At 45.1% G+C, this 72089-nt stretch overlaps 1 protein-coding gene across 2 annotated transcripts; it reads left to right on the plus strand.

Annotated features, from left to right (window-relative positions):
• The first annotated feature begins 4137 nt into the window (after positions 1 to 4137).
• On the plus strand, positions 4138 to 41382 carry POLD3 (DNA polymerase delta 3, accessory subunit). 2 transcript variants are annotated; one of them, XM_068264652.1, is made up of 12 exons: positions 4138 to 4371; positions 7654 to 7709; positions 11536 to 11638; positions 18901 to 18940; positions 19042 to 19174; positions 20760 to 21018; positions 26163 to 26235; positions 29294 to 29432; positions 30516 to 30625; positions 36701 to 36783; positions 38597 to 38675; positions 40602 to 41382. In XM_068264652.1, the coding sequence occupies exons 1-12, from the start codon at positions 4315 to 4317 to the stop codon at positions 40790 to 40792; spliced, it is 1323 nt and encodes a 440-aa protein (XP_068120753.1). In that variant the 5' UTR covers positions 4138 to 4314; the 3' UTR covers positions 40793 to 41382. The 2 variants fall into 2 exon arrangements, with proteins under 2 accessions (XP_068120753.1, XP_068120752.1); XM_068264651.1 differs by having other exon boundaries at positions 4141 to 4371; positions 30513 to 30625.
• The last annotated feature ends 30707 nt before the right edge of the window (positions 41383 to 72089 follow it).

Here is a 72089-nt window from a genome sequence, read left to right on the forward strand (position 1 = left end):
ATAGAGCATTATGGGGCGAATCGAACTTCCGCAAAAGTTCGCCTGATGCAGGCGAACGTGAACCCCCAAAGTTCGCCTGGAACCGTTCGCGACATCTCTACTCACAGCAATAATAAATCAATGGGCTGTTCACAGTGCCCACGTTGCGTTACATTGTAACGCTGCACGTTCTGGGAAAGTGCAGCATGCTGTAGGTTATAATGGGCTAAGCTATGTTAGACTGTTTGCACATGCTTAGTGATTTTGGAGAGGAAGTCTCCCCTCCTCCTCCGGGGCCAGCCACATGGCTAATTAATATTCACTGCACTGTGGAAACTCCTCGTGGGACTGTAGTGTTGTCCGGATCATGAACGAATCGTTCATTTGATCCGGATCTTTTTTGTGAGTCGATTCATCCAGATCATCACAATGAAAGATTCGGTTCACAGTGGATGTCTGTCTGGAAGAAACAGGAACATACAGAATGTACAGTGCAGGGAAAGTCCTGTCCTGCTAGTCATTTCACCCAGTCTGCTTCCCTAGTAAAATGATTCAAATGATTCGGTTCAAGGATCCGAATCTTTTCAATGATCCAATTCAAATAATCCGAATCCTTAAAAAGATCCGGACTTCCTATCACTAACCTGGAGCGGCTGCTTTGAGAGCTGCATAATGCAGCTCAATCTGACGTCCAACTTCAACACCACCATGCGTTGTGTTAGGGGCACGTTATGCGACCATAACGTCCCCTAAAACGCAGCGTCTTGGTGGGAAAGTAGCCTTGAACCTAAAACAAAAGTGTGGAATATCTTAAAAAGTAATTTTTAGGAGAAGGAAGATAAATACAATTGTTTATTAGTTTATTTTCGCCTCGGGTGTCCTTTCAACAAATATATCTAAAATGATCTGATCAAAATAACATGAACAGTCTAACCAGACACCTGAAACCAGCATGCGGCTAATCCAACCAGACGTCACGTCAGAAACATCTGACCTGCATGCTTGTTATTACAGTATTATTATTGATTTATAAAGTGCCCAACGTGGGGCTCAAAATAATACAGACAATGGTATAAAACAATTACAGAATTGGTCCGAAATATAGAATTAGTAATTACAGTGACAAATCATGTAACACGATGAATAAAATGTATAACACATTACAAGACACATAAGGGTGAGAGAGCCCTGCCCTTGCAAGCTTACAATCTAAAGATAAAAATAGTTCAGGGTCTACGGCTAAAGATACCCATACAGTATATCACACGATTTTGGCAGCCAATAGATAGATCTCTCTCTGATCAAATGCGATTGGAGAGAGATCTGTCGGCCACCATAATCTGAAGGCCACCTTAAAGAGACACTGAAGCGAAAAAAAAACTATGATATTATGATTTGTATGTGTGTAGCACAGCTAAGAAATAAAACATTAAGATCAGATACATCAGTCTAATGGTTTCCAGTACAGGAAGAGTTAAGAAACTCCAGTTGTTATCTCTATACAAAAAAGCCATTATCTCTACGACTTTCAAAAGTCATGGAGAGGGCTGTTATCTGACTTTTATTATCTCAACTGTGCATTAACTATTTACTTTTTCTCTGGCAGAGGAGAGTTCATTACTTCACAGACTGCTCTGAAAGAATCATTTTGAATGCTGAGTGTTGTGTAATCTGCACATATTATAGAATGATGCAATGTTAGAAAAAACACTATATACCTGAAAATAAAAGTATGAGAATATTTTCTTTGCTGCTAATCTTCTGGTAATTATTCATAGTACACAACCAATTCATTATATCATATATTTTTTTCGCTTCAGTGTCTCTTTAAAGCGGAATGAAACCCAGCATTTCTTCTTTGCTCTAAAATATTATTTACAGCATATTATATACTACCACCATTTTTTTTACAAGAACAGCATTTAATTAGTTAAACACAGGAGTTACAAGCTCAGTGCGGAGAAAGCTGGATGCATCCGAACTGGAGATAATGTTATCTTGTGTTTACTTAATTGTATCAGGTGAGGAATGTGACACATTCTCTGACTATGCAGACTCTCCTGGACACAGACAGACACTCAGAAAGCATTTCTGCCTTCAATACAAGATGAATAAAACCAGTTATGTATAAAATGCAATGGCAGCTCTCAGAGCAAAAAAATGTACTTTGGGAACTTGTAATTTCTAAATGAATCATAATACTTGTGCACAAAAGCAAATATGATAACCGTATGGCATATAAATAGTAGGAAAACATGTTTTTATTGAATATTATGTTGGGGTTTTATACCGCTTTAAGAGTATTACAGGCAGAGGATCAGCAGGACTGCCAGGCAATCTGTATTGTTTAAAAGGCACAAAATATGGTAGCCTCCATGTCTCTCAGTTCAAGTGTGCATTGATCAATGGCAGGCTCAAGCCAAAGCATGCTGATTGGGACAACTACTACACAGGCTTTCAGAATCGCAAACACAACCGCAGAAAAATAGCATGAGTTTGGGTTTTCATGCTTTTGTGCATTTATAAGGTGGTGGTTCGCCGAATGCAGGGGAGGACTGGCCAGGGGGGAAGGGGGGAGATTTCCCCCCAGGCTGCCTCTCATTTAATGATTTAGGGCTGGCACTGTGCCTGGTGAATTCAGGTTTTTGTATAAGGCAATGTGAAACACTAGGCTGAATGAGGGAAATAAACGCCCAATTGCAGAGCAATTGCAGGGCAGGCAAGCTAGTAAATATACACAGCATGATACAGAGCAGAGGCTTGCCTGCAGGGTCCATGGGAAAAAATCTGTCTGGTCTCTCACCATTGTTAACTGCATGTACACAGCTACATAACATATTGTCTAAGTTGAAAAGTTTTTGACAGTCCCTAGACTCCAGAAGGGCTGCTTGCAGACAGACCCTAGACTCCAGAAGGGCTGCTTGCAGGACTTGTGTAAGAGATAGAAACCCCGACCGTTGTAACTCAAAATGTATTATGTGCCCCTGGTGCCAGTGCATTTATACTTTACCTGTCACGCTGTCCCTCGAGTGTCCTTGCTGTATTTCCCACGTGACTACCGGCATAGAGCACGTGGGACACGTGTGTGATGTCATTTGGGCTGGGGCTGCCGTGAAAAAGGGCCTCTAGTTTGTGTTTCCCCCCAGGCCAAAAGGTCCCAGTCCTCCCCTGGCCGAATGTGATGTAGCAACCAACCCACTCATCAAAAATCTTACATGCCAGAGAAGTAGCTATGTACTATTCTTGTATTTCTTTTTTTATAATGCTGTGGTGTAATATGAACAAAGGTGTTTTTTGTTGTTGTTTTGTTTTTTTTAGTTTAGTCCCTCTTATTAGATTATCAACACGCTTAAAGGACACCCGAGGTGACATGTGACATGATGAGATAGACATGGGTATGTACAGTGCCTAGCACACAAATAACTATGCTGTGTTCCTTTTTTTCTTTCTCTGCCTGAAAGAGTTAAATATCAGGTATGTAAGTGGCTGTTCCTGTCTGAGTCAGGACTGGGTCAGACTACAGTGTGACCCTCACTGGTAAGAAATTACAGCCATAAAACACTTTCCTGTCACTAAATTGCTTCTCAGAGCAGAAAAGCATTAATTCATAGCAATAATTCATAGATTTGAGCTCTGGCGTACTTCAATGAATGTGTCATTGAGCAGAGACAATGAAACAGTAAAAACTTAAAAACTACATTCAAATATAATATAAAACTGTGGGGTATCCAAAAAGTCATTTTTAGGAGAGGGATGATATATACAATAGTTTTTCTCATCAGTTTATTTTCACCTCGGATGTCCTTTACAGTAACATGGTTTCTTTTATTAATATATCAAAAATTCAATAAAAACAGGAACAATGTAGCTGCAAAAGTTTCCTGTGTTTATTGAATTTTTGAATCAGTAAAATAAGCTAATTACTTTTAAGCAGTGCTGAACTATAATAATAACAAAAATTATTAGTAATAATAAAATAAAAAAATATATTAGTGTAGTCAGCAGGGAAATACTTTCTGCGCTGTGCTCTGGTTTTCGACCACAAGGTGCCGCTGTTGCTGCGGTCAGCAGTGAATTCCATACACGTCACGTGACTGCTTCCTCCTCAGCACTTTGCAGCTCCGCCTCCAAGCCGGGATCGTGGGAGTGAAGAGGCGTGTCCTATAGGAGAGCACGTGCGTCTCACCGGGCTCCGATTGGTCGGCTGTTGAGTCAGTCCGCTCCTTCCTGTAGCCAATCAGCGGGGGAATCGGATGCTGCACTGCTTGTGGCTCTTCCGCGGCGCCAAAACTGTCACCTAGCATCGCCCCTCCCCCAATCATCCAGCCCGGAATCATGGACGAGCTGTACCTGGACAACATCGATGAGCTGGTGGCCGATCACAACAAGATCGTGAGCGACCATTCCTGCCGACTAACCCCGGAGACCCCCAATAATGCCCCATGTGACCCCCTGACAGACCTCTAATGCCCCCTGTGACTACAGATACCCCCTAATGACTGACTGCTGCATCACCACCATCTAATGGCTACAATAACCCCTCTGATGCCCCCTGTGACACTGATACCCCCTCTAGTGACTGCTGCATCACTGATACCCCTTCTAGTGTCTATTATAACCCCTCTGATGGCCCCTGTAACACTGATACCCCTTCTAGTGTCCACTAAAACTCCACTGATGCCCCTGTAACACTGATACCCCCCTCTAGTGTCTACTATAACCCCTCTGATGCCCCTGTGACACTGATGCCCCTTCTAGTGTCCACTAAAACTCCACTGATGCCCCTGTAACACTGATACCCCCCTCTAGTGTCTACTATAACCCCTCTGATGCCCCTGTGACACTGATACCCCCCTCTAGTGCGTACATTTGAAATCGGCGCCGGTAGACTTGGGCGCAGGATACAGCCGGTATATGGCTGATCCTGCTTCTGCACAAGTCCGGGCCGATTTAATTACTATTCCCCCTCCAGGCCGACATGGATAGTGGGGGAATGAAATAATTCGGCTTCCAGCGATTGCTGGAGGCCGAATTATTATGTTTTTAAGCAACTTCGGCTCTGTCTTCTGACGGAGCCGACGTTACTCACTGAGCGCTTCAATAGGAATGATTCCTATTGAAGTCTATGGAGGCGCCGGCTGCGCCCAAATCTAGCAGCGCTGAAAAGCACTGCTCCGCCTCTAGTGTCTACTATAACCCCTCTGATGCCCCTGTGACACTGATACCCCCTCTAGTGTCTACTATAACCCCTCTGATGCCCCTGTGACACTGATACCCCCCTCTAGTGTCTACTATAACCCCTCTGATGCCCCTGTGACACTGATACCCCCTCTAGTGTCTACTATAACCCCTCTGATGCCCCTGTGACACTGATACCCCCTCTAGTGACTGCTGCTTCACTGATACCCCTTCTAGTGTCTATTATAACCCCTCTGATGCCCCCTGTAACACTGATACCCCCCTCTAGTGTCTACTATAACCCCTCTGATGCCCCTGTAACACTGATACCCCCCTCTAGTGTCTACTATAACCCCACTGATGCCCCTGTGACACTGATACCCCCCTCTAGTGTCTACTATAACCCCTCTGATGCCCCTGTAACACTGATACCCCCTCTAGTAACCACTGCTTCACTGATACCCCCTCTAATGTCTGCTATAACCCCTCTGATGCCCCCTGTAACACTGATACCCCCTCTAGTGACTGCTGCAATCCCCAATTACCCCTCTTGCTGTGTCTGATCGTGCTTCCCTAGAGCTGCCTTTGGCCCGGTTCACATTGGCCTGAAAATCAGCATAATTGAATAGGAAATCTCGCAGCGCAGGATTGCACTGCACATGCCGGCAGCGTAAATGTAATGCTAGATACACACTATACAATTTACTGGCAGATTTACCTGCCACATCGATTATTTCCTACATGTCCGATCTGAATTTGATTGATTTTACGATTGTTTTTTTTGATCGATTTTCATAGAACTGAACGAAAATCGATTGGAAAAACTATTTGAAAAAAATCGATCAACATTTTGATCAGGAATTTTGGAAATAATTGATCTGGCAGGTAAATCTGCCAGTAAATTAGAATCAGAATCAATTTTATTCTGTTGTCAAATTGTATGGTGTGTACCTAGCATTAGGGCAGGACAATCAGACACAGCAACTGCTGTAACAACAAAAATCCCATTGATGTATTATGTAACCCTGACACCATCTCTGAAAAAGGATAACTGAACCGAGAGGGATATGGAGGCTGACATATTTTTCCTTTTAAACAATACCTGTTGCCTGGCAGCCCTGCTCATCCTCTGCCCAGGGCCGGTTCTCTCATGAAGCAAGGTGAAACATTTGCATCAGGCGGCAGAGATTACAGGGGCAGCATGTTTGTACTGTGTTTACACTAACAGCATGCAGTCAGAGCAGGAGGAGAAGCTAGAGGAGAGCAAGGTGAAGAGGTCATCATTGGGGAAAAGCAGCTTGTTGTGCTGTGTGAGGAGTCTGACAGTGAGTGAGGAGGGGGAGGCAGGAGAGCATCACTGGGGAAAAGCAGCTTGTTGTGCTGTGTGAGGAGTCTGACAGTGAGTGAGGTGGGGGAGGCAGGAGAGCATCATTGGGGAAAAGCAGCTTGTTGTGCTGTGTGAGGAGTCTGACAGTGAGTGATGAGGGGGAAGGCAGGAGAGCATCATTGGGGAAAAGCAGCTTGTTGTGCTGTGTGAGGAGTCTGACAGTGAGTGAGGTGGGGGAGGCAGGAGAGCATCATTGGGGAAAAGCAGCTTGTTGTGCTGTGTGAGGAGTCTGACAGTGAGTGAGGAGGGGGGAGGCAGTAGGTCATCAATGGGGAAAAGCAGCTTGTTGTGCTGTGTGAGTAGTCTGGCAGTGAGTGATGAGGGGGAAGGCAGGAGAGCATCATTGGGGAAAAGCAGCTTGTTGTGCTGTGTGAGGAGTCTGACAGTGAGTGAGGTGGGGGAGGCAGGAGAGCATCATTGGGGAAAAGCAGCTTGTTGTGCTGTGTGAGGAGTCTGACAGTGAGTGAGGAGGGGGGAGGCAGTAGGTCATCAATGGGGAAAAGCAGCTTGTTGTGCTGTGTGAGGAGTCTGGCAGTGAGTGAGGAGGGGGGAGGCAGGAGAGCAGATTTGACTTGCACAGGAGAAGGGAGGAGGAATGGAGGACGGCCGAATGGCTAAGGGTGAGCAGTTTGTTTGTCACAGACTCGCAGCCAGCCAGTGCGATATTGTGTTGAGCTGCAGCATGTCAAGTCTAAAGTTGTTGCATGTGCTTCCTTGCTGACTGAGAACAATGAAGCAGAGTAAATTGTTGGGTGCTGGGCGCATCCTCACAAGTTTGCCTCAGGCAGCAAAAAGTCTAAAACTGGCTCTGCCTCTAATTCTTGTAGCCATAGCCCCTGAACAAGCATGCAGCAGATCAGTTGTTTCTGGCATTATTGTCAGACCTGACGAGATTAGCTGCATGCTTGTTTCTGGTGTGTGATTCAGACACCACTGCAGCCAAATAGATCAACAGGACTGCCAGGCAACTGGTATTGTTTATCAGGCAATAAATATGGCAGTCTCCATATTCTTCTTACTTCAGTTGTCCTTTAACACACCATTTTTTTGCAGAGCTTCAGACTCCCACAGTGGAAAGTGAACCATTTGTTTTTTTGTTTGTTTTTTAGGTAACCTACAAATGGCTGAGTCACACCCTGGGGGTCCACGTCAACCAAGCCAAACAGTGAGTACCCTACAAGCCAGGCTATGATGTCATCACAGTGAGACACACAGTAGACCGTTCATCCTTATCACCAATAATGGCAGCAGTTGTGGAGCCTAAATTACACTTTATTAGTGTAATAGACAAACCAGCTGTCCTTGTAGCCTTGGCTTGGAAATGAGCAGCTTGTTTGTCTGGACCGGCTTTTGGCCTGTGTCTGTTGCCTTCCTGAGACTCATGCCTTTGCACTTATTAGAGAGTAATTTATACCCCACAATTTAGACTGCTGCCATTATCCTATGCGATTAGAGGTGTGTCTAGGGGCATGTCTTAATGCAGCAGGGACAGCCATACTATTCCAGGAACAAAAATCGTATAGAAGTAGAAAAATGCTTGTTTTACTTACATAACTATGCATCGTACTGTCCACGTTTTGATTTCAGTGAATTTCATATAGTAAATAAAGAGAAAACTGTTCCAGACATTTTCCATCTTTACTGCCGCTGACTGAAGCCAATCCTAATGTAATTTTCCTCCCTTATTCTTTTTTTTTTCTTTACCCCCACCCCCACCTCCTAGAAACTGCACTGTCATATCTAGCTTGCTTTGTAAATACATGTTGAGCACAGCATAGGTCGTATTTCAGCAGCTTCTGCAGAGGGGTGAGGTGTATTTTCTTTCTCAGATTCATCCTGTCACACTGAACTGCCCTCAGCCAATCAGTGAGGCGCAGGAATGTGGGAGGGGAGATTGCACGCTTTCCTCTCCTGGCACCATACCATTAAGGAGACAGGCTGACTGTGATAAGATTCATTACAGCAGAAACATTTATGATTATATTGGAATGCTTGCAATGCGCAGGGTATGGTTGCAGGCTGCATAATAAACACAGAGCAGTGGGTAAATGGAATTCGATTTTGTGACTGACAATCCGGCTTTAAAGGATACCACAACTGAAATGTGACATAATGAGATAGACATGTGTATGTACAGTGGCTAGCACACAGATAACTATGCTGTGTTCCTTTTTTTCTTTCTCTGCCTGAAAGAGTTAAATATCAGGTATGTAAGTGGCTGACTCAGTCCTTGACTCAGACAGGAAGTGACTACAGTGTGACCCTCACTGATAAGAAATTCCAACTATAAAACACTTTCCTAGCAGAAAATGGCTTCTGAGAGCAAGAAAGAGGTAAAAAAGGGGAATTTCTTATCAGTGAGGGTCACACTGTAGTCACTTCCTGTCTGAGTCAGGATGAAGTCAGCCACTTACATACCTGATATTTAACGCTTTCAGGCAGAGAAAGAAAAAAAGGAACACAGCATAGTTATTTGTGTACTAGGCACTGTACATACACATGTCTATCTCATTATGTCACATTTCAGTTGTGGTATCCTTTAAAGAGAACCCGAGGAATATGAAAAAAAAATACTTGCCTATGAAAAAAGAAGCCTCTGGATCCTACAGAGGCTTCCTTTCGCTCCTTCTGCAGACTACGCCTCGGGACCCTTCATGCACGAGCGAGGCTGTACTGCCCCTGCTGGAGAACAGCCGTTGTCTTTATGCAGAGGGACAGCTGTACTGATACACAGCAGGGGGCGCAGCAACGCAATCCATCCCACAAGCTCTTTTCGGATATGTTCCAGGGATCCGCGCTTGGCTTATGCACAGCGGTGTGGGCGAGGAAGACGTATTAAGCCTCTGGGGGATCCAGACCCTTCCCTCTGTAGGTTTTCTTTTTATAGCACTTTGGGTTCACTTTAAGGTGAAACAGCACAAATCCACTCTGGAAATTTGGGCGCACCATGCGCCGCCACAGGCCGTATTGCAAATTACGGCTTTATTGGTGCTCAGATAGTAATTTGTGCGCAGTAAAAACAGGGAGCCCAAATTACTTTAAAAACCGCGCAATAACTGCCAGCTGAATTACATCTTTTCTCTGAGCCAATGTCGGTCTGGAGGGGGAATAGTAATTAACCCCGCCGAGACTTTTGCAGTCGTTTTGCGACTACACCCTGCGCCCAAATTTCCTGGTGCCGTTTTTTATGTATGCCTTTAACGGCATCCCTTTTTTCTTAACTCAAAAAATTGGGAGGTATGAAAAAACATAATTCCATTTTTGTTATTTTTAAAGACACTGAAGCGAAAAAAGAATTGTGATGATTCGTATGTGTAGTACAGCTAAGAAATAAAACATTAGGAGCAGAGACATACTGTAAGTCTCATATTGCTTCCAGTACAGGAAGAGTTAAGAAACTCCAGTTATCTATGCAAAAGGGCCATTGAGCTCCACGACTTTCAAAGTCGCAGAGAGCTCTGTCTTCTGAAGCTTGTTATCTCAACTGTCAGTCACTGTATTTTCTTTTGGACAGGTTAATAGTTCTGCTCTGTAAAAGCATTTAGAATGCTGAGTAGTGTGTAAACTGCAAATATTAGAGAATGATGCAATGTTATAAAAAAAAACTGGAAATAAAAATATGAGAATATTTTCTTTGCTACTAATGTTCTAGTAGTTATCCGTACTACACAACCAATGCATTGTCATACATTTTTTTTCCTCTTCAGTGTCTCTTTAATAACAGGATCAGTGTTACAACACCTGGGCAAGGGGATTCTTAGATTTCTGCTTCGGATAGCCCTGTTAGCATTGCTAGGTCGTGCTCAAGTGCTTTTTATTTTTTTCAGCCCCAAAAATGTTTTACCCGTGTACATGTTATCCATTTTCCATTGTTTTTTGCTGACTGGAGTGATTGCAGTAGCCCCTTTCCCTGCCCCACGGGCCTCTGATTCACACCAGCTATTCATGAGTTCCAGGGTGGATGAGGAGAGGAAACTGCAGATCTGGGTCTTCCTTCTGGTGAGAAAGTGTTCTGACCTGCTCTTTCAGCAGCTATGCAACCCTTAGTTTACAGTGAAAGAATTGGAGATGTTTGCAGTGCTTTTCGGACATCTGCTGCAGGATCTGATTGAGATCATTACATGTGACAACAGGCTATTGGAATTGAGTCTGCTGATATAGGCCTCAATTCACTAAGCTTATCTCCTGTCTTTATTAAAATTTCTAGAGTTGTTACCATGGTGATAAGGCATGTAGTATTCAGGAAACCTTTTACCTCAGGCAAACCTAAAGTTAACTCTTCTGTCTTTAAAGAGACTCTGTAACAAATTGTTTATCTTTATTTCTTCTATGCTATAAGTTCCTATGCCTTTTCTAATGTGGTCTGGCTTACTGCAGCTTTTCCTAATTGCACAGTAGCTGTGTTATCTCTGTTATATGATCTAATCTTCTCTCTATAGTCGGCACAGTCAGGCTGAGGCAGTCAGACTGGAATGTGCAGGGCTGCTTGTGATTAGCTAGAAGCTGTACACACCCCCTGCAGGCTCTGTGTGACTAACACACTCTGCTTAGCTGAGCCTATTAGAAGCTGGTTAGTTTGTTTGTAAACACTGCCTAAAACTGGCAATTACAAGCCAGGTTTGCAGCAGAGAATGGCAGAAACAGCACAGAGGGGACCAGGAGCACATAATGAATAGAATGGTATGCTTTTTATTGTAAGAATTTCAGAGTACAGATTCTCTTTAAGTTAACTCTCCAATCCTTAAAATAACTCCAGAGTTAAAGACAGGCTGTTCATTAACTGCGTGTGAAAATAACTACAGAGGAGGTACATTAACTACAGAGGAGGTAACTTAAGGAATGAAGAGATAAGATAACTCTCTCTTATGTGGAGGTAAGTTTTCTCTTGCCTTATTATCTCCAGCATTAGTGAATTGAGGCCATAGGCTGTGACTGTAAATACTCTGACATAAGCAGGGTGTGGATGCTCAGTCTCTGTGTGTGTTCTGCAGGATGCTGTATGATTACATCACCCGGAAGAGGAAGGAGAATCCCAGCGCACAAGTGCACGTGACTTACCTGGTGACCGGGAAATGCATCCAGGACGGGTACCCAGTGAGTATTGACAATCTGCAGAGATGGCAGCCACTGACACTGAGCCTGTCTGACTCTTCTCAGTAACACTAGAGTTCTGCCACAAAGCGATCCTCCTTCTCAGTGGCCAGTGTAATAGATACAGTATCTCCCAAAAGTACGGAGTATACCTCTCATTACTGTAAATATTCTATTACATATTTTCATGGGACAGCTGAAGATTTGACACTTTGATACAGTGTAAAGCAGTCAGTGTACAGCTTGTATAACAGAGTAAATTTACTGCCCCATCAAAATAACACAACACACAGCCATTAATGTCTAAACCAGCAACAGAATTGAGTACACTCCCAAGTGAAGAATGTCAGAATTCTGCCCAGTTAGACAATTTGATTTGTGTTACAAGGTCTCAGGTGTGACTGGGGAGCAGGTGTGGTGAATGGCTGCTCTACATAGAGATGGCCTAGGCTATAAGTAGACTACCAACATCCTGAAACTAATCTGCAGCTCCGTGGCCAAGACCACACAGAGGTGTAACAGGACAGGTTCCACTCAGCTCAGGCAACGCCACAGTCGACAAGAGGAGTTGAGCACATGTGCTCAGTGACCTATCCAGAGGTGTCTTTTGCACACAGACATATGAGTGCTGGCAGCATTGCTGCAGAGGGTGAAGGGGGGGCAGCCTGTCAGTGATCAGACTATGCGCCGCACACTGTATCACACTGCATTGCATGGCTGTCCTCCCGGAAGGAAGCATCTTCTAAAGATCATGCCAAAGAAAGTCCACAAACAGTTTGCTGAAGACAAGCAGCTTGAGGACATGGATTAGTGGAACCATGGCCTGTGGTCTGATGACACCATTATTTGGAATCGCTCTACCCCACTCAGAGGAGCTTCCAGGTGGCTGCGGAGACAGGAATTAGTAAACAAACACACTACCAGTATATGCCGTTCAACCACCTGATATTTATTGAGAATCAAAGGTTATTTTTTACCTTGATTGATAATAATGAGTCTGTAAAAAAGTTTTTTTGTAGCACACCATATTAATGCACAATTTATCATTAAACGGGGTGTTACCCCACAATGTCTCAAACAGAAAGTCTCAGGGGACTGCTCACAGACCAGAATATAGCCAGTTGACCATATCACTCCCCCAACATGGGGAGAGGCGGACACGGACACCTACAATGCCAAAAGATTAAAGCATCTAATATGCTAATTGCCCGTCAAACGTGTCCGCATCACCCCATGCGCCAATATCACAGTGGTCAACAGCAATAAAAATGTGCCCCCCCAAAGCCCCCCTATGCCCCCCCGCAATCACAACACCATGCCCTGCATGCAGACATCCACATCAAGATACCAACTAACATGGGTCGTCACCCATGAAAAAAATGACACTTAAGAACACAGTCCATGAGAGGCATATATGAAAAATATCCCACGGAAAGTCCTGCTTTCAAAATTCAATGGCATAAGGTAAAGTTCCACTTTAGGAAGATCGTCATGGAAAGATCACTATATTCCTTCAAGAGTCTTTTCAGACCATTTAGGCTGGTGCACCTAGCCAGTTTGCTGTAATATAATAGTTATAGGCCTATGCGGACAAAACAGTTCAGTATTTCAGCCAAGCCATATATCGTGACAACGAAGTTTCCATGCATGTAATACTTCACCATAATTGGATATACACATGAACCTTGCGGATATAGATGCCGTATACACTGTTTCACATAGTTACCACCTCCTCCATTGATGCGATATGCAGCGTCCGCATGGACGGTTTTTAGCCTGCCCGATTGACCGCAGTGTCCACGATGTATATCTGCGGGAGTATCAAACTCAGGGCCTCAGACTTATATTACCCCAACCAGGCGGGAGTTCAGTCCTTGAAAGTATACGCCATAGTTCCGGGCACCGTGCTCCGATCCGGCGGGAGGGCAGAGGGGGGCAGAGAGGCACATCTCAGCGCGTGACGCAGGCCTACGTCGACGCGTTTCGCCCCGCCCAGGGACTTCCTCAGGACGTACTGCGCAACTGCGCTGGATCACATGACCGCCTTTTATGCGACCGAGAGGTCGTTTCCGCCAGAACTTCTTTTAGGCTGTCTACGCCATACTGCGCAAGTCCATTCACCTTTGTGACATCACATATTTAGATCACCTGCGCAGTAGGCCTCATAGTCCACATAGCTCCCTCTGGTGGTACAAATCCATATATGAACATCTTCTGGATCTTTTAATATATTCACATATGCCTATATGTAAAACTTGCCCAATAAGAAGTTAATGCTCTGCTGACCTCTAGTGGGCAACATTCGAATAACCCCTGGTGACTTATCCAATTGCAGACAATACTAAATCACTCCCATTCACACCATTTAAGTTATACTATCGGGTGGCAAGTAATCCCATCGCTTACAGTTGCTGTCCATATGAGTCAAGTCGTCTGTACCACATATACCAATCCTATCCAGTCCAACCTAATCGGATTATTTCAAAAACACCTTCAAATTTAGGTCCCTATTTAAACCTTTGGGATACAGTGTGTCCAGTGTGTATATCCAATAACTCTCTTTCCTGTATAGTATAGAATCAGTCTTCTCAAATCTAATACTTGGATTCAGACAGTATATACCCTTAACCTTCAGCCCAAGAGGGCTGGATTCATGAAATTCAGCAAAATGAGTAGAAATAGGAGTTTTATCCCTTTTCTCTTCCTTGATAGAATCATTAATACTCCTAATGTGTTCCTGTATGCGGGTTTTAAACTCTCTTTTAGTTTTTCCCACATAATATAACCCACAAGGACACATTAGTTGATAAACTACATGCGTAGTATCACAATCAATCCTACTGTTAATTTTGAACTGCTGTTTCCTGCTAGAATCGTAGAATACGTCTGTTTCATCAACAAAGGGACAGACTGAGCATTTGCCACATCTTATCATCCCCTTCATCTCAGGAGGACCCCTGCTAAAGTCAGATTTATACTCAGACTGTACCAATAGGTCAGACAGATTCTTGTTTCTCCTAGCCGTTAGCAACGGTCGAGGGCCCACAATTGTGGCAATCTTGTCATCTTTTAGCAATATATGCCAATATTTTTCCACAGTTTCTTTTAATCTGTCCCAATGTCCCCCAAATGTTGTAATCAACCTGGGGAAATCCTCTACTGCATCTTTAGGCTTCTTCCTCAATAAAGTGTGTCTATCTGTATGTAGGGCTCTATATAAGGCTGATTTTAATAATTTATGTGGGTAACCCCTAGCCCTTAATCTTGCCCTCAAGGCCTGTGCTTCTTTTAGATACTCTGCTGTTGAGGAACAGTTCCTCCTAATTCGGAGGAACTGGCCAATAGGTACAGCTTTTTTCTGTGAATTCAAATGAGCACTATCATAATGTAAGAGTAAATTTCCTGCAGTTTTCTTTCTAAAAGTCCTGGTAGACAGGCCCCCATCATCCCTGGACACCTTTATATCCAAAAAATCAAGTTCATTTTCATTTATTGTGGAGGTAAGGAAAATATTAAACCTGTTTGAGTTAAGGCTCTCTACAAAATCAAAGAAAATCGCTTTGGAGCCTGCCCAAATCAAAAAAATGTCGTCCACATAACGAATCCATAGTAATACATATTTTTTATATAGGGCATGATTGTAAACTATCTCCTCCTCCCAAGCCCCTAAATGGAGACAGGCATACGCAGGAGAGCAAGCCGCTCCCATGGCAACCCCCCGTTTCTGTCTATAGAATTTGCCGTCAAACGTGAAAAAATTATTCATCAGAATAAACTGCAAAAGGGAATCCACAAAATCATTGTGACCCTCGTTCTGAGGATAGAACCGTTCCATAAATTTAGATGTACCCCGTCTCCCAATATCATTGGGAATGGACGTAAACAAGGATTCTACGTCCAAGCTTGCAAGTAATGCATCCTGTGGGATGCTGATACTTTTCAATTTTTCTAAAAAGTGCATGGTGTCCAGTACAAATGATGGAAGCCTCTCCACCAATGGTTTCAATTTTTTATCAATATATTGGGCTGTTCTCTCCAGGGGGGAGCCCCTTGCGGAAATAATGGGGCGTCCAGGGGGACATGCAGGATTCTTATGAACTTTGGGTAATATATACAGCGTAGGGATAGTATACTCAGAGACCACCAACGCTTTATATTCCTTTTCAGTCAAAATTCCATCCAAATAGCCCCATTGGAGCCTCGTATTTAATTGATCCTTAACTTTTTCAAAAGGGTTGAAAGTGATTCTTTCGTAACACGAGTTATCATTAAGTTGTCTGTTAATCTCATCCAGGTACATCTGTTCCGGCATGAGAACTATATTGCCTCCTTTATCGCTTTTTTTGATAACCACCCCTTTCAGATTTTTTAGGCGTGATAGGGACTTTCTTTCAGAATTGGTAAGATTATCCAATGGTTCGGTGGTATCTGTCCAATTGTTAATCTCTTGTACTATACACTCATTAAATAATGAAACGTACTTATTTTTCTGTATGGTAGGCATATAAGAGGATCTAGGTCTCATATCAGTGTGTAGGGGCAGACGGCCATCCAAACCCAGCTCCTCACCTTCCTCCCCTTCAATAATTTCAAAATCATCTATATCCATGTAACCCATTAATTCCTCATCACCTACAACCATGTCACTCTGAAACTGTAGTTTCAGCAAAATTTTACGTAAGAATAATTGCAAATCTTTAAACACCTCAAATTGTGACACCTGATGTGAGGGACAGAAAGTCAAACCTCGATTGAGTAACTGTATATCTGTCTTATCCAACTTTACATTGGTCAAGTTGATAACATTATTAACATGGATATCATTTTCATTAATTATTTCCGACCGCTGTGTCTCGTTTCTGACCCGCTGCCTCCTCCTTTTCCTGATCCTTCTTTTCGTTCTAAAAAAGTACGTTGTCTAGTTTTTACTCCACCAACTCCAGCTCCTCTCAAAATGCCTCGCTTTGCATTCTTCCTGGAGGTGGGTGGTTCATCTTCCCATTCAGACTCATTACTCATGACTCCTGCGGAGACAGGACAGGAAATGGAGGGGGAAACGGCTAACTGGGCACCGTGCAGCCGCCAGGATTTGGGTGCTGCCATAGGCCGTAGTGTGAATTGCTGCTATAGCGCCTTTCACTGACTAATTTGGGCGCTGAAAATAGCTGGAATAACGTGGCCAGATGAGGTAGTCAGAAGGGGAATAGATTTGTAAACGGTAGAATAGCTCGATTTGGGTGGGCCATCTTTACGCTTCACCCTGCGTCCAAATTTCCCTGCGCTATATTTGAATGCTTGCATGGGGGTCCCAGAGAACAACCAACAGCCGCAGCTTCCTCAAGAGAAGGTAATCTAGCCCTCCATGGGCTTCAGTCAACAGGTTTCTCCCCAATTCAGCTGTACTTTAACCCCCTTGGCGGTATGAGTCTTCCTGGATTTTAGGGTCTAAAATTGGTGCATTTTTTATTTTTTGCATGCTTTAAATCCAATGGGTACTGCTGTAAAAATAAAAAAGTCAGATACTCACCTAAGGAGAGGGAAGGCTCGGTCCTAATGAGCCTTCCCTCTCCTCTCCCGGTGCCCTCGGTGCTGCGCTGGCTCCCCCGTTCGCGTCCGCCGCCACAGGGACTTCGGAGGTCTTCGGGAGCACTCGGGCTTACGAAGACGGGTCGCTCCATACTACGTACGCGCGAGTGCGTCATAGAGGGCGCTCGCGCATGCGTAGTATGGAGCGGCCTGTCTTCAGGAGCCCGAGTGCTCCCGAAGGCTTCCGAAACATCCCTTCGGCTGCGGAAGTGGCAGTATTTGACCGAACTGGTCGAATACTGCTACGGGGGATCCTGCGCGGGACCGGGCACCGGGAGAGGAGAGGGAAGGCTCATAAGAACCGAGCCTTCCGTCTCGTTAGGGGAGTATCTGACTCTTTTATTTTTAAAGCGGTACACATTCACTTTAAGAACCTAAAACCGGGGGGGGAAAAAACATGCTGCTAGACAGCCTGCTGCAGCCCAGCACTTATTCACCTCCCTGGCATCCAGCGCTGCAGTTCTCCTTCCCTCCTCCAGGTGGCACTGCAACCCTGTAGTGAGATTGCCGCCTGTCATCATGACAACAAACAGCAGTCTTACCTGAGGGATGCAGAAATTTTGAGGACAGGAAAGAGAACGGCTGCCGGTGTCTGGATCCCCCGGGAAGGCAGCCGCGGGTGAGATACGTAGAGGGCGCACTCCTCTTGCTCAGACTGGCCGCAGTTACGGTACCGGCGATATAGAAGGCTGAGGACCCCGGTGTGGGAGCTAGTGTCTGGTACACTTTAAAGGGAACCAGAGACGAAGCACCCTCATGTATTTTACCATATATATCAGTGGGAACATTAGAGAAAACACCTACCCTGCTCTCTGTTTCATTCTGCACTGCACAGCTTGCTTCTAATCAGCCCTGATAAAATCCCCGAATGAGCATTCAGCCTGGCTTTGCTCAGGAATATTTATAGCTGTCTGTGTTCTCTCATGTCTTTTCAAGCCCAAGCCTGCCTCCTGCTGGCTCTGCTCAGGAATCATTATAGCTGAGTCATTATAGCAAAGCCAGACTGAATGCTCAGTCGGGGATTTTATCAGGGCTGATTAGAAGCAAGCTGAGCAGTGCAGAATGAAACAGAGAGCAGGGTAGGTATTTTGTCTAATGTTCCCACTGATCTATATGGTAAAGTACATGAGGGTGCTTCCTCTCTGGTTCACTTTAAGCCCAAACTGAAAAGCTACCTGTACAGTCTGGCATTCATGAACACCTGACTATTTCCTCTGTAACACAGTCCAGCCTGCAACCATGTATTGATCTGAGTCCTATGGGAGAAAAGCACTTTACAAATGTATTGTCCTGCTGATCCTCTGCCTCAAATTATCTCAGCCACAGACCCCGAACAAGCATGCGGAAGATCAGATGTGTCTGACTGAAGTGACTGGATTACCTGCATGCTTGTTTCAGGTGTGTGATTCAGACACTACTGCAGCCAAAGAAATGAGCAGGGCTGCCAGGCAAATGGTATTGTTTAAAACCTAATTAATACAGCAGCTTCCATATCTCTCAGTTCAGGTGTCCTATAAGGATGACCAATGAGATGTTAATATAATTTATGCCACAAGATTAGCATTTGGTTAGTCCATTTTCAAGCTGTGCCCACCTCCCAAAAATTAGCACCAATATATGTAGCTTTATAGAGTTGTGCACATTGCTTACTCTCAATATTCTGCGCATTGTCATTTCAGTACCACAAGGTGGCAGTAGTGAAAGAGGAAAAACTTGAATGTAAGTTTCTCTAACTCCACATCATTATATAGCAACTCTTTTATGATCTGTTCTTTTTAATTTAGTAGTGATTTATTTTTCCTTTCTCGCTGTTCTTGTAGCGGCAAAGTCCAAGTTGTCGGTGGTGGCGAACGTCCACGTGTACAGCATACAGAAAGCCTCCCTAAAGGACAGCGCGCCACTATTCAATACAGACTATGACATCATGAAGAATAACCTCCAGAACTGCAACAAGTACGTGAAGGGCGCTTTAGATTTACGGGTTTTAGTATTAAAAGGACCACTACAGCAGGGAAAAAGTAAGCAGTTAAAATTTGACAGAACTGACAGGTTTTGGACTGGTCCATCTCCTCAAGGGGTATTCTCAGGGTTTTCTTTGCTTTCAAAAGCATTTCCTGAACGGCAGTTGCTCAGTCCAGCTGCCAAAATAGTATGAAAGTGAATAGGGAGGCTGGCTGCTATCTTACTATTTTGGCAACTGCCATTCAGGGAATGCTTTTGAAAACCAAGAAAGCCCTGCGAAATCCCCCATGAGGTTATGGACTATTCCAAAACCTGTCAGATTTTAACTGCTTATTTTTTTCAAGAAAGCAAAAGTCAGCTATTAACTTGGTAGAGGGAAATGTGGCCTTCTTCCCCATGACCACCAATCCAGCGCTGGAGCTCATGGGGGAGGGAGTGGTGGGGGAGTTAGTCCAGGCCATGCCTCTACCCTACAGGGCGCTGCAGTAAGGGGGGAAGGTACCCGTTCAGGCCACGCCTCTACAAGGCGCTGCAGTAGGGGGGGAACGTATATGTTCAGGCCACGCCTCTAGCCTACAGGGCGCTGCAGTAAGGGGGGGGAAGGTATCCGTTCAGGCCACGCCTCTACCCTACAGGGTGCTGCAGTAAGGAAGGTATCCGTTCAGGCCACGCCTCTTCCCCACAGGGCGCTGCAGTAAGGGAAGAAGGTATACATTCAGGCCACGCCTCTTTCCCACAGGGCGCTGCAGTAAGGGGGACGGTATCCATTCAGGCCACTCCTGTTCCCTACAGGGCGCTATATGAAGTAATGTGGGCGCAGATTTATGAGAATTGTTACATGGAAAACTGGAGCAGATCCCTGGAGCGAGGATTATGATTTAGTTACAGCAACTGCTCCATTATTTTTGGTTTCAGTCACACACCATTCTGTGCTGAAGGTCCCTTTATTGCTATTCTTAATAAACGTTATCTGTAAAGCACTTACCTATTACGCAGCTCTGTGCAATAGATAGAGGAGATCTTACAGCATTAAACAGTTGTACACACGGACATTATAACCTTCAACAATGACACACAAAATAGTGCTGTAACAAGGTAAAGATAAGCATAGCAGATGAGTCACTGAGTCCACATGGTGGCGGAGAAGAACTCATGGGGGGAGGAGGACCCTGCCAAATAGGCTTACAATCTATGGGGTGGGGGAGAGGGACACACAAGAGGGTGGTTGGGTAGGATGGAGATGTCCTGATTGGGTGTGGCAGGGAATTCCAAAGTGTAGGGGCAGCATGACAGGGAGGGGGATAGAGCTATGAAGATGGTCGATGAGCAGTGAACAGATGGGTCCTTAAAGCCTGCTTGAATGAGATGAAGATGGGGGAGGAGGGACTTCCATAGAGTAGGGGCTGCTCTGGAGAAGTCCTTGAGTTGCTTTGAACGTGTCTGCTGGCCATTGCTGTGAAAAATGACTATTGTGAACCAAGCTTTACCGTATGTAACAGACAGGTTTGTCTGCTGGAAGAAGAGATTGTGGATATTGAGGGTGTCACACTGGTGACCTTTATGTTCCTGTTTCTAGATTCAGTGCCATCCAGTGCCCGGCGGCCGTGCCGCGCTCTCCGGAGGAGATCGCACAGCTGCAGAGGGGGAGCTCTCAACCAACAGAGGAAGTCGGCCTGTCCAGACCTCCCGCCATCAATGGACACACTTCACCGCCCAAAGCTAAGGCTAAAGCAGCTGCCCAGCAGCCCAAGGGCATCATGGGAATGTTCTCACGCCCCGCCTCCAAACCTCAAGAGCCTCCAAAGGAGACTAAGACCGAGCCAAAGGAAGCAGCGGTAAGTGGCGCAGGGCTTTCGTGGCCACAGGTCACAGGCCAAACACTCCACCTTTACTGGTATATGTGAGATTCTACCCGTGGCTCCATCCAGAACCGTATAATAGCTCTCTGAATGTCTCCGGGACGACACTCGTGACTTACTGGACCATTTTCCAGCAATTTTGCTAACTTCAATAGTTGCGCCCTTCTCTTGTCTGACCCCATGATTAATATCTCCCTTCTCCCACACTAACCTTCTGTCCTTTACCTAACACTAACCAGCCACCGCCACATCTAGCATATAACTCAGACACAAAGAGAGCCAAAACTCCTACTTCTCATTACCGTAATACAAGTATCAAAGATAAGCATTCCAGCCTGGAGCGTAACTACATTAAACCGGCCCTTCCCAAAACCATTGCATAAAAATGTGAGGCAATGAAAGCATTTTTTTTTAACACAACCTTCTTTTCAGCAGATCCAAAGTAATTGGACAAATTATATAACTGGAAATAAAATGTTCATTTCTAATACTTAATAATCCGAACATTTGTATAGCGCTTTTCTCCTGTCGGACTCAAAGCGCTCAAGAGCTGCAGCCACTGGGACGTGCTCAGGAGGCCACACTGCAGTGTTAGGTAGTCTTGCCTTGAACTCCTTACTGAATAGGTACTTGACCTAGCCAGGAATCAAACCCTGGTCTCCCATGTCAAAGGCAGAGCCCTTAACCAGTACTCTATTCAGCCACTTGGTTGAAAACCCTTAGCTGGCAACGATAGTCTGAAGTCTTGAACTCATGGACCTCACCAGATGTTGGGTTTCCTCCTTTTTTCATCTTCTGCCAGGACTTTACTGCAGCGGCTTCCAGTTGCTGTTTGTCTGTGGGCCTGAAATGCTGCTCAGTTTGGTTAAGATCAGGTGACTGACTTGGCCATTCAAGAATTTTCCACTTCTTTGCTTTAATAAACTCCTGGGTTGCTTTGGCTGTAGGTTTTGGATCATTGTCCATCTGTATCGTGAAACGCCGCAGAATCAGTCCGACTGCATTTAGCTGGATTTGAGCAGACAGTAAGTCTTTGGCTGATTCTGTCCTTTGTCACATCATCAATAAACGCTAGTGTGCTACTATCAGCCATGCACACCCAAGCCACCCCACTGCCTCCCCCGGGTTTTACAGATGATGTGGTATTTGGATAATGAGCTGTTCCACGCCTTCTCCATACTTTTCTCTTGCCATCATTCTGCTAGAGGTTGATCTTGGTTTCATCTTTCCAAAGAATGTTTTTTCCAGAACTTTTCTGGCTTTTTTAGATGTTCTTTAGCAAAGTCCAATCTAGCCGTTCTATTGAGGCTTATGAGTGGCTTGCACCATGCAGGGCACCCTCTGCATTTCCTTTCCTGCAGTCTTCTTTATGGTGGTCTTAGATATCGATACACCTACCCTCTGGAGAGTGATGTTCACTTGGTTGGCTGTTGTCAAGTGGGTTTTTCTTCACCATGGAAATTATTCTGCGATCATCCACCACTGTTGTTTTCTGTGGACATTCAGGTCTTTTTGCTTTGCTGAGTTCACCAGTGCTTGCTTTCTTTTCTCAGGATGTACCAAACTGTAGTTTTGGCACTCCTAATATCGTAGCAATTTCTTGGTTGGGTATTTTTCTGTTTTAGTAGCTTAAAGAGGAACTCCAGTGAAAATAATGTAATAAAAAAAGTGCTTCATTTTTACAATAATTATGTATAAATGATTTAGTCAGTGTTTGCTCATTGTAAAATCTTTCCTCTCCCATACTTACATTCTGACATTTATCACATGGTGACATTTTTACTGTGGGCAGGTTATGTAAGCTGCTCCTAGCTGTTTTGGCTGTTACAGACAGCTGTAAACAGCCATTTCCTGTCTGTGAACATTGTTACATTGTGGCAGTTTGCCCAGAGTACCGTGGTACCAGAGCCTCTTGTGGGAGGGGTTTCATCACAAAATCAGTCATACAGCGCCCCCTGATGGTCTGTTTGTGAAATGCAATAGATTTGTCATGTAAAAGGGGGTATCAGCTACTGATTGGGATAAAGTTAAATTCTTGGTCGGAGTTTCTCTTTAAGGATGGCTTCTTTCCTGCATGGAGAGCTCCTCCGCATGTTGTCACTTCACAGCAAAATCTTCCACATACAAGCACCACACATCAAATAAACTCCAGGCCTTTTATCTGCTTAATTGATAATGACATAACAACAATCTTGCCCACAACAGGAGAAATACCGCTCAACTCACAGGAAGGAGACAGTGCTGGAAAAAGTATATAAAAAAGAGAGGAACCGAGAGCCCAATATAGTGTAGTAAGTTAAGGCAAAATGGTATAATGGAAAGGAGTAAAAATGTATACTCACAAACCCGGGTTACCTACAGGCAACCACTAAATAAGCAGGTGAGGAGTTTGACCTGTCCCCACTCAGGATTAAGAAGTTGCTCTCTGTAGACGTGAAGAAAAAGGGGGTATCCCCCTCCACCAAGGGTGGATATATGGTACAGTATAAGCTGAACAGAGGCGCCAAAAGGATAAAAACAGTATTTAAAATATTTAAAAAGTTGCTAAGGGGGCAGTGGTGGACTACACCCCTTCTAAGCAGACAAAAAAAATACTGTGTAATATAACAAAGAAAAATTTATTGGTACACTCCAGGGTTTTTATACAACGTGTTTCGCGGGCATAAACCCGCTTCTTCAGGCAGTAGAGGTAGGAGTACACAGCAAGTTGTCAGGAAAACACCTGGCGCCTTTGTGTGTTCCTGACAACTTGCTGTGTACAAAGGCGCCAGGTGTGTTCCTGACAACTTGCTGTGTACTACCTCTACTGCCTGAAGAAGCGGGTTTATGCCAGCGAAACGCGTTGTATAAAAACCCTGGAGTGTACCAATACATTTTTCTTTGTTATATTACACAGTATTTTTTTGTCTGCTTAGAAGGGGTGTAGTCCACCACTGCCCCCTTAGCAACTTTTTAAATATTTTAAATACTGTTTTTATCCTTTTGGTGCCTCTGTTCAGCTTATACAGTGCTGGAAAAAGGGCTGCCCTGCCCGGAACACAGTGTGAAGTAATCAAAATCCGCACAATGTCTCCAAAAATCCAAAATTTATTCAGGACGTATCCCAATCAGATAAAAGAGCGAGTACTTAGACTGACATGTTTCGAACCTGCACGGTTCTTAATCATAGCCAATTTTATGACTCACATCTATAAGGTTTTATAGAGGATGGTGGGCAGAACCAGGAGGAATAACAAAACCGACCACACCCAATAAGGGTGGTCTCTCAAGGTCAGCACACTCCAATAAGGTCGCCACATCAGCCTTTACAACACTATTTATACAAATGGCCAAGAGATTTCAGGGCATTGAGAGGGTCTTTTTACCCAAAGGAGGGGGAGATCTCTTGGCCATGATCCGTAAAAGAGAGGCTTATTGGATTTTTTGTTTGGGAACTAGGACCCCCCTCGGTATGAATGCTAGGTGGGATCTAGCTTTAGTGACTGGATAGTTTAATATCAAAAAAGAGGACCGCTCTCTGCCCACACTCCCTTTTGCTTTCATTTTTGATTAGAGCCATTTGCTTATGTATACACTCATTTGCTCTGCTATACATTGAAGTATTTTCATCTTTAGGTGCGTTTTTCTTTGTTTTTTATGTATGTTTGGGTTTTAATACAAATTTTAACCACTTAACATCTGTTGTTTTCAGCTTATGCATCCGAGCAATGTTCACCTCCCATTCATTAGCCTATAACTTTATCACTACTTATCACAATGAACTGATCTATAGCTTGTTTTTTCCGCCACCAATTAGGCTTTCTTTGGGTGGTACATTTTGCTAAGAGCCACTTTACTGTAAATGCATTTTAACAGGAAGAATAAGAAAAAAATGAAATAATTCATTATTTGTCAGTTTTCGGCCATTATAGTTTTAAAATAATACATGCCTCCATAATTAAAACCCACGTATTGTTATTGCCCATTTGTCACGGTTATTTCACCATTTAAATTATGTCCCTATCACAATGTATCGCGACAATATTTTATTTGGAAATAAAAGAGCATTTTTTCCGTTTTGCATACATCACTATTTACAAGCTTATAAAAAAAAAATAGAGAGAAATATTTCATCTTTACATAGATATTTAAAAAGTTTAGACCCTTAGGTAAATATTTATGTTTGTTTTTGTTTTTTATAGTAATGTTTTTTTTTTTTTTTTATTAAACATTTTTTTGGGAGGGTGGGATATAAAAGTGTTTTATTTGGGGAAATATTGGTGTAGTGTAATCTTTTTGGGTATTTACTTGTAGTTTTACTTTTTGGCCACAAGATGGCAATCTCGATTTTTTTTACATGACGTCACTCTAAGCGTACAATGTACGCTTAGAGGGACACAGCTTCAGAAAGAGCGAAGCTTCCGCTTTCAGCGGGGGAGAGGAATCAATGATCGGGCTCCATAGCCCGACACATTGATTCCGTGGCTACCGACTCCGCGGCCGGGAGTGTGCGTGCACGCGCGCGATCGGCCGCGGGAGCGCGCCTGTCCTCCTTGACGTTTTTATACGTCAAGGAGGACAAAGTGGTTAAATTTGTATAAATAGTGTTGTAAAGGCTGATGTGGCGACCTTATTGGAGTGTGCTGACTTTGAGAGACCACCCTTATTGGGTGTGGTCGGTTTTGTTATTCCTCCTGGTTCTGCCCACCATCCTCTATAAAACCTTGTAGATGTGAGTCATAAAATTGGCTATGATTAAGAACCGTGCAGGTTCGAAACATGTCAGTCTAAGTACTCGCTCTTTTATCTGATTGGGATACGTCCTGAATAAATTTTGGATTTTTGGAGACGTTGTGCGGATTTTGATTACTTCAATCTTGCCCACACCTGCCCATGATCAATGGGTCCAATTACTTTTGAGCCCCTGAAATGAAGAGATGGTGTTAAAAAACTGCTTTAGTTGCTTCACAGTTTTATGCAATCGTTTTGTTCATCTCACTGAACTAAAGCTGAAAGCCTGAATTTCTACTCTATCTGAGTCGTTTTTTTTTTAAAATTCATTGTGTTAATGTACCGAACCAAAACTTGAAATTATTTTATATTTTTAACTATTTGCAATTGACTGAATCCCTGTTCTCCAGGCTCCAGAAACGAGCAGCAAGGCAGCGGCTAAGCCCAGACCGATGGATAACTTCTTTGGAAAAGCATCACTGAGTAAGTGGCAGTTACAACCGAGCCTTTCCTTAGTAACCGCAGCAACTGAATAAGAAGCCTCCAGCCATAGAGGAAGCAGCACAAAGCTGTCTATGTCCTTAGAGACCCTGTACTGGTGTATCTGGCTGTAAACATTATATAGCACATCCTTACCATATCTGTGGTACTGGCCGTTCTCCCTAACATGGCCGAGGAACTGTTCTGACTTCCTGGTCCAGACGCCAATTCCTGCCACGCCTGTCTTTACCACCCTCCTCCCAGTGATGTCATTTCCTGTTCTTGGTAACAGTATCGTGATGTAATTTCCTGGTCTGAGCCCCAGTACCGTGATCACATGGGGAGAGGGCTTATAGTAGGTACTTACCAGGGCTCAGTAGTGAATTGTTTCAGCATTCAGTGCTGTATATTGTGCAGCTTTACAGATGAATTGTTGAGCAGCGGGGCATAGAGCAGTGACTTTGCTACAGGGCCACTTTAAAGGAATACTTAAGTCACTTAAAAAAAATGACTTTTACTCACCTGGGGCTCCCCTCAGCCCCCTGCAGCTGAACGGTGCCCTCGCCGTGTCCCTCCGATGTGCCTGGTCTCGCCGGCGGCCACTTCCGGTTTGGCCGTCACCGGCCGACAGGCTGTGAACGCGGCTGATTATCCGCGTCCCCGGACGCAATAGCGCCTTCTACAATGCTATTGTGTAAATTTTTACGCGTTAGTGGTTCAATGCGTAAATTTGTACGCATTAAACCACTAACGCGTAAAATGTAAGTGTTAATGTTCCTGCACTAGCGGGAATGCGTAAAAATGTACGCAATGCGGCCCGCCGACCTCTGAGGTCGGCATGCTGCCAGTGGGGGACTGGAGCAGCAGTGAGTGACTACGAGGGCACAGGATGGCTGCATGGGGCTGGTAGAAGCCCCAGGTAAGTTAAACTAATTTTTCTATTTTGCTTGGACCTTCCCTTTAAGTGGGTGATATTACAGTTTAACAGTGTGCTGACCAGGAAGCTGTTAGGGGTATTGGGCATTTTCAAAATGGAGGACGGAGAATTCCATTGATCACAGTGGACAAACAGGACGCAGGAGAGGAGAAAGGGATTGAGGAGTAGACTACACAGGAGGTAAGTTTGACGAGATTGTTTATTTTGACTTTTTAATTTTCAGTTCAGGTTCTCTTTAAAGAGAATCTGTATTGTTAAAATCGCACAAAAGTAAACATACCAGTGCGTTAGGGGACATCTCCTATTCCCCTCTGTCACAATTTTGCCGCTCCCCGCCGCATTAAAAGTGGTTAAAAACAGTTTTAAAAAGTTTGTTTATAAACAAACAAAATGGCCACCAAAACAGGAAGTAGGTTGATGTACAGTATGTCCACACATAGAAAATACATCCATACACAAGCAGGCTGTATACACCCTTCCTTTTGAATCTCAAGAGATCATTTGTGTGTTTCTTTCCCCCCTGAGGGGGGAGTGCATAGCAGAACCACAACACTGAAGAACTTGGCAGCCTTCCAGACACAGGCTGACAAGTCTGACAGGGGAAAGATACATTGATTTATTACAGAGACTATGATAGCAGAAAGTGCTGCAGTAAGCCAGAACACATTAGAATAGCTTTTGGAACTTGTAGGATGATAAAAAACAGGATGCAATTTTTGTTACGGAGTCTCTTTAAAGCTAAACTTTAGACTAATTGCTGTAGAGAATTTTTAGTTACCTGAAGGTCCCTCCAGCCTCCTGTAGTCTGCCTGCTCTTCATTGGCCTGGCGGTCCCCTCTGTTGTGCTGCTGGGAGGGTTGCGGACCACTACGCATGCGCAGTCCTAACCGTGCACACTCCTGATCGCGCTCCCCGTTGTTGGGAGCATTTTGCTCAAGCACAATTACAATATTGACAAACTGGGTGCGTGCAGGCCGGGCCCACACCATGCACGTTATTCCACGACTCGGTTAAGTTGCAACCTTTACGGGACTGACAGCGGCCCAACTGAGGGAAGTGTACGAATGGTAACTGATTACAGGGAGGTGGAGAAAGCCCCAGGGAAGTAAAAAGACTTTCCATCACATTATCTAATGTACACTTTAAAGCTTTTAGGTATATACCTTGAATCAAAAAGTAAAAACTGGGGCGGCAGGCATGTGTATGAAGGAGTTGTCATGTCCATCCCTCCCCCCCCCCCTTCTCCTCCATCCCCCTCCTTTATTGCGCAAGTGCCCCCTGCAACCATTTCTTGGTTGGGCATTAGTGCGCAGGCACTAGCCCGAGTGTGCGCGGTTTGATCGCGAGAGCTCTGCACATGAGGTAGTTGTGAGATCATGCACAAGGCGCTGCATTAGTAGCTGTGGGAGGCATTTGCGCAATAAAGGAGAGCGGGGGGGGGGGGGGGGGGTAGTGGTGGGCATGAGGACTGCTTCATACACATGCCTGATGCCCCCATTCTTACTGTTTGATTCAGGCTGGTTAAGGCTTCCCTCACACTGTTAGGCTGTGATCACATACAAGCATTTCCTGCACACCACACGGTCTCAGAGGCAGCGATTTTTCAGCCTGAAACTACCATGCAGTGTGCAGGAAAAAGGGCAGCCTAGTTTTGTATGCCTATGAAGTAACACATGAGATGTATCTACATGGACTGTCAAATCTGATGGGTTTTCTTATGCAGGAAACCGCAGTGGGAATGGGGCTCTTGTTTGGCTTTAATGGACATAAGGGAGGCAAAAAAAATCAATAGAATCTGATTGGTGAGCGGCAGGAAGTGGACAACTCTCACCTCGAATCTGATTGGTGAGGGACAGGAAGTGGACACCTCTCGCCTCGTATCTGATTGGTGAGGGGCAGGAAGTGGACACCTCTCGCCTCGTATCTGATTGGTGAGGGACAGGAAGTGGACACCTCTCGCCTCAAATCTGATTGGTGAGGGGCAGGAAGTGGACACCTCTCGCCTCGTATCTGATTGGTGAGGGGCAGGAAGTGGACACCTCTCGCCTCAGCAGGATTCCCATTTATCAGTGTAATCTTGTCAGTGTATCACTGTATGACTGGACTTCCTGTGTTCTCCCTCAGATAAAGCGAAGGCCAGCCCTCCGGCCCCCGAGCCAGTGAAAGTGGAGACCCCCGCACCCCAGCCGATAGAGGCCCCGCCTCCAGAACCTGTAGAGAGCGACTTCGCCAAAGCTCCAGAGAAACAGAAGAAGAAGAAGAGGTGAGGTTGAGGGATTGAGCATTTCTAACCTGTTGTGGACGTAGGCTGTTTAGATCTAGGTCCTGTTTGCAGCTTCGTCTCTCTGCCAGGACATAGATGTCAATATCCTGGCTCCGTGCGATCGCGCTTCCGTCCAATGTCAGCTGATTGGGGGGGGGGGGGGGGTGTTTCAACCCCCTTTAAAGGGAATCTGAAGTGAAAATTAACTTATGAGATTAATTGTATGTACAGTACAGCTAAGAAATAGAACATTAGTTGCAGAGATACGGTCTCATATTGTTTCCAGTACAGGAAGAGTTAAAGAAAAAAAACTTCCGTTATTATCTATGCAAAAGGGCTTCTCTGAGCCTCTCCCACTGATTTAGAGAGCTGTGCTATTTTCTGAAGCACTTATCTCAAGCTGTCTCTCACTGTTTCCTGTTTGTTTGAGCTTTTACTGAGCTAATGTTCCTTTGAACTTTCCTGCTCTGTTTCATAGTTTAAAGTACAGAGTATAGTTTGTAAACTGCAAATATTAGAGAATGATGCAATGTTATAAAAAAAAACGTTTATAGCTGAAAATAAAAATGATTCACTTTTCTTTGCTACTAATGTTCCATGAATTACCCATACAATTCATTATATCATACGTTTGTTTTTTTCGCTTCCATGTCACTTTAAACTATCCATGAGAACACATCTGAATCTTGTGGACTCCTGTTAAAGTGGACCTGAACTCTTGCACAGGACAGAAGGAAAACATAGAGAAATTCACCCTGTGTGTATTTGGAGAGTTTAGCGTTTAGCCTGTCTAATTCCCCTTCACCTGTAATCACCACTGTAATTTTATCTCTCAGCTGTGTCAGCTGGCTGCCTCGGCAGAGCAGCTAATTTGTAAACACCGGATGTTAACCCTATTTCTGCTTCCATGAAAGCATGAAGTAGACACACAGCTTATTTATTGCAGGATTAGTATCAGCTGTAACAGACATGTTTTTCTGTAAAGGATATTATGCTGTTGCTTGTCTTAGAGCAGAGAGGAAGCTCTGAGTTCTGGTCCACTTTAAATAACCGAATCCCTCCTTTCATGCCCCCTTTCAGCAGGGTTAAGAGAGCAGAGATGTCAGACGGTGACGAGGACGAGGGGAAAGTCGTGAAGAAGAGGCGGCGGATCAGACAGCCCACAGCGGACAGCAGTGACGAGGAGGGCTGTGGTGAGTGCCGATGCTGCGTCCGTCTCGTCTACGCCGCGTAAAGTTTCTTTTGTGCTGAGCTGAATACCTGCGTATCACACCCACACACTGTTTACAGTGCTCCGTGTCGCTTCCCACTGCGCCGGCTGCCACAACACGGCCGTTCATCGCCTCAGAGATGAAGCGCTTGTTTCTGTGGCGGTGGCTGGGATGTGTGAGCGTCAGGGCACCACGCAGGCTTGTGTCGCCTGGGAGAGGTCCTCACGCCAGCCCTGCGTTTTGATGTGTGTTTGCTTTCTTCGCTCTCCCGCAGAGCTCGGGGATTAGCGCACAGGTGGACTCCGGCGGCGATAATGAGAGCTGGCAGCGGCTGCTGTGCCCGGTCTACAGCGGGCAGCAAGGAGGCAGCTTAGCCTGAGCCTGCATTCTGGGGGCCGCCTATCTCCCCCTCATCTCACACTGTCCCTGTATGGCGCAGTGTCGCTTTATACTAAGCTGGAAAAGGTCACTGATTCGCTGCTTGTCACATGGCTTTAGCTGGACGTGTTTATAGATCTCTGGAAGACTTGTACGAATGTGACTGTTTCTTGCATCACTGCGGTTATTGTAGTGGTACGAGTATAAAGCTGCGGCGTGTGCGTCTAAATGGTGCAATGTGTTTATACATAAATATCAACTCTGTAAAAAAGGACAATTTATACCAAATCCGCTATCAGGAAAACCGTAAAATTTAAATTGCATGTAAACATATGCAAAGAAGTACATTTCTTCCAGAGTAAAATGAGCCATGAATTACTTTTCTCCTATGTTCCTGTTACTTGCAGTAGGTGGTAGAAATCTGACAGAATCTACAGGTTTTGAACTAGTCCATCTCTTCATGGGGGATTCTCAGCACGGCCTTTATTTCTAATAAAGACAATCCTTGGAAAAGATTTATAAAAAGATGCTGGCCAGTCTCCCTGCTCGCTGCACACTTTTTTTTTGGCAGTTGGACGGAGCAACTACCATTCACTAAGTGCTTTTGAAACACCATCAAACCGTGAGGATCCCCCATGAGGAGATGGGCTAGTCCAAAACTTGTCTGTTCTGTCAGATTTCCACTGCCTGCTGTAAGTGACAGCAACATAGGAGAAAAGTAATGTATGGCTCATTTTACTCTGGAAGAAATGTTCTTCTTTTTTGTATGTGGTTAAATGCAATTTAAATTTTGCAATTTTAGCGACATTGTTTCTTTAAAGAGTAACTGTTAGCCCCCAAATTGAAATTTAAATCTCTATTGCAATGTTTTATTTAGTATTTAAGTGAGCCAAAAAGGCAATGCAGAACTTAAAAATCAATCTAATTTTTTTACTATGTAACCTTTTCCCCCAGCTCCGGACGCAAAGCCGCATATCAGATACTGCTTAGCATGCAGAGCATGCCTATGTCTGCCCGACCCCCCCCTCTCCCCCCCAGGACCAGGTGCCAATATATTCTCCCCACCAAACAGCTGACCGCTCTGACACGGAGAGAGAGCGGGAGCACTTCCAGCGGGAGCACCGCAGAGCAGCCGCCGCCGTGCATCTCTCACATGTGATTCTCTCACATGTGACTCGGCGGCGGCTGCTCTGCGGTGACGGTGCTGGAAGTGCTGCCGCTCTCTCTCCGTGTCAGAGCGGTCAGCTGTTTGGTGGGGAGAATATATTGGCACCTGGTCCTGGGGGGGAGAGGGGGGTCGGGCAGACATAGGCATGCTCTGCATGCTAAGCAGTATCTGATATGCGGCTTTGCGTCCGGAGCTGGGGGAAAAGGTTACATAGTAAAAAAATTAGATAGATTTTTTTAAGTTCTGCATTGGCTTTTTGGCTCACTTATATACTAAATAAAACATTGCAATAGAGATTTAAATTTCAATTTGGGGGCTAACAGTTACTCTTTAAAGGGACTCCGAGCAGTGCAGAAACTATGGAAAGATGCATATCATTTTAAAGCTCTCTTTCTCCTCTTTCTAATGATATATAAACCACCACCCTACGTCTTTTAGTTTTTGCTATTTTCGCGATTAAAATTGCCGTGGCCGCGATTTCGATCACGAAAATAGAGAAAACTAAAAAGGTGTAGGGCAACGATTTAGGTGTCGCCAGAAAGAGGAGAAAGAGAGCTTTAAAATGATATCCATCAAGCCATAGTTATATTGTATTACACAGGACGACACTTTCCCCAGTGTCAGCAGCTCCATTCTGCTGAATGCAGCTGCTGACTTTGACAAAAAGTGGCCCGTGTAATACAATATAACTATGGAAAGATGGATATCATTTTAAAGCTCTCTTTCTCCTCTTTCTGACGACACCTAAATCGTTGCCCTACGCCTTTTAGTTTTCTCTATTTTCGCGATCGAAATCGCGGCCGCGGCAATTTGAATCGCGAAAATAGCGAAAACTAAAAGGCGTAGGGTGGCGGTTTATATATCATTGGAAAGAGGAGAAAGAGAGCTTTAAAATGATGTGCATCTTTCCATAGTTTCTGCACTGCTCGGAGTCCCTTTAAGTGGTTTATGCTAAAATTTCATCTATGGTCTAAGCATTAAACACAGCATAAAATCAACAGCTAAAATCATCTGACTGGTTTTCAAGGTACTGGAAGGGTTAAAGCAGCATGGTCAGCCATACTATCCCAGATATAACAAATGTATTGTACTGTCCATGTTTTGATTTCAGTGAATTTTATATAGTAAATTAGAATTCTGTTCCTGGCGTTAATTCCCTCCAACTGAAGCCAACCCTGATGTAATTTCCTCCCTTACTTGTTTTTCTTCCTAGAAACTGCAGTGTCATACCTAGCTTGCTATGAATGTAAACTTATTCATGGATCATATTTCAGCAGCTCACTGAACTGCCTTCAGCCAATCAGTGAGGAGCAGGAATGTGGGAGGGGCGATAACACGCTTCCTACTTATTTGCAATGACAAAAATAGAGCCAGGCTGACTGAGATAAGATTTATTACAGCAGAAATATTTCTGAATAAAGTGCTTGCAATGCAGGGAGAGGTTGCAGGCTGCATATTAACCACTCTACGACCGTCTTAACGCAGATTGGCGGCAACAGAGTGGCTCCCCCAGGACCGCCTAACGCCGAAAGACTTCAAGTCCTTGAAGAGGAGATTAGCGTGGATCGTGCGCATCCCTGCTTCAGTGACGGAACAGAGCTCCGTCAACAGTCTGCCAGTGGTGATCGTCGCTGGCAGACTGTATACAAAAGAAATGGCGGTTTTACTTTATACAGCGCTGCAATCTATTGCAGCGCTGTACTGGGGGCAGCACTGTCATTTGGCTGTCCACTGTAGAGGCTCTGTACACTATCCCCCCCCTCATAGGCTGATGCCTATGAGAGAGGATCGCCCTGATTGGCATCGGGGGAAGAGAGGGAGGGAATAGGAGAAAAAAAATACACAATTTTAATAAAAATTAAATAACAATTTAAATAAAAAAAAAACCCTGCAGCAGCGATCAGAGCCCATTAACAGAAAGTTCTGTTGGTGGGCAAAACAGGGGGCAGACTCCTTTGTTTGCTAAGTTTTATCACCGTGCAGCACACTGTCAAAGCTGCAGTGTGCTGATTTTGTATAAAAATAGCCTGGTCACTAGGGGGGTGTAAGTCTGTGGTCCTTAAAGGGAACCAGAGACGAAGCACCCTCATGTATTTTACCATAAATATTAGTGGGAACACTAGAGAAAACACCTACTCTGCTCTCTGTTTCATTCTGCACTGCACAGTTTTTCTTATCAGACCTGATAAAATCCCCGACTGAGCATTCAGTCTGGCTTTGCTATAATGACTCAGCTATAATGATTCCTGAGCAGAGCCAGCAGGGGGCAGGCTTGGGCTTGAAAAGACATGAGAGAACACAGACTGAGCTATAAATATTCCTGAGCAAAGCCAGACTGAGGGCTGGTGCACACCAAAACCCGCTAGCAGATCCGCAAAATGCTAGCAGATTTTTAAACGCTTTGTTATTTTTATGCAGCGTTTCAGCTAGCGTTTTGCGGTTTTGTGCAGCGGTTTTGGTGTAGTAGATTTCATGTATTGTTACAGTAAAGCTGTTACTGAACAGCTACTGTAACAAAAACACCTGGCAAACCGCTCTGAAGTGCCGTTTTTCAGAGCGGTTTGCGTTTTTCCTATACTTAACATTGAGGCAGAAACGCATCCCCAATCCAAAAAATGCCTCACCCAGGCATTTTTCGTTTCTGCAAAACGCCTCCCGCTCTGGTGTGCACCACCCCATTGAGATACATTGACCAAGCAGATCCGCAGCCGCAAGCGGATCTGAAAACGCCCAAAAAGCCGCTCGGTGTGCACCAGCCCTCTATGCTCAGTTGGGGGATTTTATCAGGTCTGATTAGAAACAAGCTGAGCAGTGAAGAATGAAACAGAAAGCAAGGTAGGTTTTTTCTCTAATGTTCCCACTGATATATATGGTAAAATACATGAGGGTGCTTCGTCTCTGGTTCACTTTAAGGACCACATCTACTTACCTGGATCTTCCTCCAATCCGTCCCTCGCCGCAGCTCTGGTGTTCCGGGATCCCCTCCGTTGGAGCTGCCGACCGCGCCGGGTCGGGGTCCTTTGCGCAGCGCACCACTCGCAATCACGCTTACATGGTCTGCGCAGGACACTCCAGGCCTTGTGATCAGGAGCAGTGCAGGCGCAGAAAATGCTGACCTGGCGAGGTCGGCAGCTCCAACGGATGGAATCCCAGGACACCGGAGCTGCGGCAAGGGACGGATCGGCTGCCAGGGGCTGAAGGAAGCCCCAGGTAAGTAGAGAACATTCTTTCTATTTCCTCGGACGTGTCCTTTAAACGCAAAGCAGGGGGTACATTTAAATTTGATTTTGTGGCTGACAATTCCTCTTCAAGAGCGTTGTACCTCATTTAGCTGCTAATTGATAAGCTTGCTTTTGCTAACAAGAATTATCAGATTGTTTTGGAAGTGTAGTAAACTGTGTGAACAAGGCAGAAACATTTCTGCTGTATCCAGGGGGAAGCAGTGCACTTTCTCTCCTTTATTTGCTCATGAATTACTTAATTAGGGGTCAATCTAATAATTTGTCCTGCAGCCAGCAATGATATGCGTTAGCTTCAGGCCTCATTCCACGAGCAGTTGATAGGCAGTGAATAGCCTTTCAAACTCTCACAACTGCTTGTTGCTGCCTTGTAACTGCTTGTTCCTGCCTGGTAACTGCTCTCTGCTGCCTGGTAACTGCTTGCTGAGCACACAGTTCAGCTGCCTCTGGAAATGAGCCCTTAGTGATGTGTGCCGCCATCCCAAGTTCAAATTAGCCACCTTCGAGACTGTTGGCATCCTTCGGAAGGCACAGTGCTTATGAATAAGGAGGACTCTATATTGCACACTCACCCATGCACAGTGCAGAGCCGCTAGTCTTCAGAAGTACCCAGGTACACGAGTGTTTCTGAAGCCTTTCCGACGAGCCATTCCACCTGTAGCACTGCACAGGATTGCCACCAATATCCATGCTAGTGTTCAGCACAGACGTGATTTCAAGAGAAACCGTAACCAAGAACTAAACTTCATCCCAGTCAGTAGCTGATACCCCCTTTCCCATGAGAAATCTATTCCTTTTCACACACAGACCATCAGGGGGCGCTGTATGGCTGATATTGTGGTGAAACCCCTCCCACAGTGTGATGTCATGACCATGGCCCTGACAGTTAATAGTCTATGAACTTTGTTGCATTGTGGGAAATAACAGCTGTTTCTCCCTCTGTGCACATCATTAGTGGGTATGGTTATAGATAATGGCAGTTGGTGTTTTTTTTTTTTTTTTTTTTTTCTCTCATGTCTTCCTGTAGTAAAGATGGTGACATGCAGGCTGATTGTGGATCAAACACGAATGAATAACATGGCGAATAGCAATTATTTCTAGATCTTTCTCACTTTGCAATGCATTGATTTATTCCCCCCCCCCCCCCCCCACACACACACACACACACACACACACCCCACAGTACTATTTTTCTTTCAAGTTTCTCTATGAGATTATTTTTCCCTTTTATTGAATAGTCTGTTATAACACGCCCTCTGCTCCTTCCTGTAGCGGTTCCTTCTCCACCAGAAGTGAAGACCCCGTCGCCGCCTCCAGAGCCCGTTGTGAAGATGGAGACTGAATCCAAGCCACAGGTGAGGTCCCAGTGCAGCCATAGTGGAGAGAGGGCGGGGCTCTGCAATTAACGTGGTGTCCCGGGCATCGGTCAGCCATATATGGTCATGGTTATTATGACTGAGCAGCACCTGGTGTAATGTACAGTGCTGGGCGTGATCTCTGTAGCTTGGTACATATCCATACATGCTTGAAGATGAGGGAACAGCACGGTGGTGTAGTGGTTAGCGCTCTCACCGTGCAGCGCTGGCTCCCTGGTTCGAATCTGCATGGCGTTTGTATGCTCTCCCCGTGTCTGTGTGGGTTTCCTCCGGGCACTCCGGGTTTCATCCACGTCCCAAAAACTTACAGATAAGTTAATCAGCTTTCCCCTAAATTGGCCCTAGACTACGATACATACACTACACGATACATACATAGATGATGACTATGGTAGGGATTAGATTGTGAGCTCCTCTGAGGGATAGTTAGTGACAAAGGCAGAAATAGTCGAGGGCGATTTGGTCCGCTCTACTGCACAGGCGGCTCGCGTCTGACCCGATCCAGATTGGCTATTTCTGCTGGAACCCAAGCAGAAATCCGCTAGTGTGCCTGTGTGCTACAGCAACAAGCAGACTTTCGGGGGTGGCGCCGCTGAACCGGCTCTGCTGAGGAGGACAGGGAAGACCTCTGTAGGATCCAGAAGTTTTTTACTTTCAGGATCACTTTTAAGTGGATCAGAGATGAAAAACTAACTATCAAGTAACTTGTCTATATATCTTATCTAAAGTTTAGATAGTTTACACAGCAAATCTAGCTGCAAACAGCTTCAACAGTATAGGACTATTTCTTCCTGTGATACAATGAAAGCAGCCATATTCTGCTTGTCATCATTACACAGGCAAGCTGCTCTGCATCTCCACCCCTCAGCCTGTGAAAACTCTGCTCCCCTCTCCGCCCCCTTGCCTTTGAAATCTCATGCATGTTTCAGCAAAAACCTCCTCCCCAGGCCGAGCTCCCATGAGCATTTGCAGCAAGGGACTCAGAATGCAGAGGAGCTGGGGGCGTGGATACCTTCATTTACATGGTCATAAATTTAAAAACAAGCATTTGGGGGTAAGAATGCCCAATAAACCTATATGTAAGGATCAGAAAAATGAAGTCGGCAAAAGTTTGTCTCGGATCCACTTTAAAGCAAACCTATAAGTTTGCCGAAAGTAAAATATAGATACTTACCTCAGGATCCTCCCGAGGCTTCTCCTGACTCCCTCCACCTCGCTGTTCCAGCACTGTCCTCCCCAAGCTTGCTGACGCGGTCCCATACGAGGAGGAGCGAGGCTGCGCTGCACCGTCCAGTAGCACGGACCTGCTTGGGCTTCAGTGGACAAAGCCGACTCCGATCAGGTCCGTGCTACTGCGCATGCGCCAATCCATCAACAATGGCTTGTCAGTGGAGGACACCGCACAGGAACGGGCCAGTGGAGCTTCCGTCCATAGCTTCCCTCTATTGAGATCAGTACCCATTTGTTGCCCTTCTTTAAAAAAAAAAATAATAATTATGATGTTAAATAGTTTGGTTGAAAAAAAAAAAAAAAGCATCTGACCTTCAAAGTTCATCCAAGAGAAAATGAAAAATTAGGTACACTTGTGTCTTGCACCCTCACATGTGAGGAACACGCTTGATCAGATGCATAGGAGATGCAGGAGGTCTTCCATCCTCCTCCTGCATGGTTGTAGTGTGACCTGTAGGGTAGAATGTGTCCTCATGGCCGTATGTATGGTCTGAGTAGCTTCCTGTATGACGGGACATCTGGTGTGGATGAAGTCTTTAATCAGAGCGTTCTTCTTCTGTAGGCGCTGCCGGGAGAGAGGAGGAGGAAGAGGAGGCGTGTCCTAAAGTCCCGGACGTTCCAGGATGAGGAGGGCTGTTTGGGTAAGGACAGTGATGGAAGCCACGCCTTGTGAAGTCCTGTGTAGCTTCTGTGCCGAAACCTGGTGCGGGGCCTTTCTTTATTTATTTTGGCCCAGGATATTCTGTGTGACCTAACCCAAGCCTCCACCTTCTCCAGCTTCTCTAACACTCACCATATTACCCTAATATTCCCCGCTCCCTAACTCCACCAACCCCCATTGTTGTGCTAACCTTAAAGCGGAATATAACCCAGCATTTCAACTTTGCTCTAAAACATTATTTACAGCATATTCTATGCAACCAGCATTTTTTTCTTTACTAGACCAGCATTTGAAGGGTTACACACAGAGTTTTAAAGTTCGGTGGAGAGAACTGCAGATGCATCCGAAGCTGACATAGATACATTTAACTAAACAGAATGTAACAACTGTGAAATGACTCACTCTCTCTGACTGTGCAGGAGCTGGAGGACAGCCAGAGAGTGTGTAACATTCCTCACTTGTTACATTCTGTTTACTTAAATGTATCTATGTAAGCTTCGGATGCGTCTGCAGTTCTCTCCACTGAACTTTAAAGCTCTGTGTGTAACCCTTCCAATGCTGGTCTAGTAAAAAAAAATGCTGGTTGCATATAATATGCTGTAAATAATGTTTTAGAGCAAAGTTGAAATGCAGGGTTATATTCCGCTTTTACCTGAAACCCCAACTCTGTCCCCAACCGCTCACCCAACGTTTGAACCATCTTTATGCTGCATTATCGCCCAAACAATCCCTAATACTAACTTACCGGATATTTATGTAATTCTGGTTTCGGCACAAGTTGCCTTTCTCCTCTGCCTATACTGCTAGAGATTCTTGCCGGTTGCTTGAGAGCGCCAGTTGCTTGTATGTCAGATAACTGGAATTCTGTGGTACTGAAGATTTTTTGGATTGTGAATTTCAGTCCCAGACTAATGGCAGCCACAAACGATTGATCAATCGTTAAACAATCTCAAGATTGTAGCATGATTAGGTTGATTGCAAAATGTGAAGAAAAAAAAACCTATGAATTTTGGCTTAGCTGTGAGGGATGACCTGGAAGTTAAGGCCACGCCCACACCATGCACATTGTGATAAGACAGCTTTGGTGCACAGGAACATACTGCCCATACAAGTATATGGGAATGTCCCCGTCTGTTACAGATTGCGTTATGGTAGCGTGTTTTTGGATAATGTGTGCATTTCATAGAATTTGACCAGGTTATGCAGTACAAGGCAGAGTGTGGATTCTAAACCGCAACTGTGACAGACTAAAAATTAAGCCATTAAACTGAAAATAAAAATATGATACACCTTTCCATGTTACTAATGTTCTATTCATCATCCATACTGCACATAGAAATAATTATCTCATAAGTTTAATTTCACTTCAGGTTCACTTTAAAGGATACCCGAGGTGACATGAGATAGACGTGTGTATGTACAGTGCCTAGCACACAAATAACTATGCTGTGTTCCTTTTTTTTTCTTTCTCTACCTGAAAGAGTTAATCAGGTATGTAAGTGGCAGTTCCTGTCAGGACTGGGGTCACTGATAAGAAATTACAACTATAAAACACTTTCCTAGCAGAACATGGCTTCTGAAAGCAGGAAGGAGATGAAAAGTGCCAATAGTTCATAGATTTTAGCTCTGGCATACTTCAATGAATGTGTCATTGAGCAAAAATAATAAGACCGGAAACACTTAAAGAGTAGATTTAAATATAAAACTGTGGAATATCTTAAAAATATCTCATTTTAGGAGGAGGAGGATAGATACAATTGTTTATTCCATTAGTTTATGTTCACCTCGGGTGTCCTTTAAGTCACCCGTTACACTGGTATTTGTTGGTGCAGAGAACTGGAGGAGGTTAGCTACGTGTGTGTGGTCCTTATTGTGTCTAACGGTTCTGTAACTTCATTCCCTGCAGTGACGGAGAAGGTGTATGAGAGTGAATCCTACTCTGATAGCGAAGAGGACTTTGCTAAATCAAGACCGGCGCCCGCTAAACCCTCCACCTCAACAGCCGCCAAAGCCGAGACCAAGACGTCAAAGAAAGCGCCTGCAGCCAGCAAAGGCACCAAGCAGGCGTCCATCATGGGATTCTTCCAGAAGAAGTGACTGCCGCGGTGTGCCGTATACAGACTGATCTGTGCTCTGCAGCCAACTCCGAGACAGCCTAACCTGTTACTTGTGCAACTCCGAGACAGCCTAACCCGTTGTGCAACTCCGAGACAGCCTAACCTGTTACTTGTGGAGAGGAGGCGGGGTAGGGACGATGAGGTTGTCTTGGCCACTCCCTTTTGGGGCTTTGGTGGAAACGGTGGCTGACATTTCCTGTGAATCTGGGATTGAGCAGGTGGGCCGTACCTCATCAGATATCTGACTAGGGATGGTTTTGTATAATGCTAATAATTGACAACTGATGCAGTTATTCAGCTTGGAGATGGACCCATCCAATGCAAAAACGGCTGCAGTCGCCAGCTCTGTTTTCGAGCTGCATACATTTGCATAATTTCTGAGTAATTAGCATATCATTCACCCTCCCTATGTCGGACTGCTCCAAGTTCATCGTTATCAGAACTGTGGGAATCCTTCATTGTAAATGGTTTTTTTTTATATTTCTTAGTGGAATGTACTAAATCTGTGCCTGTTACATGTATTGCCTTAATTCTGCCAGTTTATTAAATTGGCCTGTGTGCCCTTTATGACTATCTGAGCATTTCTTCCCCCCCCCCCCCACCAGTCTTGCCTGTTAACCTGTTAAAGAGACTTCGTAACAAAAATTGCATCCTGTTTTTTATCATCCTACAAGTTCCAAAAGCTATTCTAATGTGTTCTGGCTTACTGCAGCACATTCTACTATCACCATCTCTGTAATAAATCAACTTATCTTTCTCTTGTCAGACTTGTCAGGCCTGTGTCTGGAAGGCTGCCAAGTTCTTCAGTGTTGTGGTTCTGCTATGAACTCCCCCATCCAGGCCCCTCTCTGCACACTGCCTGTGTGATATTTAGATTAGTGCAGCTTCTCTCTGTTCTATTATCTTTTACAAGCTGGATAAATCCTCCTCTGAGCTGGCTGGGATTTCACATACTGAGGAATTACATACAGGCAGAGCTGTCTGCACTCTGCAGGAAGAAAAAGCCTGACACTTCAGTGGAAGATAGCTGCAGGGGGAAAGAAACACACAAATGATCTCTTGAGATTCAAAAGGATGGCTGTATACAGCCTGCTTGTGTATGGATGTATTTTCTATGTGTGGACATACTGTACATCAACCTACTTCCTGTTTTGGTGGCCATTTTGTTTGTTTATAAACAAACTTTTTAAAACTGTTTTTAACCACTTTTAATGCGGCGGGGAGCGGCGAAATTGTGACAGAGGGTAATAGGAGATGTCCCCTAACGCACTGGTATGTTTACTTTTGTGCGATTTTAACAATACAGATTCTCTTTAAGGTGCCCATTAACTGTACAATTTTTTTCATCAGATGCAATCTCTTGATGCACTTTTTACGATTGTAAGTAATTGGAGCGTTCTTATCGATTTTGTTCCCATAAACGGGTCAATTAGAACATTTTCTATCTTCAGAAATGATCGTAAAATCCAATTTTTGGATTTATAAAATTTTCTGTTCCAATCGACCATACGCAGTGGTGCTCAACCTTTTTTGGCCCGAGGGCCGAACTTCAAATGAAGAAAAATCTCGAGGGCCGGAACACATGCATACAAAATTTAGATGTAAAACTTTTAACGTTTTTCTAGTAACAGTTAACATGGTGTTGGAAATGGAAAGTAAACGACAATATAAGAATTGTTGTACTCACCATTTGATGCACATTTTCTTAATGAGAAGTTTGCGGCTGTTTTTCAGAAACCAATTTCTGGATATTTGGCTCCAAATTTGTAACATTTATTCTTAATACAGAATGAAGATGATCATCTGTGATGCGAGAACGTGAAGAGGCTGTCAGCTCTGTGTGGGGCTGAGGGGGCTGTCGGCTCTGTGTGGGGCTGAGGGGGCTGTCGGCTCTGTGTGGGGCTGAGGGGGCTGTCGGCTCTGTGTGGGGCTGAGGGGGCTGTCGGCTCTGTGTGGGGCTGAGGGGGCTGTCGGCTCTGTGTGGGGCTGAGGGGGCTGTCGGCTCTGTGTGGGGCTGACGGCTCTGTGTGGGGCTGAGGAGGCTGTCGGCTCTGTGTGGGGCTGACGGCTCTGTGTGGGGCTGAGGGGGCTGTCGGCTCTGTGTGGGGCTGAGGGGGCTGTCGGCTCTGTGTGGGGCTGAGGGGGCTGTCGGCTCTGTGTGGGGCTGAGGGGGCTGTCGGCTCTGTGTGGGGCTGAGGGGGCTGTCGGCTGTGTGTGGGGCTGAGGGGGCTGTCGGCTGTGTGTGGGGCTGAGGGGGCTGTCGGCTCTGTGTGGGGCTGAGGGGGCTGTCGGCTCTGTGTGGGGCTGAGGGGGCTGTCGGCTCTGTGTGGGGCTGAGGGGGCTGTCGGCTCTGTGTGGGGCTGAGGGGGCTGTCGGCTCTGTGTGGGGCTGAGGGGGCTGTCGGCTCTGTGTGGGGCTGAGGAGGCTGTCGGCTCTGTGTGGGGCTGAGGGGGCTGTCGGCTCTGTGTGGGGCTGAGGGGGCTGCCCGCGGTGTCCGGAGGAGGAGAGGATCGGGTGGTATTGCGTAGTCTTGCGCATACACCAGCGTGTGCCCCGTATTCAGCCCCGGGTAGCGCTGGGATAGTTAGAAAGCCTCGCTCATTAGTTACTGAAGGAACCTTCCTCCAATAGGAATTAGGCTGATTCCTATTGGAGGACGGTTCCTGCAGTAACTAATGAGCGAGGCTTTCTAACTATCCCAGCGCTACCCGGGGCTGAATACGGGGCACACGCTGGTGTATGCGCGCGACTACTTACCTGCCGAGTGCCGATACTAGTACAATACCACCCGATCCCCTCCCTCCGCAGGACACCGCCGCGCGGGCCACAGAAACTGGCCTCGCGGGCCACAAATGGCCCGCGGGCCGTAGGTTGGGCACAGCTGGAGCAAAGAATCATTTTTTACATCAACTTTTGACACACACCCCACAGTTTTCTGTACAGTTCGATCGTAAAAACTGTGTTGAACGCATCTAATGAAAAAAATTATAGCCTTAATGTGCATCTTTTAGATGGTCTTCGTTTTTCCCCCTTTTCTTTTAAGCCTTAGTTTGTGTTTTTTTTTCTTTTCATGCCTATGATGGGAAATTAGCATGAAGTAACAATAACCATGCATAATAAGTTATGTTTACAATAAACATATAAAAAGTACCTGGCTGCCTGGATCCTGTTGCTCCTTGCTGCCAGAAGAGTGGGAGAATTAGATTTTTAACTTTTTTTTTTATACAGCTACCAATTGTTTGGGATACTGATCTTATGTATGATCAATTATTTTTTTTTTTTGAATTTGTTCAGTCATATTTTTTGTTGTAATGTATTCATCACTTATAACACCAAAAACAAAAATACTGAGCATGTCTCATCCACAGTATCACTCAACAGCTGGATAGCGTACTGGTAAGAAGACTGTTGCCTTTGGAATTCTTTACATTTTACTGACCATAACTAGTGTGATTTGCCTTTTTCAAACAGAAAGTACTTGTGATAATTCAGATTTAAGTGAACATCTGTGGTTACCCACAATGCACAGCTGCTGAATATGCAAATGATCTCTTTGGCCTGGTGCACACCAGAGGAGTTTTTCTGAGCGTTTTGAGTTTTTAAATCTGCTGCTAATGTTATCCTATGTGTCTGTGCACACTGGAGCAATGAGGTTTTGTAAAAAAAAAACCATAGCATTACATTGGGAAGAACTTTTGAAACCTCTAAAAGCTCTTCCCAATGTAATGCTATGGGGTTTTTTTTTTTACAAAACCTCATTGCTCCAGTGTGCACAGACACATAGGATAACATTAGCAGCAGATTTAAAAACTCAAAACGCCCAGAAAAATTCCTCTGGTGTGCACCAGGCCTCAGTGTCCCAGAAGCCAGGCTTACATCCAGAACTGCTGGTGTCTAGCAAGCCTATAGCTTTACATTTTACACAGTCACATCAACCCAACATGTAGACAGCATAAAGGGATAATTTGATACACCAGCGGTTCTGTATGCAAGTCTGGCTTCAGGGGAATAAAGAGATAATTTGCATATTCAGTAGCGGTGCATTGTGGGTAACCACAGTTACATACTTAAAACAGAAGGTGTATGCGATATTTCAGATTTAAGAAAGCAAATAGCACTAAACATTGCTGTTTAGTAGGAGGGCTTTTATAATAATAACAACTTTTCAGTCTCTCTTAGTCCCTCTATACTTTCCTGGTTGTTTTGGGTCACCCCAAGCTGCTTGGTTACTCTTCTGACCATCCCCAGAATCCCACAAAAACATGGAGGCCAGCTGGGTAGCGTACTGGTAAGGCTCCTGCCTTTGATGTGGGATTTAAGCTTTTGACTTATATACCGGCTCAAGCCTGATCATAGAAAAGTAAAGAGTGTTTGGGCAAGGATCATCCTGGTCGCCTGTGGAATGTGACTGCAGCTCTGAAGTGCTTTGAGTCCGCCAGGAGGAAAGCTCGATATAAATGTTTTGTACCTTGTCTAATAAAAGAAACTGTCGATTGTGAGGAGAATACCTCCGAGCTTCAGCTCCTCATATTGTTCTAGGTCAGCTGCAGTTTCCGGATGTACACTAGGTGGCAGCAGATTTCCACTCATCACAGGCACATGAGCTCGCAGACTGGGGAGCATGTATGCAAGTCCTGCCTGTTATTTGCCTCTTGTACTCCGGGACTCACTGTAGTCCTGTCACCAGAGATTGAAATGGGTTATTTTACGCTTTAAAGAACAGCTGAAGTGAGAGGGACATGGATGCTGACATATTTTATATCCTTTTAAACAATGCAGATTGCCTGGCAGCCCTGCTGGTCCTTTTAGCTGTAGACCCTGAACTAGCATGCAGCAGATCACATTCTTCTGAGGGAGGGATCAAACTTACATCTGTAGGAATTGCAGACAGTTCCCTGCAAGCTTATTGCCACACAATTGTGAGATTTGCAGTTTTTTAACTTTACTGTAAAAACCGCATGTATTGTGTGGAAAAGAAGTGAAGTTAGTATCTTTTTTTTTTTTACGCTATGCAGAATCGCATATGCCTCTGGAAATGCAGCAGCACTACTATATATTAAGGTGGCCCCACACACGATACAATAAAATGATCCGATTTTATGGCAATTCAATAAAAATCGAAAGCTTTTTTTTCATTTGACTGAAAAATCCAATCAGATTTCCCGGTTTCTTCGATTTTTATGGATCTGGAATGTCAGATATTTTTCTTCAATCTTTCTAAAGATTGTATGGTGTGTGTTAGATTGTCAATTTATACACACCCTAGCAATTTTGTCAGTTTTCAATAATTTGTATCATTATTTGGGAAAAATTGAACATACGTGTGTGTGGTACATTGGTCAGATTTTTGAAATGTTACAATCAGTCAGAAAAATTGATTGCAATCCTTAAATTGAACAGATATTTAAAACATTGTATGGTGTGTGGCCACCTTTATCATTATATGCGGTTACACATGTATTTTTTGGGGTCTGTGACAAAACGCTGCGGATTTGCTCAAGTGTGACCTCATGGAAGTCTGACTAGATTAGCTGCATGCTTGTTTCAGGTGTGTGATTCAGACACTACTGCAGCCAAAGAGATCAGCAGGGCTGCCAGGCAACTGGTATTGTTTAATGGGAAATATGGCAGCCTCCATATTGTGTACGTACCATTACAGTTGCAATCCAGATACTTGGATATGAGCACAGAGGGTGGACAAGAATATGGAAACGCCTGGCAAGCCTATCGGTTGTCTCTACACAATAAGCAACTTCTTTACAACCCAAATGGGTATCCATAAGGGGTGAGCTCAAAAATGTAATACTGTGTGTGGTATAAACTAATAGGAGAACTAGAAATTGGACAATAAGCCTCATCTGGGGGACTGTAGAAGAATGTATTCGGCCTTACTCAAATTACAAATTTGGTGAGCACTTTCCTAAGCACTTTTGCTGAGCGATTCATTTTTACACGTCAGTCAGGAAGTGAACTCTTTGACCCGGAAATGAATAAATACAATGTATCCGTTAAAGCGCTCAAGAAATCGTAATTCGCGAAAGAATCATGCAGGGCCAATGCCGGATTTATACTTTTTGAGACCACTTAGCCAAGTATGTTAGGCTTCCCTTTTTATGTGCAGCAGCCCCTCCCTTTACATGTGCAGCCCCCTCTTCTAGGTGTATTATCCATGTATGCAGCCCCTCTTCCATGTGTAACATCCATGTACAGCAGCCCCTCCCATTCCTTGTGCAGCCCCCTCATCCATGTGTAACATCCATGTACAGCAGCCCCTCCCATTCCATGTGCAGCCCCATCATCCATGTACAGCAGCCCCTCCCATTCCATGTGCAGCCTCCTCTTCCATGTGTATCATCCATGTACAGCAACCCCTCCCATTCGATGTGCAGCCCCATCTTCCATGTGTAACATCCATGTACAGCAGCCCCTCCCATTCCATGTGCAGCCCCCTCTTCCATGTGTAACATCCATGTACAGCAGCCCATTCCATGTGCAGCCCCCTCTTCCATGTGTAACATCCATGTACAGCAGCCACCTTCCATTCCATGTGCAGCCCCTTCTTCCATGTGTAACATCCATGTACAGCAGCCCCTCCCATTCCATGTGCAGCCCCCTCTTCCATGTGTATCATCCATGTACAGCAGCCCCTCCCATTCCATGTGCAGCCCCCTCTTCCATGTCTACCATCCATGTACAGCAGCCCTTCCCATTCCATGTGCAGCTCCCTCTTCCATGTGTACCATCCATGTACAGCAGCCCCTCCCATTCCATGTGCTGCCCCCTCTTCCATGTGTGTCATCCATGTACAGCAGCCCCTCCCATTCCATGTGCAGCCCCCTCTTCCATGTGTGTCATCCATATACATCAGCCCCTCCCATTCCATGTGCTGCCCCCTCTTCCATGTGTGTCATCCATATACATTAGCCCCTGTCTTTCATGAACGGCTTCCTTGGACATCAGTTTCCCCTTTTCCATGTGTTGCTTCCCATTTTCAGCCTCCTCTTTCCTATGTAGCCACTCCTCTTATGTTTAGGTTCCCCCTTGGGCTGCTCTCATACAAGGCTTTGTGCCTTTCTAGAAATTCCGCCCTGTGCAGGACCCAAACCTGAATTCTGCTTATCTGAAAGGAGCTTCAAAATCAAATACTCCTGAGCTTGAACTACTAAGCTTGAACTTCATCCCAATCAGTAGCTGATACCCCCTTTCCCATGAGAATCCTTTACCTTTTCTCGAATAGATCATCAGGGGGGTCTGTACGGCTGATAGTGTGGTGAAACCCCTCCCACAGTGTTCTGACAGTTTCCTGCCTGTGAACTTTGTTGCATTGCGGGAAGTAATGGCTTTTTCCAACTGCCAAGCAAGCAGTATATCCCTCTGTGGATAGAACTCTCCGTAACGAACATTCCGTACAGATCACCTGGCAGAACTAAAGATGTCACCACCAGTGATACATTTCAGAATGGAAATCGGGGAGAGGAAAGATTTTCCACAGCAAACACTGACTAAATCATCTATAAATGAATATGGTAAACAATAAGCAATTTTATTCGTTATGTGATAATCACTACAGTTCCGCTTGAAGTCCCTGTGACGTGGGAATTGGTGTGAATGGTTCTTAGACATGATCAGGGACGGATTTACCAGAAGGCACTGTAGGCACATGCCTACAGGCACCTGATGGAAGGGCAGCTCACTCCCCTCCCCAAGTGCCCACCTTCCCTATGCAGAGTCCCGAACAGAGTATAAATGAGAGGTTGCTCACCCTGGTCTAAGCATTCTACTGACCAGATCTCCCATTAGTCGGGGGCACATCTAGCTACTTAATACTGAGAATAGCTCTGGCTATCTAATACTAAGAGGCACCTGTAGCGACCTATGACGGGGAAGGGAGGAGTGACAGCTGGGACCGTCATCACACTTGCGGTTCAATTCGGTAGGGTTTGTAGATCATGGATCTTACTCAGAGGCCACATAGCCGCACACTTCACTCCTCCAATGAGCTTCGCCTGACCACCCCCGCATCACACAGTCCCATGCACGCCTCCAGGACTTCTCAAGAGCTGCTCCAACACTTTGGAACTCTCTACCTCCACCCATTAGGACAGCCCCTCCTTCAACATCTTCAAGAAGGCCCTAAAAACTCACCTTTTCACTCTGGCCTACCACCACTCACAAGTGCTCTAAACCCACAGCTAAACTCGGGTCCCCTACCTCTCGGGTCCCTACCTCTCCTAGATTGTAAGCCTTTGGGCAGGGTCCTCCTCCTTTTGTGTCCTACCTGATCATGCACCTCCATTACTGTGCACCCATGCTATGCATCTGAGTGAACCTAACTTGCCTAATCTCCATGCTCCATCCAGTGACTAAGCATTACTTTATGCTCATACTGCAGGGACGGATCTAGGGGGGGGTGAGCGGGTCTCTTGCCCCAGGCGCAGTTTGTTGAATTCTTAAAAAGGCGCCAAAACTGGATAGGGAAAGGCAGTTTAGGCACCAAAACCTGACCTTTAGGCGCCAAAACTGGATGAGAATGGCAGTTTAGGCGCAAAAACCTGACCTTGCCCCAGGCGCAATTTGGTCTAGGTCCGTCCCTGTCATACTGTGCTGTGTGATCTGGTCTTTCTTGTATTCCTGTATTGTCATATTGCTGTATGTCACCCCGAAATATTGTCTGTAACCTAAATTAATGTCCAGCGCTGCGTAATATGTTGGCACTTTATAAATACAATAAATAATAATAATGGATGGTGAAGTCTAGGGTACCAGGACATCTGTGCCTATAGGCTCCTGTGAGGTAAATCTGGGCCTGGACACGTATGATTGTGACGTGGCTGATGCTGGTTTCCAGGGCAATATAAAGCCCATATCTCCCATACTCCCCCTCTTCTTGCTATTGCTGTAAAGCCGTTACCGCCACGGCGGCCTGGCAATGACTCGTTCTGAAAAATAATCCTACCAAAACTGATAAAATTCAGGAGGTGAAATCTTGGCGTCATTGAGTCCGAGGTGAAGGAGATTCTTGCTGGAAGCGAACGATCCCAAAGCGGCGATATTTTCCCAGGTGCCGCGTCTCGCTCTCTCGCCGTTGTTGTTTTTTTGGAAGAATGGCGCAGTAAATACCGATCGTCTGCTGCGCGTAGATGGGAATCAAGGTTACTGCTTCCTAGAACAGGAGATGAAACAGCATGTGGCTGTCACCATTTTACGAGACGTGGAGATTTCTTTTAAATGGACTTTCCATATTTCTGACCAGATCTGTCCCATCCGTAGACTCCAGCCGTATAACATGTAGGATTATTCCGTATAGCGGTGTAATGCCGCTGTGGCGATGTACACAGTGCAGACCAATCGGGAAACAAGCATATAAGGGGTCCAGTGGTTCTTGTAGAGACCAAGAGCACCTAAACGAGTAGAGAGAGACCAGGAGCTCAATGGTGCAGTATCGTTAGGCATAGGGGGATGAAAGTATATATGATTATATACTCACAAAAGTGGGTTGCAGTTCCTGCAGCCACCATATAGGCCTGCAGGGAATTCACCATCCCCGCTCGGTGCTCCAGGTCCTGCCAGATACTAGACGGTCGCTCTCGTGTAGTTTAATACACTCAGAAAAAAGTAAAGGTATATATATATATATATATATATATATATATATATATATATATATATATAAAAAATAATGTGTGTGTATGTATGTATGTGCCGCGATCACTCGAAAACGGCTTGACCGATTTAAACGAAACTTGGTATACAGATCCCTTACTACCTGGGATGATTTGTTCTTGGGGTCTCGCGGCCCCCCTGCACACCTGGGCGGAGCTACAAACAGCCAATCAGATTTCACCCATTCAAGTCAATGGAAAAAATGTAATAGGCTGCAAATTCTCACAGTAATCAAGCCAGAGTCCCCACACTTGGCACAGTTGGTCACTACATGACCGAGGTTACAAATCCAGGAAAAGTGGGCGGAGCATAAAACAGCCAATCAAATTTCAGCCGTTCATTTTAAATGGGAAAATGTAAACTGCAGCCATTCTTAGACTGTTAATCGCAGGGTTCTCAAACTTGCCACACTTGGTCACTGGGTGAATGCGATTAAGATTCAAGAAAGTGGATGGAGCCTACAACAGCCAATCAAAATTCACCTATTGATTTTCAAGGGGAATGTATTTAAACTGCTGCTATTCTTACACTTTTAATGGCAGAGGCTTCAAACTTGCTACAGTCGGTCATTGGGTGGCTGGGGTCCAAATTCACTAAAGGGGCGAGGCCACAAATAGCCAATCAGATTTCCTTGGTGGATAAACTGCTTCCATTCACATATTTTTGATGCCAGGAACCTGAACGCTCACAAACTTGGTCATTGAGTGACTGTGTGTCAAGGTTACAAAAAGTGGGCGGAGCCAAAAACAACTTTTACTGGGAAAATATAAACTGCAGCCATTCTTACACCGTTAATGGCAGGGTTCTCAAACTTTGCACAGTTGGCCACTGGGTGAATGAGGTTAAGATTTTGGAAGGTAGGTGGAGCCTACAACAGCCAATAAAAATTCACCTTTTGATTTTCAGAGGGAATATTTAAGCTGCTGCCATTCTTGTACTGTTAATAGCAGATGCCTCAAACCTGGTACAGTTGGTCACTGGGTGAGCCAATCAGATTTGTTTATTTTTCAATGGGAATATACAAAGTATTGATACCAAGGATCCCAAAGCTGATAAACTTAATAATTGAGTGTTTGTCAAGTTTAGAAAAAGTGGGCGGCACCAACAACTTCATTTTTACATGGCAGGGTTCCCAAGCTTGACACAATTGGCCACTGGGTGACTGGGATTAATATTCAGAAATGTGGGTGGAGCCTAAAACAGCCAATCAAAATTCACCTATTGATTTTAAATGGTAATATTTACATTGCTACCATTCTTACACTGTTAATGGCAGAGGCCTCAAACCTGATACAGTCAGTTATTGGGTGAGTGGGGTCCAAATTCACTAAAGAGAGTGGAGCCACAAGCAGCCAATCAGATTTTTTAGATTGATTTCAGCCATTCTGTTATTGACAGGGTTCTCAAACTTGACACATTTGGTCACTGGGTGACTGGGACTAATATTCAGGAAAGCCAACCAAAATTCACCTTTTCATTTTCAAGGGGAATATTTACATTACTGCCATTAATACACTCTTAATGGCAGAGGCCTCAAATCTGGTACAGTCAGTCACTGAGAGACTGGGGTTTAAATTCTGAAAAGGGAACGGGCCAAAAACAGCCAATCAGTTTCAATGGTAAAATGCAACTTATTGATGCCAAAGACCCCACAGAGCATAAACTTGGTAATTGAGTGACTTTATGTCAAGGTTAGAAATAGTGGGCGGAGCCAAAAACAACTAACTATTTACATGGGAAAATGTAAATTGCAGCTATTCTTACACTGTTAATGGCAGGGTTCTCAAACTTGACACAGTTGGTCACTGGGGGACTAGGATTAATATTTGGAAAAGTAGGTGGAACCTACAAGAGCCAATCATAATTCACCTATTGATTTTCAAGGGGAATATTGAAACTGCTGTCACTCTAACACTGTTAATGGAAGAGGCCTCAAACCTGCTACAGTCATCAAGTGACTGGGGTTCAAATTCACTAAAGGGGTGGAGCAGCAAACAGCCATCAGATTTGCTTTTCTGGATAAACTGCTTCCATTCACACAATTTTGATGCCAGGAACCCAAAAGCTCACAAACTTGGTCATTGAGTGACTGTGTGTCAAGGTTACAAAAAGTGGGTGGAGCCAAAAACAGATTTTTCTGGGAAATTGTAAACTGCAGCCCTTCTTCACTGTTAATGGCGGAAAAGTAGGTGGAGCCTAAAAAAGCCAATCAAAATCACCTGTTGATTTTCAAGGGGAATATTAAAATTGCTGCCATTCTTGCACTGTTAATGGCACAAGCCTCAAACCTGGTACAGTTAGTCATTGGGGTTCAAATTCAGAAAAGGGGACAGAGCCACAAACAGTTTCATTTCTTGGGAAAATACAAATTATTGATGCCAAGGACCCCAAAGCTCACAAACTTGGTCACTGAGTGACTGTGTGTCAAGGTTACAAAAAGTGGGCGGAGCCAAAACAAATTTCACTGGGAAAATATAACACTGTTTATGGCAGGGTTCCCAAACCTTGCCCCGATGGTCACTGAGTTACTGAGATTAATATTCAGGAAACTGGGTGGAGCCTATAATAGCCAATCAAAATTCACCTGTTGATTTTCAAGGGGAATATTTAAATTGCTGTCATTTTTACACTGGTAATAGCAGATGCCTCAAACCTGCTACAGTTGGTCATTGAGTGACAGGGTTCAAATGCTGGAGAGGGGCGCAGCCACAAACAGCCAATGTGATTTGTTTAATTTCTATGGGAATGGGAATATACAAATTATTGATGCTAAAGACCCCAAAGCTCACAAACTTGGTCATTGAGTGTTTCTGCGATAGGGTTAGAAAAAGTGGGCGGAACCATCACCAGTCAAATACATACCCGGGCAATGCCGGGTCATCAGTGGGTGGAGACAAATACAAATTTCACTGGGAAAATGTAAACTGCAGCCATTCTTACACTGTTAATGGCAGGGTTTTTCAACTTTTGCACAGTTGGTCACTGGGTGACTGGGATTAAAGAGAAACTTCAGCCTAAACAAACATGCTGTCATTAAGTTACATTAGTTATGTTAATTAAAATAGGTAATATAATCTCTTACCCACACTGTTTTAAAAGAACAGGCAAATGTTTAATTTCATAAGGGCAGCCATCTTTTTGGTTGAAAGGAGGTGACAGGGAGCATGAGACACAGTTCCAACTGTCCTGTGTGCTGATCACCCCCTCCCAGTTGCTAGGCAACGTGAACAACAACATAGGAAATCCCATCATGCTTTGCACAGCATCAGGGAAAAAAAGCCCGGGCAGTTTTCTTTGGTGGGTGGAGCTTAGCTAAGAATGCAGCTAAAAATTATGCTTTGGTAAGAAAAACAAAGTTCTGATGCTGTGAAACTGTTAAAGAAACACCAAGCCTTTTCAGTTCTGCTGACTAGAATTTTAGTCCGGAGGTTCACTTTAATATTCAGAAAAGTGGGTGGAGCCTACAAAAGTTAATAAAGCTTCACCTACTGCTTTTCAAGGGAATATTTAATTGCTGACATTCTTGCACTGTTAATGGCACAGGCCTCAAACCTGGTACAGGTGGTCACTGGGTGACTGGGGTTCAAATTCGGAAAAGGGGGCGAAGCCACAAACAGCCCATCAGATTTTTTCATTTCAATGCAAATTATTGATGCCAAAGACCACAAAGCTCACAAACCTGGTCATTGAGTAATTGTGTGTTAGGGCTAGAAAAAGTGGGTGGAGCCGACACCAGCCAAATACATGTATGTATGTATGTATGTATGTGCCGCGATCACTCGAAAACGGCTTGACCGATTTGAACGAAACTTGGTACACAGATCCCTTACTACCTGGGATGATATGTTCTTGGGGTCTCGCGGCCCCCCTGCACACGTGGGCGGAGCTACAAACAGCAAATCAGATTTCACCCATTCATGTCAATGGAAAAAATGGAAAAGGCTGCCATTCTCACAGTAATCAAGCCAGAGTCACCACACATGGCACAGTTTGTCACTTGGTGACTGAGGTTGCAAATTCAGAAAAAGTAGGCGGAGCATAAAACAGGCAATCAAATTTCAGCCATTCATTTTTAATGGGAAACTGTAAACTGCAGCTATTCTTACACTGTTAATGGCAGGGTTTTCAAACTTGCCACACTTGGTCACTGGGTAAATTAGATTACTATTCAGTGGGTGGAGTCTATAACAGCCAATCAAAATTCACTTATTGATTTCCAAGGGGAATATTTAAACTGCTGCCATTCTCACACTGTTAATGGCAGAGGCTTCAATCTTCCTATAGTCGATCATTGGGGGACTGGGTTTCAAATTCACTAAAGAGGGCAGAGCCACAAACAGCCAAATTAGATTTGCTTGGTGGATAAATTGCTTCCATTCACACATTATTGATGCCAGGAACGTGAAAGCTCACAAATGTGGTCATTGGGTGACTGTGTGTCAAGGTTACAAAAAGTGGGCAGAGCCAAAAACAAATTTCACTGGAAAAATATAAACTGCAGACATTTTTACACTGTTAATGGTAGGGTTCTCAAACTTTGCCTAGATGGTCACTGGGTGACTAGGATTAATATTCAGGACAATGGGTGGAGCCTACAGCAGCCAATAAAAATTCACCTGTTTATTTTCAAGGGGAATATTTACATTGCTGCCATTCTTACACTGTTAATGGCAGAGGCCTCAAACCTGGTACAGTCAGTCATTGGCTGATTGGGGGCCAAATTCACTAAAGAGGGTTGAGCCACAAACAGCCATTCAGATTTAATAGATTGGTTTAAGCCATTCTGTTATTGGCAGGGTTCTCAAACTTGACACATTTGGTCACTGGATGACTGGGATTAATATTCAAGAAAGTGGGCGGAGCCTACAACAGCCAATCAAAATTCACCTATTGACTTTCAAGGGGAATATTTTTCATTGCTGCCATTCTTACTTTCTTAATGGCAGAGGCCTCAAATCTGATACATTCAGTCACTTGGAGACTGGGGTTTAAATTCTGAAAAAGGGATGGGCCACAAACAGCCAATCAGATTTGGTTAATTTCAATGGGAAAATGCAACTTATTGATGCCAAGGACCCCAAAATTCATAAACTTGGTCATTGAGTGACTGTATGTCAAGGTTAGAAACAGTGGGCGGAGCCGAAAAACTAACTTTTTCCATGGGAAAATATAAACTGCAGCCATTCTTACACTGTTAGTGGCAGGGTTCTCAAACTTGACACAGTGGGCCACTGGGTGACTGGGATTAATATTCAGAAAAGTGTGTGGAGCCCACAACAGCCAATCAAAATTTACCTATTGATTTTCCAGGGGAATATTGAAACTGCTGCTATTCTTACACTGTTAATGTCAGAGGCCTCAAACCTGCTACAGTCGATCATTGGGTGACTGGGGTTCAAATTCACTAAAGAGACGGAGCCACAAACAACCAATCAGATTTCTTTGCTGGATAAACTGCTTCCATTCACACAATTTTGATGCCCGGAACCCGAAAGCTCAAAAATTGGTCATTGAGTGACTGTGTGTCAAAGTTACTAAAAGTGGGTGGAGTCAAAAACAAACATTCCTGGGAATATGTAAACTGCAGCCCTTCTTCACTATTAATGGCAGGGTTCTCCAACTTTGCACAGTTGGTCACTGGGTGACTGGTATTAATATTCAGAAAAGTGGGTGGAGCCTAAAAAAAGCCAATCAAAGTTTGCCTGTTGATTTTCAAGGAGAATATTAAAATTGCTTCCATTCTTGCACTGTTAATGGCACAAGCCTCAAACCTGGTACAGTTGGTCATTGGGTCACTGGAGTTCAAATTCAGAAAAGGAGGTGGGGCCACAAACAGCCAATGAGATTTGTTTCATTTCACTGGGAACATACAAATTTTTTATGCCAAGGACTCCAAAGCTCACAAACTTGATCATTGAGTGACTGTGTGTCAAGGTTACAAAAAGTGGGTGGAGCCAAAACCAAATTTCAGTGGGAAAATATAAACTGCAGCCATTCTTACACTGTTTATGGGAAGGTTTCTTAAACTTTTCCCAGATGGTCACTGGCTGACTGAGATTAATAGTCAGGAAAGTGGGAGGAGCCTATAATACCTAATCAAAATTCACCTGTTTATTTCCAAGGAGAATATTTAAATTGCTGCCATTTTTACTCTGTTAATAGCAGATGCCTCAAACCTGCTAAAGTTGGTATTGGGTGACTGGGGTTCAAATACTGAAGAGGGGCGGATCCACAAACAGCCAATAAGATTTGCTTACTTTCTATGGGAAAATGCAAATTATTGATGCCAAAGACCACACAACTCAAAAACTTGGTCATTGAGTGTTTGTGCGTTAGGGTTAGAAAAAGTGGGCGCAGCCGACACCAGGTCCAGCCAAATACATACCCAGGCAACGCCGGGCAATCAGCTAGTTACCTCGAACTGATCGATGCGTGGGTTGGAGGTGCTTAAAATACATGGGTGTTACAGCTTTAAAACATAACGTGTAAATGAGAGGTAATCGCTTACCTCTCCAGAAGATAAATGCATCAGTTCAACTTCCAAAATATTTATAAAAAAAATTGACAATGCGTTTCGCGGGTCATGGCCCGCTTCCTCAGGAGAATACAAAAAAATGCCTTAGCAGCATAAGAAGTAGAGCGTAGGCGCCTCAATGTATCTTCTGGAGACTGAGGTAAGTGATGATTACCTGTCATTAACACGTTATGTTTTAAAATTGTAACAGCCATATATTTTGGGTGCCTCCACCACACCCTTCTAACGGGTATATAAGCCATAGCAGCTGTCTGGCTGCTATAGGGCCAAGTCGCAGGTGAGGGCCCCGTATAAACCCGATGTGTTCATACCCCTTTTTTCATGTTCCCACTTCCTGCAACTGCCAAACATATAAAGTACTGGGAAAGGTCCACACTTATGAAGAAAATCAGTTGATCCTTGTGGACAAGTACCTCAGTCTTTTATGTATATAACTAAAAACACACGATTGGTTCGCACGATGGCCAGGGGCCCCGGACCTCTCTCACTGGCCGGGGCCCCAAGGCCAATATGCGATACCTGGAGGGGAGTGCAGGTGGGCCTGGACCTCTCACACCCAGGCTCTGGACCTCTCACATCCAGAAAACTCACCAACACTGCCTCCATACTGAATGCTAAATTCAACACACACAAGCAATAGAACACAGCAGTACATGCATCCAGCTACATTTAAGTGGTCAGCAGGTGCTCGTGGTCAGCAGGTGGCTGACGAGCACCTGCTGACCACTTAAATGTAGCTGGATGCATGTACTGCTGTGTCCTATTGCTTGTGTGTGATGTATATAACTAGTCTACGTAAGCCCGTTTAAAAATGGGCTCTAGGTAGAGAAATTACCACGCCACCGCCGCCAGTCAGTGCGCGCGTGCCTGCCGCGAGCGCACGCATCCGGCCGCCCTGCTCCCACAGGCCCAACCTCCCGTCCCAACGCACATGCTCAGTACAAAAAAAGCCAGGGACACACAACTATTCAGTTGATGAAGCAGGGACACTTGCATTTTATTGTATAGGATGTAAAATAGTAATTATACAGTATATTTTGCCTAATATGGAATACCCCCACATCCTAGTGTTATACAGAGTGAACGAGACAGAACAGATCAGTAGGAATTTTAATATGTTATATAGACAGAGAGTCTGAGAGGGATCACACTTCTACCTGCGAGAAATGCAGATGATTCCCCGCAAGTGTTTTGCTGCATGATATGTGAGTTTTGTCTCAATATTGTCCAGCAGTCATAGGTGGCCCCGATATTAACCAGTAGTCATAGGTGACCCCCAATATCATCCAGCAGTCATAGGTGATCCCCAATATCAGCCAGCAGTTATAGATGGCCCCCGATATCTGCCAGCGGTCATAGGTGGCCCCCAATATCAGCCAGCGGTCATAGGTGGCCCCCAATATCAGCCAGTGGTCATAGGTGGCCCCCGATATCTGCCAGCGGTCAAAGGTGGCCCCCAATATCAGCCAGCAGTCATAGGTGGCCCCCAATATCAGCCAGCAGTCATAGGTGCCTCCAATATCAGCCAGCAGTCACAGGTGACCCCAATATCAGCCAGCAGTCACAGGTGACCCCAATATCAGCCAGCAGTCATAGGTGACCCCCAATATCAGCCAGCAGTCATAGGTGACCCCAATATCAGCCAGCAGTCATAGGTGACCCCAATATCAGCCAGCAGTCATAGGTGGCCCCCAATATCAGCCAGCAGTCATAGGTGACCCCAATATCAGCCAGCAGTCATAGGTGACCCCAATATCAGCCAGCAGTCATAGGTGGCCCCCAATATCAGCCAGCAGTCATAGGTGACCCCAATATCAGCCAGCAGTCATAGGTGACCCCAATATCAGCCAGCAGTCATAGGTGGCCCCCAATATCAGCCAGCAGACATAGGTGACCCCAATATCAGCCAGCAGTCATAGGTGACCCCCAATATCAGCCAGCAGTCATAGGTGCCCCCAATATCAGCCAGCAGTCATAGGTGACCCTAATATCAGCCAGCAGTCATAGGTGGCTCCCAATATCAGCCAGCAGTCATAGGTGACTCCAACATCAGCCAGCAGTCATAGGTGACCCCAATATCAGCCAGCAGTCATAGGTGACCCCAATATCAGCCAGCAGTCATAGGTGGCCCCCAATATCAGCCAGCAGTCATAGGTGACCCCAATATCAGCCAGCAGTCATAGGTGACCCCAATATCAGCCAGCAGTCATAGGTGACCCCCAATATCAGCCAGCAGTCATAGGTGCCCCCAATATCAGCCAGCAGTCATAGGTGACCCTAATATCAGCCAGCAGTCATAGGTGGCTCCCAATGTCAGCCAGCAGTCATAGGTGACTCCAACATCAGCCAGCAGTCATAGGTTGCCCCAATATCAGCCAGCAGTCATAGGTGGCACCCAATATCAGCCAGCAGTCATAGGTGACCCCCAATATCAGCCAGCAGTCATAGGTGACCCCCAATATCAGCCAGAAGTCATAGGTGCCCCCAATATCAGCCAGCAGTCATAGGTGGCTTCCAATATCAGCCAGCAGTCATAGGTGGCTCCCAATATCAGCCAGCAGTCATAGGTGACCCCCAATATCAGCCAGCAGTCATAGGTGGCTCCCAATATCAGCCAGCAGTCATAGGTGGCCCCCAATATCAGCCAGCAGTCATAGGTGACCCCAATATCAGCCAGCAGTCATAGGTGACCCCCAATATCAGCCAGCAGTCATAGGTGCCCCCAATATCAGCCAGCAGTCATAGGTGACCCTAATATCAGCCAGCAGTCATAGGTGGCTCCCAACATCAGCCAGCAGTCATAGGTGGCCTCAATATCAGCCAGCAGTCATAGGTGGCACCCAATATCAGCCAGCAGTCATAGGTGACCCCCAATATCAGCCAGCAGTCATAGGTGACCCCCAATATCAGCCAGCAGTCATAGGTGCCCCCAATATCAGCCAGCAGTCATAGGTGGCTTCCAATATCAGCCAGCAGTCATAGGTGGCTCCCAATATCAGCCAGCAGTCATAGGTGACCCCCAATATCAGCCAGCAGTCATAGGTGGCTCCCAATATCAGCCAGCAGTCATAGGTGGCCCCCAATATCAGCCAGCAGTCATAGGTGACCCCAATATCAGCCAGCAGTCATAGGTGACCCCCAATATCAGCCAGCAGTCATAGGTGCCCCCAATATCAGCCAGCAGTCATAGGTGACCCTAATATCAGCCAGCAGTCATAGGTGGCTCCCAATATCAGCCAGCAGTCATAGGTGACTCCAACATCAGCCAGCAGTCATAGGTGGCCCCAATATCAGCCAGCAGTCATAGGTGGCACCCAATATCAGCCAGCAGTCATAGGTGACCCCCAATATCAGCCAGCAGTCATAGGTGCCCCCAATATCAGCCAGCAGTCATAGGTGGCTTCCAATATCAGCCAGCAGTCATAGGTGACCCCCAATATCAGCCAGCAGTCATAGGTGCCCCCAATATCAGCCAGCAGTCATAGGTGGCTCCCAATATCAGCCAGCAGTCATAGGTGACCCCCAATATCAGCCAGCAGTCATAGGTGGCTCCCAATATCAGCCAGCAGTCATAGGTGGCCCCCAATATCAGCCAGCAGTCATAGGTGGCCCCAGATATCTGCCAGCAGGAAGTGTGTATATTATCCATGTCAGGGAGAGAGGAAGGAGTTAAAGTCACCTGTAAATCTGGCCTAACAAAGTTACAAAAAAAACTCAGTTCCACTTCCTAGAAAAAGCGCACACAGCGTTCAGCACCATCTTCAGCAGAGAATTCTCATCCGGCCAGAAACTGGGGCAGTGGCTGGGAACGCTTTCCTGACACAGACCGCTCACAACACTTTTATCGATTTCTAAATCTCTCTGTGTGTGTTAGACCTGCGTGTGAGAGCTCTCCAGTTCCTCAGATTTCATTACCCTGGCTGATAACGGTCGCGGACCATTCTGCCAATATATTGCTTCTGTTTTTACCATCCATCTCGAGCAGACGGAAAGTATGCAGCTCTGTGCAAGAGATTCACTGTGATATTTCCCTTCCGTTATAAAGATGGCTATAAACACACATCAGTATTGTTCAGGCTCTTTTTTTGTAACTTAATGTTATTAAAGAGTGATATATTTCCATTCCTGTCTGCAGCCAGCGGGGGAATTTCCACCCAATTTCAGCAAAGCTCAGACTGCGCTTATTTTCAAGTCTGGGATCTGTACTTTATCTTAAGTATGGACCACAGAAACTCCTGCCTCCCCGGGGGAGGAATTAGCAGCGCCGAGTAGGAGCCCTTGTTGTCTGTTTTCAACACCTTGGCTAATCTCAGAGATTGACAGCATGCCTGGAAGTTCTAATTTCCCAGCCTCTATTAGGCCTCGTTCACATTGTATTCCGATCGCTTGCGTTTGCGTTGTGCGTTTGGTTTTTTTTCCCCCTTCTAGGCGATTTCTGTGAGTTGGGCGGTTTTGGTAAGCATTTTTGTAAACGCTTTTGCAGAGAGATTCCGTTTCTTTGCACTCCTGAAAAGAATAAATACAATGTTTATTATTACATTTTTTGTGCGATTTTGTGAGTGCTTTGCATTTTTCCTATAACTTCCATTGAGGCAAATCTCATGAAAAATGGTCCTTGAAGCGCTACTCTGAGCGGATCGGAAACGAACCGCTCAGCTTGTGAACTTTCTCATAGAGAATCATTGCACAAGTGTTTTCAGGGCGATTTGGAAAAATCGCCAGCGCTTAAAAAACTCCAAAAGTGTTTCCAGTGTGAACGAGTCCTCAGGGTGCCCATACATTGATTTACATTTGCAGGCCAATCGACCTTTTTTAATCCAAGCATATTATTATTGGATCAGAGACGGATCGATACCACAACATGGCCACCTGTTTTTCAGGCAAAATCGGTCAGGAAAATTGATCAGGCATGTTGAAAAATGTTGGTCCCAATGGCTCGATGAGCACGGCGGTAACGGCATTCGATATCCTAGCGACCGACAGACCCCCAACCGCTGTCCCCAGAAGTGTACTGTATATACTTGAGTATAAGCCGACCCCCCAACTTTTACCTTAAAAAATAAAAAACCCCAGGAAAAAATGTTTGACCCGAGTATAAGCCAGGGTTGGAAAAGCCACAACCACAACACCACTCACAGCCATGGACGGCCACAACCATGTATTAGAAAAACAGCATAAATTCATCAGATTGCGATAATAAGCCAGATCACAGGCCTGCAATGGAGATGGACATGCAAAGTACTCCTGTTGCAAAGTTTAAAGAATACCCAATGTGACATGATGAGATAGACATGTGTATGTACAGTGCCTAGCACACAAATAACTATGCTGTGTTCCTTTTTTTCTTTCTCTGTCTGAAAGAGTTAAATATAAAGTATGTAAGTGGCTGACTCAGTCCTGACTCAGACAGGAAGTGACTACAGTGTGACCCTCACTGATAAGAAATTCCAACTATAAAACACTTTCCTAGCAGAAAATTGCTTCTGAGAGCAAGAAAGAGGTAAAAAGGGGAATTTCTTATCAGTGAGGGTCACACTGTAGTCACTTCCTGTCTGAGTCAGGACCGAGTCAGCCACCTACATACCTGATATTTAACTCTTTCAGGCAGAGAAAGAAAAAAAGGAACACAGCATAGTTATTTGTGTACTAGGCACTGTACATACACATGTCTATCTCATCATGTCACTTTGGGTATGTTTTAAACTGGCATGAAGATAAAGCAAGAAATCCAGAGTCACATAGTGATGTATGTAAAACTTGATATAGGAATGCGAGGATTCCCACCACTCAGTAGACAATGTCCCTGTGTGCCTTCCAAGGCTACAACTCGAGGTGAGGTTAGCTGGGACCTCCCATGGAAATGTCAAGTGTGTGGTCTCCCTCAGATGATGCGCCACTGTGCATATAGTGGGGGTGACTCAAAGAGTAGTGACTCGAGTATAAGCCGAGACACCCACTTTTGGGCCACCTTTTTTTGGCCCAACAATTAGGCTTATACGCGAGTATATACAGTATACTGTATGCCCGGCTATGCGCTCTGCACTCCCTTGTACTACTGCGCAGACGCAGAACGCTCCCGGCTTTTCTTATGAACTCTTAATGGTATTTGTGGCTAGCGGTGTCCAATCGGATTTCCGGACGTTTTTCTGATTGATTTTCTGATCACTTCTATGCAAATCTATAAGGAAAACGATCGGAAATCAGTTCGATTCTGTCGGAAATCATCTATTCGACCCATCTTCAGTTGTTATCTATGCAAAAGAGCTTCGTTCTCTGAGCTCTGCGACTTTATAAAGTGGCGGACAGCACTGTCTTTTGAAGCTCTTATCTCAACTGTCTCTGATTGTTTCTTCTTTGTTTATGGTTGTTCTGCAGAGAAAAGTTCAAAGGGTCAGTAGCCTGCTCTGTGAAATCATTTAAAATGCTGAGTGTTTTGTGGAAACTGCAATTATTAGAGAATGAAGCAATTTTATTTAAAATAAAGCTATATACCTGAAAATAAAAATATGACACTATTTTCTTTTCTACAAATGTTCTAGCAACAACCAATTCATTATATCATGAGGTTTTTTTTGGTTTTTTTTTGCTTCAGTGTCACTTTAAAGAGGAACTGTAACCAAGGATTAAACTTCATCCCCCTTACCCACAAGAAATCTTTACCTTTTCTCAGATACAGTGGGATGCAAAAGTTTGGGCAACCTTGTTAATCGCCATGATGTTCCTGTATAAATCGTTGGTTGTTACGATAAAAAATGTCAGTTAAATATATCATATAGGAGACACACACAGTAATATTTGAGAAGTGAAATGAAGTTTATTGGATTTGTAGAAAGTGCGCAACAAAATTAGACAGGTGCATAAATTTGGGCACCACAAAAAATAAATGAAATTAATATTTAGTAGACCCTCCTTTTGCAGAAATTACAGCCTCTAAACGCTTCCTGCAGGTTCCAATGAGGGTCTGGATTCTGGTTGAAGGTATTTTGGACCATTCCTCTTTACAAAACATGTCTAGTTCATTCAGGTTTGATGGCTTCCGAGCATGGACAGCTCTCTCTTTAACTCACACCACAGATTTTCAATTATATTCAGGTCTTGGGACTGAGATGGCCATTCCAGAACGTTGTACTTGTTCCTCTGCATGAATGTCTTAGTGGATTTTGAGCAATGTTTAGGGTCGTTGTCTTGTTGCAAGATCCAGCCCTGGCGCAGCTTCAGCTTTGTCACTGATTCCTGGACATTGGTCTCCAGAATCTGCTGATACTGAGTGGAATCCATGCGTCCTCAACTTTGACAACATCCCCAGTCCCTGCACTGGCCACACAGCCCCACAGCATGATGGAACCACCACCATATTTTACAGTAGGTAGCAGGTGTTTTTCCTGGAATGCTGTGTTGCTTTTCCTCCATGCATAACTCCCCTTGTTATACCCAAATAACTCAGTTATAGTTTCATCAGTCCACAAAACCTTATTCCAAAATGAAGCTGGCTTGTCCAAATGTGCTTTAGCATACCTCAAGCGGCTCTGCTTGTGCTGTGGGCAGAGAAAAGGGTTCCTCTGCATCACTCTCGCATACAGCATCTCCTTGTGTAAAGTGCGCTGAATGGTTGAACGATGCACAGTGACTACATCTGCAGCAAGATGATGTTGTAGGTCTTTGGTGTTGGTCTGTGGGTTGACTCTGACTGTTCTCACCATTCCTCGCTTCTGTTTATCCGAGATTTTTCTTGGTCTGCCACTTCAAGCCTTATCTTGAACTGAGCCTGTGGTCTTCCATCTCCTCAATATGTTCCTAACTGTGGAAACAGACAGCTGAAATCTCTGAGACAGCTTTCTGTATCCTTCCCCTAAACCATGATGGTAAACAATCTTTGTCTTCAGGTCATTTGAGAGTTGTTTTGCGACCCCCGTGTTGCTACTCTTCAGAGAAAAGTACAAGAGAAACTTACAATTGACCCCCTTAAATATTCTTTCTCATAATTGGATTTACCTGTGTACACCTGTCAGGGGTCACTGAGCTTACCAAGCCATTTTGAGTTCCAATAATTAGTTCTAAAGGTTTTGAAATCAATAAAATGACAACAGTGCCTGCTTGACAGGAAGTACATCACTGGATTTTTGCTGATTGGCACATGCACGCCGCACTGCTATCGCAGCAATGTATAACACGTTGCGGTGCCATTCACTCTAAAGCAATGCACTGCAAAACCGGCATCACCTCTAGGTTGTCCGAAGCACTTCCGTCGCACCGCAGGTACTGTGGCCAGTCTCATAGAGACTAATGGCCAATGTGATGAGCTGCAGCTGGGGAACGGGGGGATAGAGTACCGGACACGCAAAAATACGGTACAAGTGAAAACGGCCTAAAAGTGGTTATCCTGAATAATTGTCTGCATTCTACGATATGTCACTACAGGGACTCCGAGCTCAAGTTAAAAAGGAAAATAGTACTCACCCGGGGCTTTCTGCAGCCCAGTGCTGGTCGGGAGGTCCCACGACGGCGTCCTGGCTCCTCTCCTACGCCCCGTGTAGTCACTTCCACTTACATACCTGATATTTAACTCTTTCAGGCAGAGAAAGAAAAAAAGGAACACAGCATAATTATTTGTGTGCTAGGCACTGTACATACCCATGTCTATCTCAATATGTCACACCTCACTTCGAGTATCCTTTAAGGAATTTAAAATGCAGCATTTTTATGCCACAAAGGTGGTGAAATGAAATGAGCCTTATTTATTTTACGCATTTTCTTTATTCTATTTGTCATTTTGCTGCTAAAAAAAAAATCAAACATTTTTTACCAATACGTATAAAAAAACAAAAATAAAAAGAAACTATTTTATTCCATGTAACCATCCGTCGCTTCCATTCTGTCATGGAAACATTTAGCTCCTTCTAGCGCCACAGCCGTCATCTGGAACTAAAAATGCCTTGTAAGCGATATACGTGCGGTTCCATTTCACCTGCTATACCGGTCGTCTGACAGATGTCTGGCAGTGTGTGCCGCCCCCCCCCTCCCCCTCCCCTGGCTGATGGCGCGTAGAGGCTCAATAAAACTCTTCACAATGCCACCATGTGACGGAACAGACAACCATTACTGCCGCCAGGCCAGGGCATGCTGGGACTTGTGGGCCTTCCATGTCTGCAGGTGGCTCGGGCCCCACAATGCCTCCCTTCTTCAGAAAACCTTCTAGTGTCATTTGTGAAACACTGCGACAGGTTCTGCTGTGACAGGTACTAATTTTAACCCTGTTTGACCGTTTCATGGAAAATCGCGACCTTTGCCAGAAGAACGATGAGGTATTTCATGTAAACACATTAAAAAATGTTCTAGTGACAGCAGACAGACTCTGTATCAAAATATATTATAGGCTATTTACTTACGCCGGGCTCTGAAAAGGCCCACTGTGTTCTGCTGGCTGCAAAGCCGCCTCTCCCTCCCGGCCCGCTTCTTAGGTTTTTTTACAGGCTTTTAATCGTCCTTTCCAGTGTAAACAGGCCTAATTGGGGAGGACAGCGGGAAAGGCTTGTCTGCCCCCCCACTGTAGTCCGAGGGGGCTCACGTCATAAAGAAATGCTGGGTGCTATTGTCACTGTTAAAGAGGAACTCTGCTTCAAAGGATAGCTGAAGATAGCTCCGCCTCCACAGCAAGGTTTATAATTCATTTTTATGTATATAGCACCAACATCTTTAAATACTGACTGGCACATGTTCATTTGATAATGTACAGCAGAAACAGGAAACACAAGGGGGAGGACTCTGCCCAGTGGTGTAGCTACAGACCTCTGGGCCCTGATGCGTAATTAGGATGTGCCCCCCCTACTAGGGACATAGTTTGAAAACCCCCGAAGCCTGTGTGCTTCTGTCTATAGCTCAGCAGGTGTCTCTACTCCTTTAGGTATAGGTGCCCCAGTATAGGTAGACAGGCATAGTTATAGGTGGCCCCAGTATAGGTAGCCAGGTATAGTCCTCCCCCCAATATAGGTAGCCAGGTATAGGTGCCATCAGTATAGATAGCCAGGTATAGGTGGCCCCAGCATAGGTAGCCAGGTATAGGTGGCCCCAGCATAGGTAGCCAGGTATAGGTGCCCCAGTATAGGTAGCCAGGTATAGTTTCCCCCAGTATAGGTAGCCAGGTATAGATGTCCCCAGTATAGGTAGCCAGGTATAGGTGCCCCAATATAGGTAGCCAGGTATAGTTTCCCCCAGTATAGGTAGCCAGGTATAGATGTCCCCAGTATAGGTAGCCAGGTATAGGTACCACCAGTATAGGTAGACAGGCATAGTTATAGGTGGCCCCAGTATAGGTAGCCAGGTATAGTCCTCCCCCCAATATAGGTAGCCAGGTATAGGTGCCATCAGTATAGATAGCCAGGTATAGGTGGCCCCAGCATGGGTAGCCAGGTATAGGTGGCCCCAGCATAGGTAGCCAGGTATAGATGTCCCCAGTATAGGTAGCCAGGTATAGGTGCCCCAGTATAGGTAGCCAGGTATAGTTTCCCCCAGTATAGGTAGCCAGGTATAGATGTCCCCAGTATAGGTAGCCAGGTATAGGTACCACCAGTATAGGTAGCCAGGTATAGATGTCCCAAGCATAGGTAGCCAGGTATAGGTGCCACCAGTATAGGTAGCCAGGTATAGATACTTCCAGTATAGGTAGCCAGGTATAGTTTCCCTCAGTATAGGTAGCCAGGTATAGTTTCCCTCAGTATAGGTAGCCAGGTATAGTTTCCCTCAGTATAGGTAGCCAGGAATAGGTAGCCAGGCAGGAGGGAGGGGACACAGCAGCATGTGCACAAGCAGCAGCTGAGCGGTACTCAGATACTTACATTGCCAGGATCCATGCAATGCATGTATTGTCTCCTTCCTGTTCCTTCTGTGCTGTTACTATGGGATGGAACACAGGAACAGGAAGTAAGCAGTACATGCGGCGCTGGATCCCAGCAATGTGAGTATCTGATTACCGCTCAGCCGCTGCTTGTGCGCCCCACACACAGCACACGGGGCAGACAAGCGGGGCTCCAATGCGACCACGGCCCCTACACCATTGAGCCTATGCATTCACTAGAGACCAATGACATCACTGAGAATGCAGCCTATCCATTCACTAAAGACCAGTGACATCACTAAGAATGCAGCCTATCCATTCACTAGAGACCTGTGACATCACTGAGAATGCAGCCTATCCATTCACTAGAGACCAGTGACATCACTGAGAATGCAGCCTATCCATTCACTAGAGACCACTGACATCACTGAGAATGCAGCCTATCCATTCACTAGAGACCTGTGACATCACTGAGAATGCAGCCTATCCATTCACTAGAGACCAGTGACATCACTGAGAATGCAGCCTATCCATTCACTAGAGACCAGTGACATCACTGAGAATGCAGCCTATCCATTCACTAGAGACCAGTGACATCACTGACAATGCAGCCTACCCATTCACTAGAGACCAGTGACACCCCTTGGAAAGCAGCCTATCCATTTACTAGAGACCAGTGACATCACTGAGAATGCAGCCTATCCATTCACTAGAGACCAGTGACATCCCTGGGAAAGCAGCCTATCCATTCACTAGAGACCAGTGACCTCACTGAGAATGCAGCCTATCCATTCACTAGAGACCAGTGACATCACTGAGAATGCAGCCTATCCATTCACTAGAGACCAGTGACATCACTGAGAATGCAGCCTATCCATTCACTAGAGACCAGTGACATCACTGAGAATGCAGCCTATCCATTCACTAGATACCAGTGACATCCCTGTGAAAGCAGCCTATCCATTCACTAGAGACCAGTGACATCACTGAGAATGCAGCCTATCCATTCACTAGAGACCAGTGACATCCCTGGGAAAGCAGCCTATCCATTCACTAGAGACCAGTGACATCACTAAGAATGCAGCCTACCCATTCACTAGAGACCAGTGACATCCCTGGGAAAGCAGCCTATCCATTCACTAGAGACCAGTGACATCACTGAGAATGCAGCCTATCTATTCACTAGAGACCAGTGACATCCCTGGGAAAGCAGCCTATCCATTCACTAGAGACCAGTGACATCACTGAGAATGCAGCCTATCCATTCACTAGAGACCAGTGACATCCCTGGGAAAGCAGCCTATCCATTCACTAGAGACCAGTGACATCACTGAGAATGCAGCCTATCCATTCACTAGAAACCACTGACATCACTAAGAATGAAGCCTATCCATTCACTAGAGACCAGTGACATCACTGAGAATGCAGCCTATCCATTCACTAGAGACCTGTGACATCACTGAGAATGCAGCCTATCCAGTCACTAGAGACCAGTGACATCCCTGGGAAAGCAGCCTATCCATTCACTAGAGACCAGTGACATCACTGAGAATGCAGCCTATCCATTCACTAGAGACCAGAGACATCACTGACCGTGCAGCCTATCCATTCACTAGAGACCAGTGACATCCCTGGGAAAGCAGCCTATCCATTCACTAGAGACCAGTGACATCACTGAGAATGCAGCCTATCCATTCACTAAAGACCAGTGACATCACTGAGAATGCAGCCTTATCCATTCACTAGAGACCTGTGACATCACTGAGAATGCAGCCTATCCATTCACTAGAGACCAGTGACATCACTGAGAATGCAGCCTATCCATTCACTAGAGACCAGTGACATCACTGAGAATGCAGCCTATCCATTCACTAGAGACCAGTGACATCACTGACAATGCAGCCTACCCATTCACTAGAGACCAGTGACACCCCTTGGAAAGCAGCCTATCCATTTACTAGAGACCAGTGACATCACTGAGAATGCAGCCTATCCATTCACTAGAGACCAGTGACATCCCTGGGAAAGCAGCCTATCCATTCACTAGAGACCAGTGACCTCACTGAGAATGCAGCCTATCCATTCACTAGAGACCAGTGACATCACTGAGAATGCAGCCTATCCATTCACTAGAGACCAGTGACATCACTGACAATGCAGCCTACCCATTCACTAGAGACCAGTGACACCCCTTGGAAAGCAGCCTATCCATTTACTAGAGACCAGTGACATCACTGAGAATGCAGCCTATCCATTCACTAGAGACCAGTGACATCCCTGGGAAAGCAGCCTATCCATTCACTAGAGACCAGTGACCTCACTGAGAATGCAGCCTATCCATTCACTAGAGACCAGTGACATCACTGAGAATGCAGCCTATCCATTCACTAGAGACCAGTGACATCACTGAGAATGCAGCCTATCCATTCACTAGAGACCAGTGACATCACTGAGAATGCAGCCTATCCATTCACTAGATACCAGTGACATCCCTGTGAAAGCAGCCTATCCATTCACTAGAGACCAGTGACATCACTGAGAATGCAGCCTATCCATTCACTAGAGACCAGTGACATCCCTGGGAAAGCAGCCTATCCATTCACTAGAGACCAGTGACATCACTAAGAATGCAGCCTACCCATTCACTAGAGACCAGTGACATCCCTGGGAAAGCAGCCTATCCATTCACTAGAGACCAGTGACATCACTGAGAATGCAGCCTATCTATTCACTAGAGACCAGTGACATCCCTGGGAAAGCAGCCTATCCATTCACTAGAGACCAGTGACATCACTGAGAATGCAGCCTATCCATTCACTAGAGACCAGTGACATCCCTGGGAAAGCAGCCTATCCATTCACTAGAGACCAGTGACATCACTGAGAATGCAGCCTATCCATTCACTAGAAACCACTGACATCACTAAGAATGAAGCCTATCCATTCACTAGAGACCAGTGACATCACTGAGAATGCAGCCTATCCATTCACTAGAGACCTGTGACATCACTGAGAATGCAGCCTATCCAGTCACTAGAGACCAGTGACATCCCTGGGAAAGCAGCCTATCCATTCACTAGAGACCAGTGACATCACTGAGAATGCAGCCTATCCATTCACTAGAGACCAGAGACATCACTGACCGTGCAGCCTATCCATTCACTAGAGACCAGTGACATCCCTGGGAAAGCAGCCTATCCATTCACTAGAGACCAGTGACATCACTGAGAATGCAGCCTATCCATTCACTAAAGACCAGTGACATCACTGAGAATGCAGCCTTATCCATTCACTAGAGACCTGTGACATCACTGAGAATGCAGCCTATCCATTCACTAGAGACCAGTGACATCCCTGGGAAAGCAGCCTATCCATTCACTAGAGACCAGTGACATCACTGAGAATGCAGCCTATCCATTCACTAGAGACCAGTGACATCCCTGGGAAAGCAGCCTATCCATTCACTAGAGACCAGTGACATCACTGAGAATGCAGCCTATCCATTCACTAGAGACCAGTGACATCCCTGGGAAAGCAGCCTATCCATTCACTAGAGACCAGTGACATCACTGAGAATGCAGCCTATCCATTCACTAGAGACCAGTGACATCCCTGGGAAAGCAGCCTATCCATTCACTAGAGACCTGTGACATCACTGAGAATGCAGCCTATCCATTCACTAGAACCCAGTGACATCACTGAGAATGCAGCCTATCCATTCACTAGAGACCAGGGACATCACTGAGAATGCAGCCTATCCATTCACTAGAGACCACTGACATCACTGAGAATGCAGCCTATCCATTCACTAGAGACCAGTGACATCACTGAGAATGCAGCCTATCCATTCACTAGAGACCAGTGACATCACTGAGAATGCAGCCTATCCATTCACTAGAGACCAGTGACATCACTGAGAATGCAGCCTATCCATTCACTAGAGACCAGTGACATCACTGAGAATGCAGCCTATCCATTCACTAGAGACCAGTGACATCACCGAGAATGCAGCTTATCCATTCACTAGAGACCAGTGACATCACCGAGAATGCAGCCTACCCATTCACTAGAGACCAGTGACATCACTGTGAATGCAGCCAATCCATTCACTAGAGACCAGTGACATCACTGAGAATGCAGCCTATCCATTCACTAGAGGCCAGTGACATCACTGATAATGCAGCCTATCCATTCACTAGAACCCAGTGACATCACTGAGAATGCAGCCTATCCATTCACTAGAGACCAG

This window comes from Hyperolius riggenbachi, chromosome 2 (genome assembly GCF_040937935.1).
Source record: "Hyperolius riggenbachi isolate aHypRig1 chromosome 2, aHypRig1.pri, whole genome shotgun sequence".
Taxonomy (NCBI): Eukaryota; Metazoa; Chordata; class Amphibia; order Anura; family Hyperoliidae; genus Hyperolius; species Hyperolius riggenbachi.

Coding starts and splice junctions, on each gene's coding strand:
- POLD3 (XM_068264651.1), top strand. CDS start 4,315: ATGGACGAGCTGTACCTGGACAACATCGATGAGCTGGTGGCCGATCAC. Junction 19,175..20,759: donor AACCTCCAGAACTGCAACAA/GTACGTGAAGGG, acceptor TCCTGTTTCTAG/ATTCAGTGCCATCCAGTGCC. Junction 26,236..29,293: donor CTTTGGAAAAGCATCACTGA/GTAAGTGGCAGT, acceptor GTTCTCCCTCAG/ATAAAGCGAAGGCCAGCCCT.